General features: G+C 33.0%; 5 protein-coding genes and 1 long non-coding RNA gene across 16 annotated transcripts; 3 read left to right on the forward strand and 3 right to left on the reverse strand.

Annotated features, from left to right (window-relative positions):
- Window positions 1-9,362: 9,362 nt before the first annotated feature.
- On the reverse strand, window positions 9,363-10,252 carry LOC114191799. Its single transcript, XR_003606012.1, has 3 exons — window positions 10,070-10,252; window positions 9,715-9,786; window positions 9,363-9,579 (listed from the first exon to the last, which is right to left on the reverse strand). It is a non-coding gene; the product is annotated as an uncharacterized LOC114191799 (long non-coding RNA).
- Window positions 10,253-11,410: 1,158 nt separating this feature from the next.
- On the reverse strand, window positions 11,411-19,999 carry LOC114191796 (hydroxyisourate hydrolase-like). Of its 2 annotated transcripts, XM_028081190.1 has the most exons (13): window positions 19,678-19,998; window positions 19,505-19,568; window positions 15,050-15,105; window positions 14,770-14,845; window positions 14,593-14,664; window positions 14,394-14,481; window positions 13,924-14,182; window positions 13,713-13,828; window positions 13,293-13,510; window positions 12,959-12,987; window positions 12,780-12,867; window positions 12,273-12,363; window positions 11,411-11,923 (listed from the first exon to the last, which is right to left on the reverse strand). In XM_028081190.1, the coding sequence occupies exons 1-13, from the start codon at window positions 19,876-19,878 to the stop codon at window positions 11,677-11,679; spliced, it is 1,605 nt and encodes a 534-aa protein (XP_027936991.1). In that variant the 5' UTR covers window positions 19,879-19,998; the 3' UTR covers window positions 11,411-11,676. The 2 variants fall into 2 exon arrangements, with proteins under 2 accessions (XP_027936991.1, XP_027936992.1); XM_028081191.1 differs by lacking the exons at window positions 12,780-12,867; window positions 12,959-12,987 and having other exon boundaries at window positions 19,678-19,999.
- A 6,240-nt stretch (window positions 20,000-26,239) lies between these two features.
- Window positions 26,240-27,736, forward strand: LOC114191297. Its single transcript, XM_028080468.1, has one exon. The coding sequence runs from the start codon at window positions 26,240-26,242 to the stop codon at window positions 27,734-27,736; it is 1,497 nt and encodes a 498-aa protein (XP_027936269.1).
- An 8,259-nt stretch (window positions 27,737-35,995) lies between these two features.
- Window positions 35,996-39,455, forward strand: LOC114191801. Of its 10 annotated transcripts, none has more exons than XR_003606023.1 (5): window positions 35,998-36,649; window positions 36,820-36,893; window positions 37,681-38,105; window positions 38,184-38,441; window positions 38,511-39,455. XR_003606023.1 is itself a non-coding variant. In XM_028081197.1 (3 exons), the coding sequence occupies exons 2-3, from the start codon at window positions 38,242-38,244 to the stop codon at window positions 38,995-38,997; spliced, it is 687 nt and encodes a 228-aa protein (XP_027936998.1). In that variant the 5' UTR covers window positions 37,877-38,105; window positions 38,184-38,241; the 3' UTR covers window positions 38,998-39,455. The 10 variants fall into 10 exon arrangements, 1 of the variants encoding a protein (XP_027936998.1); XR_003606019.1 differs by having other exon boundaries at window positions 35,999-36,649; window positions 37,406-38,105; XR_003606021.1 differs by having other exon boundaries at window positions 35,999-36,649; window positions 37,412-38,105.
- A 3,829-nt stretch (window positions 39,456-43,284) lies between these two features.
- On the forward strand, window positions 43,285-44,226 carry LOC114191299. Its single transcript, XM_028080469.1, has 4 exons — window positions 43,285-43,685; window positions 43,762-43,837; window positions 43,919-44,014; window positions 44,097-44,226. The coding sequence occupies exons 1-4, from the start codon at window positions 43,285-43,287 to the stop codon at window positions 44,190-44,192; spliced, it is 669 nt and encodes a 222-aa protein (XP_027936270.1). The 3' UTR covers window positions 44,193-44,226.
- A 13,175-nt stretch (window positions 44,227-57,401) lies between these two features.
- Window positions 57,402-58,618, reverse strand: LOC114190460 (phytochrome A-associated F-box protein-like). The gene has a single exon (XM_028079354.1). It carries the CDS (start codon window positions 58,467-58,469, stop codon window positions 57,783-57,785), a length of 687 nt encoding a protein of 228 aa, XP_027935155.1. The 5' UTR covers window positions 58,470-58,618; the 3' UTR covers window positions 57,402-57,782.
- Window positions 58,619-72,089: the final 13,471 nt, after the last annotated feature.

The following is a 72,089-nucleotide window of genomic DNA, read 5'->3' on the forward strand; positions in this document are numbered from 1 at the left end:
AATTAATTACTATTATATTTTATAATGAATTAATTAAGAGTATATAGAAGTTAATGTTAAAAATTTTGGTTTAATCACTCGGATGGTATTCACTTTTGTTCAGATGTGTCAGTTTGGTATCTGATTTTAAAAATGTGTCATTCTAGTTCCAACTTTTGAAAAAGTGTCTTAATTAGGTCCTTTTCAAACAAAAATTACTAAAATCGTTAACTTAATTCATGATTTTTATCACTAAATTTTAATATAAATATCAATATTTAATTTTGTAAGTCATTTTAAATATCAATACCGTTAACGGTGTTAATAATTTTTTACTTAAAAGGACCCAATTGAGGCATCTTTCCAAAAGTTGGGATTTAATTGACACATTTTTAAAAGCGGGTACCAAACTGACACATCTAAATAGAAGTAGGTATCATCCGACTAATTAAACCTATAATTTTAAATAGAAGGACATCTAGTTATAGTGAAATTAAAAAAAAAATATCAGAAAGTTTAGACATATGGAATAAAAAATAAGAAGTTAAACTTAAATTATTTTAAATAAAGAGTAACATTCAAATGTGAATAAAGTGAAAACATATTGTGAAATATAATCTTATTAAAAATTTAACATGAATTCAAGGTTAAAGTTAAAAAAGAAATACATAAGATATTGTTATTAATGTAAACATTGACTTTAAGTTAATTGTTATTGTTTGATGTGTACGCACATATTTTATGGTTAGAGTGGTTAGTTATATATTATATGAAAATAAAATATATATGTACGTATCGTTGTTAAAATAAAATGTAGGTATATTTTGAACTTTGGTCCCGTGCAAAAATATTGCCTACACATAAATAATCAAGTTAAAGAAAAATGAAAAAATAAAAAAAATGCAAACATAGTGTGAGATACGATTCCTATAAGAAAAAAGTTAAAGTAACTTGAAATTGATGTTAAAATTTTTAAGCAACAATACATGCAGGTGTTATTATCGTAGACATTGAATTTATAATAAAAGTTAAACATAATATATAAAAGTATTATATTAATTAATTTTGTTTTTAATATTCAATAAATAATAAATAATATAAATAATAGTATGCATGAATATAAATTTAAAAACTTGATTTAGGTAATGTTTGGAATGAATAATTGAATATTTATTGCAATCAGAACAAAAAATGTTTTTGAAATGTAAAAGTGTATGTTGACTATAATAATTGGAGTAATTATTATAATAAAAGTTATAATCATTATAGAAAATAAAAATTATTAAACAATGATAAAAAATATTTGAATAGATAAAACTAATGGTTACTAATGTTTTTTTTTTACTGTAAGGATAAATTTGAGGATAACAAAAATTTATCTTAATAAATAAATTTATAAGGATGTTTTTGACATTTTAAATAAATTTTAATAATTACAGAAAAATAGGTGTTTTCGATATTTTTAAAATTTTATTGATAATTAAATTTCAATGACACTGATTTTATTCTAAGTAACAAAGAAACATAAAAAAAAAATTGTAAGTTTGTAAGAAAGTTTCAGAAATTTCTTCACACTACTTAAAAATTTAAAAATTTAGAATTTAAATTTTCTTAAGGATATATATATATATATATATATATATATATATATATATATATATATATATATATATATATATATATATATATAAACATTTAATACTTTAGAGAATATAAAAGGTAAACGTTACTTTTTATTTAATTTGAAACTAAACTTATCACCTTTTCCCGCAATTTACAAAAAATAATTAGTAATTTAAGCTTTTATGATTCAGATTTACTTTTCAAAAGTTTATATAAAACATTCTAAAATAAAATTGTAACCGTCTTTTTTTATGTAAAGCAAAAGTGATTTTCCACAAAAAAGAAATAATCGAAACAAATCAAACATTTAATTTTACAGACAAATAATAATTTATAAAATTCATTTACATTTAAACAATATAACTGAAACAAACTGAATACTTAATTGTGCAGACAAGTAATAACTTATGAAATTCATTTATATTTAAGCAATATTAATTTTGCAGACAAGTAATATCTCAACTTCATTTACATTTAAGCAATATAACACTGTTTTTACTAAGTAATTCTCAAATCTACAATTTAATTTCTTCAACAATAGAAAAAGAGAAGAGAGACAGGAATATAAATGCAAGCTATATTTTTATCTCATCCAATTCTTGAGATGTATACCATTTCTTTAATTAATTCATTCCTTTTCACTTAATACAATACATACAAATGTAAACAAAGGTTTTGTATTATTACATTTGAGGAATAACAAATTAAGGAAAGGGAGAGAGTATTGTTCAAAAAAACTTTCAACTACTACAACAAATGGCAAATTACAGAGGAGGATGAATACATGTTGTAGACTGCAACACTTCTAAAACACTTTTGTACATGGGTAGCTTCTCTATTTATTCAAATCAACCCATTGAATACTGTTAGAAAACCCATATTAAAATCAACCCATCGAATTCAGCTTCTCTAATCTAGAATGATGAAAATCATTCACGTGAAATTTGGTTATGCTTGATAAAGGCATATACATCACTATATATAGCCACCACGTTAGAGAAGACAGCTAAGACTATCATAACATAAAATCTTGTCTGATCTATTTGCAATGTTGTAGCGGTCCTTGCACGGTTAAAATGATGGTTGGAACACTCCATCAATCAAATTCTTAGCACGAATATATAAAAAGAATCAATAAGGGGGCTTACAGTCATTGGGTGAGATTCTTCAATATCTATTAGCACTCCATTGAACATCTCCATTATGTAAAGATTACATGCTAGTGATCTTGCATAACCAAACAATGGTGAGTGCAATGTTAACCACCAAGCTCTCAACTACCAGAACAACCTATTGATCAAGAAAAAGGAACTAAAAACATATTTATAAATAAAAGAACAAGTTGTGTTTGGAATTGAGACAACAGAATTCTCACGGGCTTATTCATGAATTTGATTCGGTAGTAGCTAGAATATGTCATAAATCTGCATTTCATGCACCAAAACGAAATTGTTGGCCATTTTACTCCAGATGATCTCATCAGGAATAAATGTAGGTGATCGTTTCAAATAAAGAGAAATATTTCAAAATAAAAGACAAAATCAATAATATGTAGGACACAATGTTAGATAAAAGTCAAGAAAGAAAATTTAGGAAGAAAAGCCTGTAACCTTTATAAAATGAGATACTAATGGAAAATGACCTTTTGCCCACCTCATTGGTAACCTGAAAAAACAATAAGGTAAAGTGGGGAGAGAAGTTATGGAAGGCTCCCGACATGTTCATAATTTTTAATTATGATTAAACAACTCTATTTTTTTTATTAATAGACAATTAAATAGAGAATGTCATAACTTTGTTATAAGAATATTAATTCCATAAGCAAGACTTCTGTAAGGTCCACTTTTTGTGCTGCCCTTTTTCTTAAGGCTGCCCTAACCTTTGGGCCTTAGAGCTGGCCCAGAAGGGGGAAAACCAACCTAAATCTGCCCAAACCCTAATTCTTGCACTCATTCTGCGTAAAACAGATTCCCGCATCCCTTGAGCTCCTGCTGCCGCCTCTGCTAGGGCTTTACTCTCACCGCTACGTTGAGCTAGGAGGACTAGTCGTTCAAAGTAAGTTAACTGCCCAAACGTTCTCTCCTCATTCTAGCTTTATTGTCAGGGTTTCGACTGAGGTTCCCCTATTATTCTCGTTTTCGCTCTGTTTCTCTAATCTCTAGTTCATTAAGTTAAACTCGTAACTGCTGTGCTCCCTGTTCGAGGTTGAGAGTCTTGTACTAGCTTATTCCAGGTAAGGGAAGCTAGATTTCATGCTCTTGGTTCACTGTTTGGTGTGTTTTGGTCCTGTTTCGCGTTTTGGTGATAATTTGTTGTTTTTTATGGTACAAAAATGCTTTGGGTGTTGTTGTGAGCGAGTCCCTGTTTGAATGTGCGTGGTCCAGTGGAGAGTACTGATAAACTTGCCCAGGCGAGCTCATCTCGCTCAGGCGAGAATAACGGGAACTCGCTCAGGTTTTCTGCTCGAACGCTCGCCTAGGCGAGAAGCTGTATTTTTGAGTGACGAACTGTCTCGCCCAGGCGAGACCGCCTCGCCTAAGCGAGAGTTCGTGAAACCTTCCAGGGAAATTGGTGTAGTCTCGCCTAAGCGAGAGTCTGCAGCTTGAGCGAGAGCACTCCTCTCGCTTGAGCGAGGATTCCCAGTTTTGAGCGAGACCTCGCTGGAGTTTTGGTTATGCTTCATTTCATGAATATTGCGGGTTGTTGGATGGCTGAATCATTGATTTATTGTATAAAAGGGATGGATATGCATGTGCTATGTATGTTATGGGTGGGAGTTACTTAATTGGTGATGAGTTTGGCATGATTTATGACTGATGGTTGATCATGTATGCTAAATGACATGTTAATGGTATGCATGTGAACTCCATGATTGGTTGATACTGTATGAGAAAGGTTTGTGTAGGACATAATTCCATGACCCTTGTAACGGGGCCTGTGGTGGTGCCTCATCTTAAGGACATAATTTCGTGGGCCCTTCTAGGGGGAGTCCATAGTGGTGCCTCAACAATTGGAGTTAATTCCATGAACCTCGAGGTGAGAGTTCACGGTGGTGCCTTGAGATTAGGACGTAATTCCACGAGGGTAACGTGGTGGTGCCTCACGGCCAGGACGTAATTTCGTGAAGGCCTCGTGGTGACGCCTCACTGCTAGGACATAATTCCACTGCCACGTGGTGGTGCCTCATTAAGCTTATTCGGATAGTCAAGTGTTGGTGTTTTATATGGTTTGGTACCTCATATGTGGATGTCTGCTATGCATGTTTAAATATTTGAATGGTATATCGAATGTATGATACGATGATTTCTTCGCTAGTTTACCCTTTTGCTTGCTTGTGTGTCATGTGTGGTTTCCTCCTTTGCGATGATCATCAACCTCGTTGATGTGAGCATATGTGAGATCTTCCGACAGTGGTAATAATGGAGGTGCTGCGATTTGATAAATCTTGGACGTCCATCGGGCTCACTTTGGGGACCCATAACTTTTGGGAGTTTAGTAGTAGTAGTCCTTTCGCACTTGACGAGATCTTGTACCTTGTTTAGGCCGTGTGGGGCCTTTTTCCTTTCTGTTATGTTGGGATACTATGCACTTCATTTTCAGTTTTCCGTACTCTTTGAATATCGTTATATGCGGCGTTTTATTTAAATTGATTTTATCCATTTAATTGGGACGTTACAACTTCTATCCAAGATCCTTCCTTAATATTCGTTGGCATCCTTACAATACCGAGGTCTAAACTTTACAGGTGTACTATAACTACCAAAAACATGGCCTGATTAGTGTCCCTAATCTGCAAATACAATTGCTTACCTCCATTTTAATTATATTTACCATGCAAATTATGGCACAAACACAAATATATACCTAAAATATATGTTTTCATATATTTTCGATGATCCATAATCTGGGGAGCCCAAAATCAGTTTTTGAATGTAGAACTAAACATGTGAGCATATATACTTAAAATCAAGTCAATCCATCAATACTTGAATGTTAATTCATACATGCAGTGAACAATTTCACACTAAAGGTAATTGACATGGGATCCACAAGCTATAAGAACAGATAGAGTACATGAAATATCCTTAAAACCTGTTGGATGGAGGAAAAACTAATAAAAAGAGTATTTCCATGGAAACAAAAAAGGCAAACACAACACACAACAGAGCAAAAAACATTGCATAGACATAAAAATCAAAACCTACAAATGGGTAGTAATATCAATTGTGGTCACCCTAGACCCTTCTTGCTGCTGCCTAATCAAATAAGAAAAAAAAAACAAAACTTAGAAAATCTAAAAATAAAATAAAGTTTACCAGGGAGAAGAAAACCTTACAAAAATTCTCAATAACAACAAACAAAAATCGGTATTTACTTCGACATCCCTTCTGTCAACGACAACTACAAAAGTTCAAAAAAGGAAAAATGAGAAGCATCTGAAACATAAAAAGAAAAACAAAACAAAACTAAAAATTGAATCTTTTTTAGTCTCCTTTGCAAACCACCTTAAAACCTTACCTCTAAGTCTTGTTTCTCCAAATCTGAAAAATTCAAAACCAAAAAAGTTCTAAAAAAGAAAAAATGAGAAGCATCTGAAGCATAAAAAGAAAAACAACAAAAAAAAAAAATTGAATCTTTTTTAATCTTCTTTGCAAACCACCTTAAATCCTTACCTCCAAGCCTTGTTTCTTTGGATCTGAAAAAATCAAAACCAAAAAAGTTCAAAAAAAGAGAAAATGAGAAACATCTGAAGCGTAAAAAAGAAAAACAAAAAACTAATAAAAAAAGTATTTCCATGGAAACAAAAAGGCAAGCACAACACACAACAAAGCAAAAAACATTGCATAGACATAAAAATCAAAACCTGCAAATGGGTAACAATATCAATCGTGGTCACCCTAGACCCTTCTTGCTGCTGCCTAATCAAATAAGAAAACAAAAACAAAACTTAGAAAATCTAAAAATAAAATAAAGTTTACCAGGGAGAAGAAAACCTTACAAAAATTTTGATTAACAGCAAACAAAAATCAGTATTTACTTCGACATCCCTTTTGTCAACAACAACTACAAAAGTTCACAAAAAGAAAAATTGAGAAGCATCTGAAACATAAACAAAACAAAAAAAAAGAACTAAAAATCAAATCTTTTTTAATCTCATTTGCAAACCACCTTAAAACCTTACCTCTAAGCCTTGTTTCTCCAAATCTGAAAAATTCAAAACCAAAAAAGTTCAAAAAAAAAGAAAAGATGAGAAGCATCTGAAGCATAAAAAGAAAAACAAAAAAAAAAAAACAAAAAATCGAATCTTTTTTAATCTCCTTTGCAAACCACCTTAAATCCTTACCTCCAAGCCTCGTTTCTCCAGATCTGAAAAATTCAAAACCAAAAAAGTTCAAAAAAAAGAAAAAATGAGAAGCATCTGAAGCATAAAAAGAAAAATAACAAAAAAAAAAACTAAAAATCGAATGTTTTTTAATCTCCTTTGCAAACCACCTTAAATCCTTACCTCCAAGCCTTGTTTCTCCAGATCTAAAAAATTCAAAACAAAAAAAGTTCAAAAAAGGGAAAATGAGAAGCATCTGAAGCATAAAAAGAAAAATAAAAATAAAAATCGAATCTTTTTTAATCTCCTTTGCAAACCACCTTAAAACCTTACCTCCAAGTCTTGTTTCTCCAAATCTGAAAAATCCAAAACCAAAAAAGTTCAAAAAAAAAGAAAAAATGAGAAGCATCTGAAGCATAAAAAGAAAAAAAAAAACAAAAAATCATAACTTTTTGAACGATCATCAAAAACGGTAGCAAGATCCCGAGCACCGCCATCATCAGAGCCAGTGCCCTTCTCTGTCGTGGTCCTAGAAATCATGAAATAAAATCAAATAAGAAAATAAAACCTAGAAATCAAATAAAGCTCAGAAGAAAAAACCCTATCATGGTTGCTCAATCGGGAAGGATCTTCACATGTTTGTATGAAGTTCAATTGTTTCTTCGGTGCTGGAAGGTGGGATCGTTGAGAGCTGAAGAATCGTTTTTTAAACTAAATAATGGAGGAGCAGAGTATGTAAAGGAAGAAAAAAGATAAAGAAAATTTCTAACTGAGTTAGGAAGACTAAAAGATGAATCCCAATCTGACGAAGAGCGGGAAGAGTTAAAAGAATTAAAGAGGAGAATGACAAAAAAAACCAAAAAATTGGACAAGTATCAGAAATTTAAATATAGATATAAGGGTCTTTTTCATAGGTGTTTGTTTTCATATATTTTAGATTTCTTCATCCGAAATATACTTTTACAATATTTAATTTTTGAAAAGGAAATGCGGAACAGATTCCGAGTTCAACTTCCTTTATTAATACTTGAAGGCATAATGTTAGTTTGAAAATTTTGAAAAAAATGAACGAGAAAAATTGTAAGTTTAACTTTTTCGTTTATAAAATACTAACGATTAATATTTGTTGATAAAAAAACAAATAAATAAATATTTTAAAACAATCATGAAAATAACAAATATTTATTTATAAACATAGTTTGTATTTAATCATTGATTATCTCTATAATAAGTAGCAAAGTGTCTTTCTAATCATATTTTAACAAATAATTTTAAGAACCAAAATAATATATATATATATATATATATATATATATATATATATATATTCAAAATTTATATATTTAATTATTTTCATTAATACAGTCAAAATGAATACATAATTTAGTATAATTATAATTATAAAAGAAATCATATATATATATATATATATATATATATATAAAAAGAATTATCTTTCGTTCCTCCAGCTTTTGTTAAATCAAAACTAAAAATTTTAACTATTTATTTTTTAATTTTTTCAATGTAATGATGAACACGTTCCAAATAATTAATATATCATCATTTATATCATGCTTCAGAAGATGTAAAGAGGTTGAATTTGTCTTGTTTCCATCATAGTTTCTTTTTATCACTTTTTAAAACTGAATATATTCTTTTATTCTTTATCAATATACTCTTTTTAATTTAAGATTAAAAAATCATTTGTAATAATTTAATAAAAAAAAATAAGAGTTACGAAAAGAAAAATATATAATAATTAAGTCCCAATTAAAAAATGGTTGTAAGAAAAATACACTACACTGCTTTTTCTCTCATATTTATAAAATATGAATATAAGGCTCATGAGATAAAAAATAATACTAATTATTAAATAAATACTTCAATGTCAAATAAGACAAAAAAGAATTACATTTTCTCTTCATGCATGAAGCAGAACAGATAAAAACAAAACTAATGAGTTGATATCTAACTCTTATTCTTTCTTTTTCGAAATAAAAAAGATGTGTATAATTTATGAAAAACTAAAAAAATTATCTTAATAAATATTTTTATTTTTTACATTAAATGTCATGTTTTATAAATAAATAAAAATATACCTTTTTTAATTTTCAATATATATTTATATATAATTTAAAAAATTAAAAAATTAAATATACCTAATATATATATATATATATATATATATATATATATATATATATATATATATATATGTGTGTGTGTGTGTGTGTGTGGTTAAATTATTCAATTGGTCCCAAATTTCGTATGAAAATTTGAATTTGGTCCCTCAATTTGAAAAAGTGTTAAATAGGTCCCTAATTTTGATAAGTTGTTTCAATGAAACCCCTTTCGTTAAAATGGTAGAAACGGCGTTAAGAGCACAGTAACGTGGAAATGGTAGACTGAAACGTGTCATTTATATTTAAATGCATTGAAAAACAGTTCAGAATTGCTATATATAAGTGCAATGAATCATCCATAAACCCCAGTGTTCATCTTGCTGCGTTTGGGAGAAATGTCTTGTGGACAGTGTTCATCCTGCAATGTTGGGGGAAATCAAAACCCAAGTGCGTCCTTTTGTGGTGGAAGTGGGTCTATAGATTTGGGCGTGTCAGTGATGTGCTATTGTGGAGAGAAAGCAGCATTGAGAACTGCAAGAACATTGAAAAACAAAGGCAAAATAGCTCATAGTTCATTCTCTCCCATATACCCCATCTCCCTCAAAATACCCACAACCTCAAAATAGCTCCAGCGGTCAGGGTCACACGAAAGTCTAGAAACCTTACCCTCATATTTCAGTTTACCATCATTAACGAATTTCCCTCCATGGTGAAAAACGACGTCAAACTTGTCGTCCCCTATGATGCACAAAAATATATAACCACAGACGCCTATATAACCATATACACCTATACAATAAAGTAAAAAACATCCAAACAGAAAAGGGAAAACAATAATCAAAGGGGGGACCACAGGGGAACACAAATTCGAACATGGTGGTGGGTCATACACCGAACTTTAATAAAGTTCTAATATTTAAACCAAAAAGAACACAATCATACTTCGCTTTCTTAATAAACAAACAATTAAACGGTGCATGCCGACAGAAATGGGAACTTTGAGCTGAAATGCATAACTCACCTGACAACCCTCTGCTTCCACCGAGATCGCAATTCCACTATGATTCCAGCTGTTCGAACGCCAACTTTCCAGCACAAAGATCCCACACCCTCGCGATGCTTCTGTGAACCACTCCTTCGTCCAATTTCGCCAACGCAGGAAAATCCTAGAAGAACCCTGAAGCCCCAATTTCGCCAACGCCCTTTCTGTTTTTTTACAGCTTAATTAGAGCATTTAGTAAATTCCAATAGCATTTTTGGAAAAAAATTATTTATTACAGCATTTAATAACTTTCCACACAGTTTTCACAAAATAATTATTTATTAAAGCATTTCAAAATTTCATGTGTACCACATTTAATATGCCACTTCACTGTTCAGTTCCGTCTACCATTTCCACATCACTGTGCTCTTAACGCCGTTTCTGTTATTTTAACGGAAGGGGCTTCATTGAAACAACTTATCAAAATTAGGGACCTATTTAACACCTTTTCAAATTGAGGGACCAAATTCAAATTTTCATACGAAATTTGGAACTAATTGAATAATTTAACATATATATATATATATATATATATATATATATATATATATATATATATATATATATATATATATATATATATATATATATATAACAAAAGAAAACTTAATTTTGGGGCCATGGCCACCCCGTCCCAAAAAGCTCCGTGGTTGTCTATGATATATCAATTTTATAAAATTTCAATCTTTTCGAGTTTAAGATATCAAATTTTACTATACTTTCATTTTGGGCATGAGAAGTGACAAATGAAATGTCACGTCACTGTGATATAGTGTTTGATTGCTTTTATTTTATCTTTCACAATATTATCTAAGAATGTGACACTCAATAAAAGAATTAAAATAATATAGTTATATTTTATAGGAAATAGAAACAGAAAAGAAAAGTTAAGGGACTAAAAGAAAAGGATAAAATAGATGTATTAGGAGGACCCCAGCCTATGCAAACCTATTTAATGAATTCTTTTAAAAAGTTTACTTAATTGTTATCAAGTTTTTTTATTTTCCGTAGAGAAATTTTATATTTCTCCTTTTTGTGAATTTAATTATTTACAAGAGAAAAATAACTCTATTGTTAAATTATTAATTTGTGTTGTGCTAATATTTAATATAAATTTTAAATCTAGTATGTGAAGTAGGTTTATATTCATTTATATATTTTAAATCGACATTACTTTTAATTCTAAGATTTTCAATATACATAATTTCAAATTAATTAATTTTTTCAATGCTGAAAGATTATTCATATAAGCTACATCAACCACTATTGTGGAAAAAATCAGGTAAGAGGAAAGAGGGAAGTGAGTATAAAAACACAGCATCACACCCAAAAACTATACTGTTATTTGAAATCCACTTGTCTTTAACATGGCATATGGTATGGTATGTCATAGTCTATTGTATGTTATACATTACCATGCGGCTTTACTTGCCAGCTCTCTTTATGCTTCTTTACAATCTGAATTGAAATTTGACTAGGTATCTATGTTTTCTCCAAATTTATTATTATGTATTTAAGGGAAAGCAAGCATACAATACTAAGACCACTTATGTGCAATGACTTTTTTATGATAACAAACAAAGAACCTACTCAAATAAGTGGCCAATTGAAACGAGTGAGGGATCCTTATCAAGTTCAACACTTCCAACTATAGAACTGCTTCTATTCTTCAAAAATTGGCTATACCATTTTGCAGAGAGCTTTGGGTGTCTCTTCAACTCTGGATCATCCCTATCAACATAGTATAGGCCAAAGCTAGACTTGTATCCATCCAACAACTCGAACAAATCCAGGAAAGACCAGACAAAATACCCCTTTATGTTTAATCCATCTCTGAGAAATTTTGGAGTGATGCAGAATATCAGAGAACGCATCAGAGGTGTTTATGGGAACACTTACAGAAAAATAAACCACTGTATTACAATCTAATGATAACTACTTTGTTTTTTCTAGTTCAAGTATTTGTGTTCTTTTGCTTGTCGGTGTGTGTTCTGGGTATGTTTGATAAATTCTCTACATGAGTCACTTCACAATATTAGTTATAAACAGTATAGTTCAATAGATCAGTTATCCATAATTTAGATTCCGCAGTCATAAATAAAAGCAACTTAAGGAATTCCTATGGAAGTGATTAAAAAATTGTGATATATTTATTACATGAGTTAGAGCAGTGGTTACATACCTCAAGGCATCCAGCACTGCACCAATATATCCATGCAAGTATTTCACCCTTGACACGTCTTGTAGTGACGAATTGCTTGGTGTTCGTTGACCTAACAACCCAAAATTTAATCAGTAACTCTCAATCATTTAAACTTACCATGTTCCAAGTGAGTAACCTAGATATCATCAACAGGATTTCCTAATTTACCATTGATCCATACGTTGATTGTTGAGTAAAGTTCCGTACAACTAAGTCTAAAGGTGTTTTATATAGGAGAATACAAGTTAAGCGCAGTATGCCACTAACCAATGGCATTGTTAATCCAATGCATTAAAAAGTGGTAAAGAGTATAAGCAGGAATGAGCAAGATTGAAACAAAAAAGCCTAATGTAATAATGTAATCAAGTTGCTTTGCTTACAGCAACAGAACTAGAATCCCAAGCTTAATATTCAATCCGTATAACATCAAGGGTTGATTTTACTAAACAGTATTCATTGCAGTTATACGTAATTTGAGAGAGAGACCATTTTCATAAATGAATATAGGAGGATTGCCATAAAGGAGCTTGAAATTATTCAATTCTTCCCGCAAACCCCACGGTGTGACAGGGTACTGAATCAAGTAAAACGAAAAGTCAGTCATTTGCACAATGGATAATCTAAAAAGTAAAACCAGTTTACATGACTTTATATTTTATTGTTACCTCTTCATTTGAAAATAGTTCCAATCCTGCTGCAAAAAAATGGCAAGTCATTATACTGATAAATCATTCTACAACGTTGCCCAACTTTATATTATTTTTTTTATAATATCAAATTATCATTAGGTTATGTAAGGGGTATTACATTATGGTTAGAGTGAAATGGTAAATGTTTGAAAGTTAAAATGTTCAACAAACCTATATGATACCACCCATGATCTAAAAGATTAAGTGTTTACAAGTACTTCTTTCATTATATACTGTAAAAATTTATTCATACTTAAATTTTTAACACTCTAATCTCTTACTAAATTCACTATCCTTAATTAAGCCTTACAAATCTTTGCAGCCATGTCTGCGTCGTAATCTCTGAGTTGGTTCTTAAGGGCGTCAGAATTGTCTGTGATATTGATGTTGGTGTAGTGAATGACTCCTATGAAGTCAAATGAACCCTTGACTTGTTCAGATTCACGAGGTGTGAAGGCCGGAATTCTTACACCTGCATTTGTCTTCATGGAAATTGGATAGTCTCCATATTGCAAGGGTTCCATAACCCTGCAATAGCAAAGCATACTTGTAAAGCTGCCATGTTTATTATTCTTGGACATATTGGTATGTCCAATCAAAGAAACCAATCTTTAAGTAGTTAGAATAGCATCAGAATAAGTTAACTATAGAAAGTCACACTCAAGGGAAAAAATTAAGAATAAGGGAAAGAAAGAAGTAAAACAAACCAATTGTAGGTTGTGTTGCTTACCAACCAACGAAAAAGTCACGGGCTCGTTGAGTTGCTACCCTGTCTTTCTCTGTATTTGTTTGAGGAAAAAACCCAAAGGAGTAGACAGAGATACCAACATATCCATGTTGTTTGTGCTGCAATGTTACATAAGTTTCTTAGAAATGGAGAACAGTAATGCCTAGTATATTTGTTGAAGATTTTGCCATTTATGTAGGATTAGATGGCATACCCTGTATTTTCTCCAGTACAATCTGGCAGCTGAAGAGTGAGCTAACAAAATATGATGAACTGCCAAGTAGGGTTCATATGTGGAGTTGCCCCTATTACTCTTCATAACACAAAATGGGGGAGAACATCGATGAGGTGGAGAACTTCCCTGATCATACCCACCATAGGAAAAAACGTTGGGTTCGTTCACAGTGGTCCAATACAAGACTCTGTCGCCAAACTCTCTAAAACATACATCAGCATAGTATGTGAAGTCTCTTCTGCATTTACATCCAAGTAACTTATCTATTAGTTTTTATCCATACAAAAAATTAATTTCACATCTGACATTTTCTCTTACGTCAATCTCAAAATTTAACAATTCGACATAGTAATAAAATAAAAATTATTAAATAAAAAATTAATAAAAGTACTAATTTGTAAAGGAGTAGTTAGAATTTCCCTATAAGGAGCAAGAGATGAGAAGCATACATGATGTCACGACTAACCCATCCTCCATATTCATCTTCAAGAACCTGTGGAAGATCAAAGTTGTGTAATGTGACATGTGGCTGGATACCTGCTCCAGGGAAATAGGGCAACCAACTATATCAGCTGTAGAAATATACAATAGATTTCAATGCATGGCTAATTTTGCAAGCTAATTAAAAAACCCGAATTCAAGTCTAACCATTACTGATGAGCTGATCGATGAGATTGTTGTAGTACTGTAATCCTTTGGGATTGACGGGTCCTCTACCATCTGTGGAGAAACATAAGCTTTTTCAAAGTGTCGAGAAAGGTTTTACCCTACAAACATATATAGATATATAAAATAAAATTCAAGGGTTTGTGTTGAGTATCGTACTTGGTAACAGTCTGGACCAAGAGATGGAGAATCTATAGGCTTCAAGTCCTGTTTCCACCATTAGCCTCACATCTTCCTGCATTACATATATTTTAGGGAAAACAATTGAAATCAAACGATGCTACAGTGATGCTTTAACGGTTGAACAAAATAGTGGCTAAACTTGTATTATTAGAGCAGCTTATGCCCCAATCTTCTCTGATCTTGCACAAATGGGAGAATCACAACACAAGGAATGCATTAACAGGCAAATAATAAAAGTATGGCTAAGCGTATTCACTTTATACTTGTGGTACCCATCACATGCTACATCTCCATTTTCTCCATGCACATATCCTGTTCATTAAAAATTATTGCATTAGACTGACGTTTTAAGGTAATAATGATCGGTATGTAATTGAAAAATGCAAAACTAGATTGGTAAATTTTATGTTCACTGGTCTTTCGTCACTGATTCACATCTCAGTAAATCTGTGTATAATATGGTAGATGGTTTTTCTTAAGAGGATCTAATAATCTGCTATTAAGTTATAAAAATTAAACCACATACACAGAAGAAGAGGACGAGAAAATTGTCACTCTATATTTCATTCTCTGAATTTTATTTCTTTACTTGCTGTAGAGGTGTGCAGCTCACAGTCTTTTACGCAAATTCAAGTAATAAAATATTACAGACTTCATGCCTAAGAGAAGATATAACGGTGTCAACAAATTCTTATTTAATGTCTTCACTAAATTTCAACATTCTAAATACATCACCCCGCAGTTTATATCTATCAAATTTTATGTTTGACCAATTGTTACTTTAGCAGCACTGTCCTCTTAAAAACTAGAATGAATCTGATTGATTAGTTACCTCACATTATGTTTGTAATAGATTTCATGAAAATAAAATTATGTTGGATTCGAAAAATAATAAGAAAACATAAGAATAAGAATCAATTAAGTTAAATATACAGAGCATACATTTCAATATAACATAGTGTCATGAAAACTTTAGAGTGAATGATGGACTCATGTTTATCATATAGATGACAATATTTATCAGATAAACGATAATGTTCCCAACTTCCCTCGACAAGGACTTAGGCAAATCAAATCCCCATAACAGGACCATTTCGTTGTGGTATACTTGTGACTTATAATGCCTCCTTATACCTTCTTTTCTTCCAAAGTCAGTAAAATGAAAATTTCAATCCCTTGTCCATTCTAAGTACTTTGGTTACCTATCGATTACCAATCATTGTGTGTCACACCTCAAATCTCTAAAATCTTTTAGTCTTCTTTTTCAAGATATAAATACACAACCTTCGCAAGTAATCATATATAATAGTGCAGAAATAAGACTTTCCACCATGAGTCTTAGCTCATATTGGACCCCAAGGTCTGTATTTGCGCATATTCAATTAATTTACTGTAGTGATTTCAAACTTTCAATCTATTAGACTTGAAAGGTACACATTAATTACAAAACTCTTACTCCTTGTTTTTCTATCACTTCTTAACAAATTCTACTTGCCCAGCTTCACCAAACATTTCTCACTGACGTGTTCAAACCTTTGATGTCACAACTTCATCTTAAAATGTTCAAACATCTTCCGCAAGGCAATGAGAAGCAGTAAAGTCTAATCTTCATATTTAAGTTTCACCAAAATCTTGTTAAAATCTATTAGTTGCTCAATCATCATTCTTGAGTTTGTCATCATAAATGAATATAAATATTGTTTCAAACAAAGTCTTGTCAAAGATTGTCCTATACAATGAAACAATTTTCATCCACATCAACACAACAATTCTCTCCTTCGTATATCTTTTTTAAGTGTCTTACCTCCAATAATAAGGAAGAATTATTATGTCACGTTTACTTTTTTAATCATGTTAATCTTCTCCTTCTAAGATAAAGACATCGGCATGTCTGTCTCTCCTTTATCGCATCAACACATCTTGTTATATCAAGATAATTTTTATCTTGATCCTCCGTATGGTTTCATTATAAAACTTCTTAAGTTCAAATTGGTGGTCACATCTCAAGATTCTTTAAAAGAAAGTAATTCTATTGTAGTAGAAGGTTCGATACATATATAACACATGTATAAATAAACACAACGTATATTACATATCCATACAATTTGGCATGATCTCTATTTATATGAAATTAAGGAAAACATAAAATTGTTAAAACAACTTATATATGAAAAGTAAAAAAGTTAGACGATAATAATCTTTAACTAAGCTTGATATTACTAAACACTCTTTAAGAAATGATCTTCTATGTTTCATATAAGACCAATCACGAATCTTCAACAAATATTTTTGAGGATGTCAAAATATTTATATACAATATAAGAAAACTCTTAAATAACAATAAATTTTATTATAGTCACTGTAGTGATCGATTTAGATACCAATTTACAAAATAAAAAATTATTGATTAATAAAATAGTCACTATTATGAATAAAAAAATTATAATTGGTCTCTGGATTGGTCACTAATTAATTAGAGACTAATTTAGAAACTAATTTCTTTGGTAGCCAAAACCTTGGTCGTTAATATTTAGTAACCAATTTATAAACTAATTGCTTTAGTAGTCAAAACTTGGTATCTAAATTTTAGCAACCAATTATAATTTTTTTATTCATAATCATGATTCTTTTGGTAACCCATAATTTTTAATGTTGTAAATTACTATCTAAATTGCTCACTACAGTAATCAAGGGCAAAATTATGTTGACAAAGGGGTCACAGCTCCCCCAATAATTTTTTATTTTATTATATTTTATATATAATTTTTAAAAATATATTTATATATTATTATTTTATTTATATTAATTTAGTTTAAAAAAAATTAAAATTTAAAAATCATATTTTCTTGCTCTATTATAATTTTTTTACCTTTTTATTTGATTTCTCTCTCTTTTGTGTCTTTATCTCTTTCTCTTCTCTTATTTCTATCTCAATTTTCACCATCAATTTTTTATTATTTTTAAAATCAAATTATACCACGGCAAAATTGAGGAGTTAAGAAACATTTTAGACCGAACAATTTCTTCTTTTGAGTAAGTTTGTTTTTTACCATTTTTTTTTCTAACTAGTATGTTTTTCTCTTGTTTGTGACTTTTCTACACTCTAAGTATATCTCTATATGTCAGAGATCATAAAATCATGCTCTAATTGTTGAGTCTTAATTTTAAGATTTAATTTGGGGTATTCATAATTCTATCTTTTCCTAAATAGGTGAGAGGTGACAAATTTATATTAGAAAAATTATGGGTAAAGAGAAAAAAAAAATCTTTTTTAAAGAGGAGGACTTTTGATGAAAATGAAAAAAAATGCATCTACATCATCACTGGCGGAACTTGAACACAAAATTCTACATCTACAACTGAAAAATCTATAGCTAAAGATATTTTTCTGCAATGAAAATAATCAAGAACAAGTTGATAAATAAGATGGAGGCTGAATTTTTAACAATCACTATGATAATCTATATTGAAAGGATATTGCACCAATTCTGATTCAATTATTGAAAACAATTTATATATAACAAATATAATTTGTCCTCCTAAAATTTTTGCTCAAGTTTCGCCATTGATAGTAATTAACAATTTTTGACCTCTAAAATTATTTATTAATGAAATATTTTCTTAGAATGATAAATATATTAAAATATATTAAAATTTTAAAAAAATATTTTATTTACATATAAATTTTTATATATGTAAAAAAAATTTGAGTGACCATGTCCCGACTAAGGTCCATCATTATATAAGACCATAATAATTGAAATAGTACATCACAACTTAACATACACAAATAAAAAAATAATTACAAATTTTACTCTTTTTATTCTCTCAAATGACATCCAAATAAATTTTATTAAATATTATATCATTAATAACTTTATGCAGTGCTACATTATTATCTTATATAAAGATTTTTTTTGTGAATATCTAATTATTAAAATATAATTTCATGTCAAACTTTATTACACATGGCAATGAAATAATTTATATTTTTAAGTATATCATGGAAAGTTCTATTAATTTTTTAACTCCAGAATTAGAAATAAGGTATAAAATATTTTTACATATACATCTCTTATATATATATATATATATATATATATATATATATATATATATATATATATATAATAGTGAAAAAACTGTAAATTTATATGGTAAGTTTTGAAAGAAAAAGAATCGATTGAAAGATAATGAAAAAAATAAGACTGTAATATATGATATAACAAGAGAAACATAACTTTTACCAAATAATTCATACTTTAAGTATATTTGGAAAATATATACATTAATTTTAATTTATAAAAACATAAATTTAAATGGTATTATATTAATATACAAATCTGTGTAACTATAATATATATATATATATATATATATATATTAAAAAATAACTTTCAAAATATTAATGAATTTTGGAGAAAAAATAATTCAATTTACACGCAGTGAGTGATACTTATCAAATGTTAAACCTTAATCTCTCAATTAAATTATAATTACATATTATAATTGATATTCATGTTAATATTTTTGAAAACTGTACAAAAATAAAAAAAGATTCATATTACACTATATTTCAGAAAATATCTATTACCTTAATTTTGTTTATTGTACGGAGTTTCCAAAAATATGAAAAATCTAATCTATATAAAAGTGGTAAGAAGGATGGGAAGAAAAAAGAATGAATAGCGAAGTAAAGAAGAAAAGGAACCAGCGTGCGCAAAGGTATCCCATATGCTACGACTTCTTCCCTCTTCGTTAGCAGCTCCTTCTATCTATTTACAATAACAAGAAGAAGACGTTTAGATGAAAGAACTGATGTTGATGTAAAATATAATATGATAGAATGATAGAACAAAGAAAATGATGATTGAGATTGCGAACCTGGTAAGCAGAGGTGCCTGAACCAAAAACAAAATCGGCCGGGAAATCATCTCTGCTATAGGTATCAGCTCCGGCGACTGTTCCCAAGGCCGAATTCAGAAGTAAAAAAGTGAGCATGAAAGCATTGCTGAAGCATGTGTGTGGTGTTTCCATTGATTCACACAGCGTTCGCTTTCTCGTTCGGCGCATCATGCACATCATTTATTACCAGCGAGTGGTCCATGAGCTTCTTCTTCCTATTTGTTGAGGTGTTGAAGTGGAAATTAAAATTGTTATTGTATTCCCATCACCTTCACGCATTTTTGTTCTCTTTCAAATTTCTTCCCTTGCTAAAAGAAACTTATTACTCGTTTATGGCGAAGTCTTTCAATACTGTTAAAATATTAGTATTTTTATCGGTGTAGCCCACGGGGTTTTAAAAAGTATAATATATTTATTATGTTAATTTGAATTTATAAAATTAAATAATAATATTTTAATTGTTTAAAAAAACTATTTAAATTATATATATATATATATATAATAAAATCTATTGTATTTAATTATTTTAAATAATGTATTGTGATTGAGTTAATCATAATTAAGAATTTAAATTTAATTTTAAATAAAATAGATAATGTATAAAAATGTAAACAATAGATTCTATGATAAAAAAAAGTTAATGATTCTTAAATTGTTAAGTAAATTTTATAAAAATACAAAAGATATAAATAGTTATATGAAAGGTAGATAATATAAAACTATTAATGATAGAACATAAAAATAAATATATAAAGTGTAAATCATGTAAGAATACAAATAAACAATAAAAAAATATATGAATAACAAGTCTAAAATCTCAAATGCTAAACTATCCAAAAAAAATTAAAAATAGACTTTAAAATATAAAAAATAGACGCATCATGAACTCATCTGATCAGATTACCGTGTTCTAACACAAATTCATATTTTAAATTATTATTTATTATTTTTTTCTTAAAATGACAAATTGTAAATAATACAAATATAAATAATTGACTTTTCATTAGAAATACGATTACATTGAATAAATTAAAAAAAAGTATATGCTTTTTCGTTACGTCTTTGTTAATAACTAATTAAACATATATATTACAAGCTATTATTTTGTGCATGAAAAAATTAAATTTTTAATAATTCTAAAAGTTAAATTATAATTACTAATTAAAAATATAAAATATACATTAAAAATTAAGTTATTACATCATTCAAATTACTTTATGAAAATGAATTGCAATTAAAAATGTATCAATAAATCAATAAGAATACAACTTCATTACAAATAGGTTAATAAATCATTTTTAATAAATAATATTAAATGTGAATAAATCAATAAGTAATAAATTATATTATGACTACAATTTTTTTATTGGTTTAATTACTCGGATGGTACCCACTTTGGTATAAGTGTGTCAATCTGGTACCCGCTTTTAAAAAAGTGTTTCAATTAGGTCTCTTTTAGACGGAGTTGACTAACGTCATTAGTCAACGAGTCACGTGTCAATCTATGTTTTTTTTGTTTTTTTTGATTTTTTTAATTTTTTTTTAATTTTTTTAAAATTTATTGAAAAAATATAAATAAAAATGCCATGTATCAGGTTCCTGTGTGTGACATGTGGCATTGTCAGTGCCATGTGGCACTGCAATGCCACGTGTCAATGTCATTGTGTTGATTTTGATTTAGTGTCTTTTGGTTTCAATTTAGTACCTACTTATCTGTATTTGATTCAATCTTGACCTAATTTTTTTTATAATTAAAATTTATTTTTTTTATAAAATTAAAAGTAATTAAGTATAAAAGTTTTACAAAAATTAAGTATTTGATATTTATATTAAAATTTAATGGTAAAAATCATTTTATTAAGTTATTTTTAATAAAAAAATTAGTTTAACATTCAGACAAATAAAAATTTTGGTTTAAAATTAGTAAGAGACAATATTATTCTATTTTGGAAAAAAAAATAATTAACAAAACATGATTACTTAATAAAAAAAAGTAATTAATAAAGTAATATGTTAAAAAGTCATTTTTAATAAAAAATATTAATAAAACATTTATACAAATAATAAATTTGGTCTGAAATTGAGAGAAATAATATAAATATTAGTACTTAATTTTGTAAAAATATTTATACTTAATTAGTTTTAATCTTATAAAAAACGAATTACAAAAATATTTTACTTATTACAAAAGTGGGACAAAATTGAATCAAATACATAAATTGAAACAAAAAGACATATATAGGGACTAAGTCGAAATCAACATAATGACATTTGATAATGACACTCACACGTGGCATTGCAATGTCACGTGACACTGACAATGTCATGTGTCACACACAAGGACCTGACACATGGCATTTTTAATTTTTTTTCAAAAAATAAAAAAAAAAACGTAGACTGACACGTGGCACATTGACTAACGGCGTTAGTCAACTCCATCTAAAAGGGACCTAATTGAAACACTTTTTCAAAAGTTGGGATGTATTTGACACTTTTTTAAAAGCGGGTATTATATTGACACACCTGTACCAAGGTGGGTATCATCCGAGTAATTAAACCTTTTTTATTTTCATCCTTTATTATTGAAGTAACTTAGTGTAAGTCATTGATTTTTGAAAAAATAAACGATACATTAATCAATAAGTCACAATAAATCACCTCAACAAATAAAGAATGTGAGTCAAAATATATGAGTAATAGTATATTGTCTCAAATAAAAAAACATATAAATTATAAATAACACAAATAAGTATTTAATATGAGTGTGCCTACTTTTTCTTCTGAAAATACATTAAATAAAGAAAAATAATAAAACAGATTAAAGAACTATATACTATTTAAAAGAGATTATAATTTTTAGAATTAAATTTGATTAATTAAACAACTAATTTTAATTTTTCCGGACAATTTTCTTAAATAAACTGGTCATTCCGTTTGACTTCTTATATTATAATATGTGAACAACAATGTTACCTAATAATCAGCTCTACTCTAAATCACCACTATTAAAAGATAAAATTAAAGAAATTTAAAATAGAGTTTCCGTCTTTCAACTTCTAAGTTTTTTTTAGTGTTGATTTGATTGCCCTTCTTTTATGAGAAAACGTAAGCAATCAATATATATTTACTACGATTTTAACCAGAAAAATAACATTTATTAGTTTTTAACTAATACTTTTATAAAATAATTATTTTTTAATAATATCCTTTTTCTTCTCTAACTTTGTTAAGGAGCAAAATTAAAAACCCCATTTTTATATATACTGTTAATAATTAAAAACTTAATTCAGTACGTTTAATAATATTTTCCCACTAAATTAAAGTTTTTATGTTAATAATTGATTGAAAAAGGCCAAGAATATTAAATTTTATGCAAATTTAATTAGTGCAATCACCAATCTTGTCTGTCTAATTGAACAAAACATAATTTTCTTAAGTTATCGTTGTAATCACCGTCACGCATTTGAAAAAGTCCAAACACTTCTCTGGAATATTGTGGGTATTGCACACCCTTTTCATGCCTTTGAGGCCACAACCACCTAGACCTAGTCATCTAGGGTAGAAAACAAGTGATTTCAGCATGCTCTAGCATACTTTAATTATATTATATTTGTTTATCATTATTTAATTAAATCATATATACACGTCAGGTTAGAGAAGTGTGTTTATTATACTGATAGTTAACTGTTTATTTTATATACGTAGCATTTTACCAGATAAGTTTGCGATAAAACATATTTTAGTAAGTTGCTTTCATAGATTATACTTAAAAAATTTAAAAAATTGTTAACAAAAATAATGTTATATTACACGAATTAAATCAATTCTTTATTTGGAGTTTCCAATAAGACATTTAATACTAATATATTAATCTATATATAGAATACTCTATATTCACTAGTATTATATATAATATATTTACATAATATTGGAATCAAAAGTTTTCAAAAGAATGTTTTGACAATATAGTATAAGTGTTATAAAATAAAATTGATAGCAGAGCGAAAAGGAAAAAGAAAGGAGAGAGCATAAGAGAGAATGAATCCCTGTTCTGTATCTTGTTATTAATAGAAAAAAAATTATATTTATACATACAAAATATAATTTTATAAACATCTATAATATAAATCAAATAGTTAATACAATTATTTAAATATCACGAAGAGTAATCATTCATAGAAATATTATAGCAGCAAATCCTGTGAGTAATTGAAGCAATCAAATGAACACCCATTAATTTATATATATATATATATATATATATATATATATATGTGTGTGTGTGTGTGTTACCCCTTTTTCCACTATCCTATCTCTGTTAGAAACACTAACCACTTCCTCCATTTTCCTCACTTCCTTTTTCTTCTTCTCCACTGTCCAAATCCTCTCCTAACCTATCTGCTCTGTGCTACCATCTCACAGTTTTAGTTTTTCCATACTCAGATTCTGAAGAAGTGATCACTGCCAATCCTCCTGCTGCCTCCACTCATAGCCTCTCTTCTCTTAGGTAAGTCTCTCTTGTGGTTTAATGTCCAATTCCGAAATTCAACTCGAATTCCCTGCTTCCATTCAGAGCCTAACCATGTGTTCATCCTTTCCTTGTGACTGGATGATGAATTCTTCCAGGTCGGACTGAGGAATTCTGCTCTCCTCTCCTAGGTTGTCTTCATCCTAACTTTAAATCGAAAATAGGTAAGGGAAGCTGACTTTAATCTAGATTTCGCATGAATTGTGTTTGGGAGTGATTGAATTGCTTGATTGTATGTTTAATTCGTGTTTGAAACTGCCTTTGCGTGATATTGAGTGTTGGATGATCCTGAGCGAGCTTGCATGTGAAGAACAAAGAGGATTTCCTGGTAGTTTCGCCTAGGCGAGCCGCTCTCGCCTGAGCGAAAATACCAGAGGATCACCTCTGTCACTGCGTGAAACCTCGCCTAGGCGAGCTGGAGTCGCCTGAGCGAGATAACATCTCGACAAGGCGAGCCAGTTTAGCCTGAGCGAGAGTTCGCCCAGGATTTGTAATTCGCCACTATATGATGTCTCGCCCAGGCGAGATTAACTCGCCTAAGCGAAATAGACTCTCTAGCTTAGGCGAGACTCTCTAGCCTAAGCGAGATTCCCTGCAGAAGTTAGCTTTCTCACTGTTTGGCTTACATGATACTATATCGATTGCTTTAAAATGATGATAGTTGGTCTTGTATGTGATCTTTATGCATGTTAGACTGTGTGATGGAATTGAGTGCGAATTTGATGTGAATGAGAATATGTTGGAGTTAGGATTTCAAGGGAAATTCTAAGGAATGTGGTTTTAGTGAATGTAAGGGCATGAGGACTCAGATTGGTGGCATCTTGACGCTCCTAGTAACCATTAAGACTCAAGTAGAGTATGATGGATTACGTCGGGGGGAGTAGCAGGAGGTCCTGATCTATGATTCCGATCCATCATAGAGGTGATGGGATTTACCTTGAGAGTGGTTGGGTGAATACCCCTTGTGCCTAAAACTTTGCAGAGTTTAGGAACCATCTCAAGTGCAAGTCACCAAGAGCTCCAATGCCACTTACATAATCCGGATATCGAGTCTAGAAAGATGTGTGGTGTTATGGTCAGGACTAATTTGATGATTTAATAGATTGTGTAATAAAAGTCTGTTTTCTGTCTTAGTATGATAATTGCATGATTTGCCCTTTTGTTCAAGTTAGCTTACCCTTCTAGTTCCTATTGTGTTCTGTGTGTCTTCTACTTTTGCTATGATCGTCCTTATTGAATGGCGTGAGCAGATAAAAGTGCAGGCGAAGGTACACCCTTCTTAGACAGGCGTTGAATGGGTTTCCAGGACGTTTTCTAGCAGTGGTAGTTACATGTTCCTATAGTAGATAATTAGGGTTAATTAGGGTGTTTTGTAACCCTTTGTTTATTGTAGGCTATATGTATGGTTATTTTGAGGATGACTGTATTATATTATACCGGCCACGTCATCATCTGCTTCTGAATTATTGAAATTTAAATGTTTTGTTTAATAGTATAAAACTATGAAAACGAGATGTTACAATTTGGTATCAGAGTAGTGATTCCTTTAGGATCTGTAGGTGTGAGCTTGCTTGGCTTTTGTTATGTGTTCCTCGTAATGTGTTTGGCATAAGTTGTTGCACCTGTCGACTAATCTGATGGTTCCTTCTTTGTGTGATCAGAGCTATGGCACCTAGACCTCCTCCACCTCCTGTTCCAAACCCAGATAATCCTCATTTGGTGGGAGCAATTGAGGCGATGATAGCAGCCATGTAGCAACAGAATGCTAACATGGTGAATCAGCAGAATCTAGCCTTGCAACAGATGGAGTCTGCAAGACTAGCAGCAGAAGCGAGTCAGCAGAGGCACTTGGAAGCCCTGCATTAGATATGGGAAAACCGTTCAGCCGTTGGCTCTTCCCAAGCTTCACTGCCCCGAGTGCAAGAGTGGAGTTTGGAGGATTTCCTACAACGCCATCCATCCCGCTTTGATGGAAAAGTTAGCCCGGATGGAGCTGATTAGTGGATACGGGACATGGAACGAATCTATGATGCTAAGAGATGTCCTGCAGAGAACATGCTGGCATACACTGAGTACCTTCTTGCTGGAGAGGCCGTGCATTGGTGGTCCAGCATGAAGATGATGTTGGAGGACAGCCATGAGACCATCACCTGGGAACTGTTTAAGAAGAAGTTCTATGCTGAGTTCTTCCCAGATAGTGTGAGGTATGCGAAGGAGGTTGAGTTCTTGCAGCTGATGCAAGGAGACATGTCAGTGTCTGAGTACGCTGAAAAGTTTAAACACTTGGGCAGATTTCACACCCTGAAGATGGCGGAGGACTGGCAGTGTAGAAAATTTGAGAATGAGTTGAGGGGTGACCTCAAGCTCATGGTGGCTCCGCTCTCTATCAAGGAGTTCCCTGCCTTGGTAGAGAAGCCAAGAGTGATGGAGAAACTCAAGGCTGAAGTTGAAGCTCAGCAGAGGTCTCAGCTGAAGGTGGGAGGACCATCTGGGTCCACGAGCAAACACGACGACAGGAGGAAACCATACTCTAGGCCTCAGCCCCAGGGGCCCAGGAGGTTCTCACATCAGCCCCAGCAGTATCAGCCTTCTAGGCCGCAGTGCTTTCACTGTAGGGGGCCCCATTTGAGGAGCGCCTGCCCCCAGCTTTCTGACAGGAGGACCTGCCATAGATGCGGCCAGACAAGTCACTTCATCAAGGATTGCCCAGTTGACAGGAACACAGTGTCGTGGCCTTCATCACAGCCTCAGTCACAGCCGTCGAGAGGAGGTGCGAGACCACAGGCGGCGGGTCGAGTGTATGCCGTGACGGGTGCAGAGGCAGCGGGATCAGGTAACCTCATCATCGGGTCTTGTGTGATAACTGGTAGGAGCTTGCATGTTCTGTTCGATTCGGGGGCGACACATTCTTTTGTATCGGAGTCTAGAGTGGTGGAGTTAGGTCTTCTGGTGAAGGAGCTCCAGTATGACCTGGTGGTGTCCACACCTGCTTCTGGGTTGGTCAGAACCTCGACCATGTGTGCTAGGTGTAAGATCGAGGTTGAGGGTCGCAAGTACAGGGTGAACCTCATCTGTTTACCCTTGGCGGGGTTGGATGTCATTTTGGGGATGGATTGGCTATCCGCCAATCACATTCTCATTGACTGTAACGAGAAGAAAGTGTTGTTTCCTAGCTTGGAAGATGAAGACTTGTTGGTGTCCTCACAGCAGGTGGACAAGGCAATGAAGGAAGGGTCTCAATGCTTCCTGATTCTGACTCAATTGTCCGTTGAGACTGAGACTGGACCCTTGGAGACGCCTGTAGTGGGGGATTTCTCAGATGTGTTTCCTGAGGATGTACCTGGACTACCCCCTACTAGGGATATAGAGTTCTTCATTGACCTGGTGCCAGGAGCAGGACCCGTGTCTATAGCACCCTACAGAATGGCTCCTGCTGAGCTGGTGGAGTTGAAGAAGCAGATTGAAGAGCTACTAGAAAAACAGTTTATCAGGCCGAGTGTATCGCCTTGAGGAGCGCCAGTGTTGCTAGTTAAAAAGAAGGACGGTAGTTCCTGACTCTGTGTAGATTACAGGCAGCTGAATAAGCTAACCATCAAGAACAAGTACCCTCTGCCAAGGATTGACGACTTGATGGATCAGTTGCACGGTGCGACAATGTTCTCCAAGATTGATCTAAGATCAGGATACGATCAGATTCGAGTCAAGTCTGATGATGTACAGAAGACCGCTTTCAGGTCCAGGTACGGACACTACGAGTATGTGGTGATGCCGTTTGGTGTGACTAACGCCCCCGCTTTGTTCATGGACTACATGAACCGAATCTTCAGGCCATTCCTAGACAAGTTTGTGGTGGTTTTCATAGATGATATCTTGATCTACTCGTGGACTCCTGAAGAACATGCAGAGCATTTGAAGATAGTTCTGAGCATACTGAGAAAGAAGCAGTTGTATGCAAAGCGGTCCAAATGTGAGTTCTGGATGACTTTGGTTCAGTTCTTGGGGCATATGATCTCGGCTAAGGGCATATCAGTGGATCCGTCTAAAGTAGAAGCTGTGCTAAACTGGGAACGCCCTAAGTCAGTAACTGAAATAAGGAGCTTTGTGGGGCTGACAGGTTACTATAGGAGATTCATTGAAGGATTCTCCAGGATAGCAGCACCCTTGACCCAGTTAACCCGCAAAGATCAACCTTTTGCTTGGACCGATCGGTGTGAAGAGAGCTTCTTAAAGCTAAAGTAAATGTTGACTAGCGCTCCAGTGTTGGTGATTCCTTATACCGGTAAACCCTTTGAGGTTTACTGTGATGTTTCTCATCAGGGATTGGGATGTGTTCTGATGCAAGAACGAAGAGTGGTGGCCTACGCCTCACGACAGTTGAAGAATCATGAGAAGAACTACCTCACGCACGACTTGGAGTTAGCAGCAGTGGTGTTTGCACTAAAGATCTGGAGACACTATCTGTATGGTGCACAATTTCAGGTTTTCAGTGACTATAAGAGTTTGAAGTATCTGTTTGACCAGAAGGAGTTAAACATGAGGCAGAGGCGGTGGATGGAGTTCCTCAAAGACTTTGACTTTGAGTTGTTGTACCACCCGGGGAAGGCGAACGTGGTGGCTGACGCCTTAAGCAAAGAGGCAGTTCACGCATCTCTCATGATGGTCAGGGAGTTGGATTTGGTGGAGCAGTTTAGAGATATGCAGTTGCAGGTGATTTTGGATGATGGAATCATTAGATGTAACCATCTCACTGTGTCTAATGATTTCCTTAATCTGATAAAGGAGAAGCAGCCATCGGACCCCAAGCTACAGAGGACAGTAGAGTTGCTTGGCACTGAGAAGGCCAAGGATTTCTTGATGGGAGATGATGGGGTACTGAGATTCAGAGGTAGGGTTTGCATACCTGAAGATATAGAGCTGAAAGGTATGATTCTTGAGGAAGGGCACAAGAGCCATTTTAGCATGCACCCAGGCATGACTAAAATGTATCATGATCTGAAAGAATCATTCTGGTGGTCGGGCATGAAGCAAGATGTCGCTGATATATATCGTCATGTTTAACTTGTCAGAAGGCTAAGATAGAACACCAGAGACCGGGGGGGATGCTTCAGCAGCTTGAGATACCCGAGTGGAAATGGGATAGCATTGCTATGAACTTTGTCACCCATTTGCCTCGGACCGTGAAGAACCACGATGCTATATGGGTGATAGTAGACCGTCTCACTAAGAGTGCCCACTTCCTAGCAGTAAACTTGAGGATGTCTATGGCGAAGCTAGCACAGTTGTATATCAGTGAGATCGTGAGGTTACATGGTGTGCCATCGAGTATAGTCTCTGATAGAGACCCACGATTCACCTCTCGCTTCTGGCAGACGCTGCAGGATGCTATGGGTAGTAGGTTGGCTATGAGCTCCGCGTATCACCCCCAGACTGATGGGCAGTCTGAGAGAACCATCCAGTCTCTTGAGGATCTCTTACGGACGTGCGTGCTGGACCATCTGGGTGCGTGGGATGAGGTCCTGCCTTTGGTAGAGTTTACATATAATAACAGCTTTCACACCAGTATTGGAATGACACCTTATGAGGCCCTCTACGACAGGAGATGTACGACGCCCTTATGTTGGTATCAGGATGGGGAATCAGTGGTGGTGGGACCAGAGCTTCTGAGGCAGACTACTGAGAAGGTCAGGCTCATACAAGAAAGAATGAAAGCATCTCAAAGCAGTCAGAAATCATATGCTGATCAGAGGAGAAGACCTTTAGAGTTTGAACCAGGGGACCATGTTTTCTTGAGAATTACCCCGACTACTGGTGTGGGGAGAGCCATCCGCCAAAAGAAGTTGTCTCCTAGGTTCGTCGGTCCATACCAGATTCTGAGAAGAGTTGGACCAGTGGCATATGAGATTGCCCTACCTCCTCCCTTGGCCAACCTCCACCCAGTGTTTCATGTTTCACAGCTCAAGAAGTATGTGCCTGACCCTTCCCATATACTTGAGATGGAAGATCTGCAGATCAGAGGAGATCTTATAGTGGAAGTTCAACCCATTGGTTTAGGAGATGTTCAGATGAGGCAGCTCAGAGGGAAATCCATCAGACTAGTCCAGGTCATCTGGGACAAGAGGACAAGCGATTTCACTTGGGAATTGGAAGGAGATGTGAGAAAGTCATATCCACACTTGTTCTCTGGTAAGTCTCAATTTTCGGGTCGAAAATTTTTGTTGTTGGGGAGAATGTGATACCCCTTTTTCCATTACCCTCTCTCTGTTAGAAACACCAGCCACTTCCTCCATTTTCCTCACTTCCTTTTTCTCCTTCTCCACTGCCCAAATCCTCTCCCAACCTATCTGCTCTGTGCTACCATCTCACAGTTTCAGTTTTTCCATACTCAGATTCTGAAGAAGTGATCACTGCCAATCCTCTTGCTGCCTCCACTCATAGCCTCTCTTCTCTTAGGTAAGTCTCTCTTGTGGTTTAATGTCCAATTCCGAAATTCAACTCGAATTCCCTGCTTCCATTCAGAGCCTAACCATGTGTTCATCCTTTCCTTGTGATTGGATGATGAATTCTTCCAGGTCAGACTGAGGAATTCTGCTATCCTTTCCTAGGTTGTCTTCATCCAAACTTTAAATCGAAAATAGGTAAGGGAAGCTGACTTTAATCTAGATTTCGCATGAATTGTGTTTGAGAGTGATTGAATTGCTTGATTGTATGTTTAATTCGTGTTTGAAACTGCCTTTGCGTTATATTGAGTGTTGGATGATCCTGAGCGAGCTTGCATGTGAAGAACAGCGAGGATTTCCTGGTAGTTTCGCCTAGGCGAGCTGCCCTCGCCTGAGCGAAAATACCAGAGGATCACCTCTGTCATTGCGCGAAACCTCGCCTAGGCGAGCCAGTTTAGCTTGAGCGAGAGTTCGCCCAGGATTTGTAATTCGCCACTATATGATGTCTCGCCCAGGCGAGATCAACTCGCCTAAGCGAAATAGACTCTCTAGCTTAGGCGAGACTCTCTAGCCTAAGCGAGATTCCCTGCAGAAGTTAGCTTTCTCACTGCTTGGCTTACATAATGCTATATCGATTGCTTTAAAATGATGATAGTTGGTCTTGTATGTGATCTTTATGCATGTTAGACTGTGTGATGGAATTGAGTGCGAATTTGATGTGAATGAGAATATGTTGGAGTTAGGATTTCAAGGGAAATTATAAGGAATGTGGTTTTAGTGAATGTAAGGGCATAAGGACTCAAATTGGTGGCATCTTGACGCTCCTAGTAACCATTAAGACTTAAGTAAAGTATGATGGATTACGTCGGGGAGAGTAGCAGGAGGTCCTGGTCTATGATTCCGATCCATCATAGAGGTGATGGGATTTACCTTGAGAGTGGTTGGGTGAATACCCCTTGTGCCTAAAACTCTGCAGAGTTTAGGAACCATCTCAAGTGCAAGTCACCAAGAGCTCCAATGCCACTTACATAATCCGGATATCGAGTCTAGAAAGATGTGTGGTGTTATGGTCAGGATTAATTTGATGATTTAATAGATTGTGTAATAAAAGTCTGTTTTCTGTCTTAGTATGATAATTGCATGATTTGCCCTTTTGTTCAAGTTAGCTTACCCTTCTAGTTCCTATTGTGTTTTGTGTGTCTTCTACTTTTGCTATGATCGTCCTTATTGAATGGCGTGAGCAGATAAAAGTGCAGGCGAAGGTACACCCTTCTTAGACAAGCGTTGAATGAGTTTCCAGGACGTTTTCCAGCAGTGGTAGTTACATGTTCCTATAGTAGATGATTAGGGTGTTTTGTAACCCTTTGTTTAGTGTAGGCTATATGTATGGTTATTTTGAGGATGACTGTATTATATTATACTGGCCACGTCATCATCTGCTTCTGAATTATTGAAATTTAAATATTTTGTTTAATAGTATAAAACTATGAAAACGGGATGTTACACTATGTAACTGTTCGATAACCTGAAAATTAAAATACCTATTTTTGCAATTATATATTTATTTAATATCCATTAATTTTCACCCCAAATATGTGGAGTAGGAATTTTGTTGGTTATTCAGAATTCTAATTCAGTCACCTGCTTGGGGCCTTTCTTAAATTTTAAAAGGGGTTTCTTCCTATACTTCAAGATTTTTTATGCACTTCCAAAGTTTTCCACTATTTCATTAGTGTTCTCTTACAAAAATAAATGTAAATTAAAGAGTGAATTTGGTAACAACAGTTATGATGTAATTATGAGCTTTTGGTGGGTCATTAAACTTATTTAAGGTGATTATTACTGACTCAACACATTCCAAATGATTTTCGGAAGTGGAAGTTGAGATACGGAAGATGATTTTTTTTTTCAATAATTGATTTTTGAAAATTGAGATTCAGAGAGCACTTGAGATTGAGATCCAGAATATGATTTGGAATGTTTAAGATTTGAGCTATACACTTCCGAAAATCGAATTCCAAAAGAATAATTTTTTAAGTGACTTTCAAAGTTTAGTTCTGGACGAGGAATTTTTTCATTGACTTCTACAAGTCGAGATTTGGAAGATGATTTTTTCAATTAATTTCTGAGAGTAAAGATCCAGAAAAGGAATTTTTTTATTGATTTTCAGAAGTTGAGATCTAGAAGAAGATTTTAAATGTTTGAGATTAGGTCTATAAACTTCCAAAGGTCGAGTTTCGAAAGAGGAACTTTTTTAGAGGTCTAGTCTCAAAAGAGGAACTTTTTTGGGTGATTTTGGAAGTTGAGATCCGAAAGAGAAATTTTCTCATTGACTTTCGAAAGTCAAGATTCGAAAGAGAATTTTTTTAATTGACTTCCAAAAATCAACTTCTAGAAACGATTTTTTAAAACATCATCGCTAGAACAGAAGTCGAGTGCTTCATTGGAAGTCCACGTCCGGTACATGGTCCATGATCTTTGAAATTTTGTTTTCCAAAGCACCGTGGCTTTCAGTTTACGAATTTTTTTTGTTCATCATTTCACAAAAGTCAAAATCTTAATCAACACTCCCGCTATATCGTTAATGGTTCAAAACAGCACAAAGAGCACATAAATGTGAAGACAAGAGAAAGAGAATAAGTGAACTTCGCGGGCTTAGTGTGAGGAGGTTTTCTGATGCATAGATAGAGTTTCATAGTTTTCAAGGGAGTGAGTACTTTTCATTAAATAAGAGAGAAAGTCTGAGTTTTCATTTCTTAAAAGTTTATTGCTGATCAAAATAGTCAAGGGCTAATTTTGAAAATTAAAAATTTCTTGGCGGTGCAAAAGAAACCTCCATTTTAAAATCATGGCAGAAGAAAATGATCACTGGTCTTTGATGTCTCATTTCATGTGTATCATGATTTCCTTTCCGTCAATGAAAGAAATTCTCTTATCCTTAATTCTAAATAACCATAACATGCCATTTTTCTCATTTTAAATTAAAATTTAAAAGAGTAAATAAATGTGAGATTTTATAAGCTGGAAAGGTTGAAATGTCGTCTGTTTTCTGTGATCGGATTTTATGGTCCAATCTGATCTTTGTATATAATCGGAAAGATCTAATAAAATACGTAAACCCTTTGAGGTTCAAAATCATTTCATCTTTTTTTTTTAAAAGGCTTAAATACCTTTTTTGTCCTCATTTTCATAGTGTTTGTTGCGGATGGTCCTCATTTTTATCGAATGTTTAAAATGGTCATCATTTTAGCAATTCGTGTTTTATTTGGTCCTTTTTGTGATACCGTTTAAATGAGTAACATAGCACTGTACTTATGGCACTGTTTGGATTATGTTGCATTGGGGTGTGTTACATGTACTGTACAAGTGGCTAATTAACGTTAACTTTTGAATTTGGAGGAAATTTGGTAATTAGATATTTCAAACTGTGCAACTAGGGCTTGAATGGGATTGTAGTCACGCTCTTCATCGTTGGAGGCGATTTCTCCATCTTCGACTTTCTTGAGCTCGGATTTGTAGAGGAAGCGGCTAATACTTGTCATTTGTTCGATTCATTTCAATTTTCCAGTTCATCATCATCAACGAGGTAAGTGGGTTTAAGGTTTTTTGGGTTGTGTTTGCTCGTGGGTTAGGGTTTTCGTAATTCTATTTTGGGGTTTGTTTGTTTTTAGATTGTTGTGATGTTTTGCATGATTTCTAAATTACTTCCATGATTTTATGTTGTGTCTATAGGTGGGGTTCGGTGGAGTATTATTTTAGTTTGTTTGTCGATTGTCAGTGCTGGTGTAATGGTCCCCATTACTTTATTTTTAATTGATTGTAGCAGTGGTCCCCCATTGCGTTAAAGTAGGCTTAATAATACATCTTTTTTGTCCATTTAATTTACTTTAGGGCAATGAATGATGATACATTCGATGTTGTTGTCCACCACAGTGGTATTTTCATACAAAATCGTGGGTTGCATTATATGAATGGGAAAAAATCAACGTGGCCATGTGATCCGGATAGGTGGAGTTACTTTGAAGTTGTAAATGCAATTAAGGAGATTGGGTATGTTAACATTAAGGGGATGTGGTATGTTGTCGAAAGAATGTTTCACCTATTGTCAGATGACAATGGTGCTATAAATATGGTTAATGTTGCTAGGCGTTATGGTGAGGTTCATTTGTTCGTGGTTCATGGTGTGGATGAAGCAGAGATAGTATATGGTGTTGATGAAGAAGAGGTAGGTAATAATGTGGATGAAGATAAAATTTTATACCTCTGTGATGCACCAACTCTTGCATAAGAGGTTAGGGAAATGGATCTTAAGGTTGGAAAAGATGACGTTCAAGGTGCAAATGAGGTTTATGAAGTGCAGGCTGAGGTTTGTGAAGAGCAAGTTCATGGTGAGGTTGGGGAAATGGATGGTGAGGGGGGGAGGAATGGAGGCTGATGTTGATGGTTGTGAGGAGGACCAGGTTGGAGAAATGGATGGTCAAGTGGAAGGAATGGAGGCTGAGGAAGGTGAAGTGGAAGTTCATGTTTGTGAAGTGCAGGTTGAGGTTGTTGAAGAGGCTGTTGAAGTAGAGGTTGGGGATGAGCGTGCTGAAGTAGAGGCCCATGAAGAGGCTGCTGAAGTAGAGGTTGTGGATGAGGGTGCTGAAGTAGAGGCCCATGAAGAGGCTGCTGAAGTAGAGGTTGGGGATGCCAATGGTTTGAATAGGGACAGTGTTGAGGGTCCAAGGCTTGTGGACGTGGATTTGAATGTAGCTAGTGATGTTGAAGTGGAAGCTATGTCTGAAAGTGATGATTCTAGTAGAGGTAAATTTGAAAATAGAGCACATCATTTAACTGAGTTATCTGATGATGAATGGCATTCAGAAGAATTACTCACACTACAAGAAAATTGTTTATTATCTACGAAAAATTATCTATGAAATATTTTTCGTAAATAATTTCATTTTATCTACGAAAAATGATTATAGATAAAATTAAAGTTTGTGAGTAACAAAAAAATAAATTACATACAAAAACTTCGTAGATAAACATAACGTGTTTCAGTAGAAATATTTCATACGAAACTTTGTCTACAAATTTTTGTGTAGAAAATAATTATCACCAAAAAAATAAATAAAAATAATTTTAAAAAAATTACCTACGAAAAAATTTCGTAGGCAAAAATTATATAATTTTTTTATTGAAAATATATCTTTTTTAGGTTAGAGTTTAACATTTTCGCCAATTTTTTTTCTAACTTTATTTAAGATGACACGGTGTATTGTCTAAACGAACAATAATTATGGAGGTTTTAATTTATTTTTTAAGAGATTTGTGACTTGTTTTATTACTTTTCATTTTGTATTTCCCACCTGATTTTTCACTCTCCCATAAATCAAAAAACCTAAGCACCACGAAATCAAAACCCTAAGCACTAATCCTTCTCCGCTGCCGCACCTTCCACGCTAAGGGCATCAACACCTGACTCTGGTCCAACCTCTCGTGTCCGCTCTGCTCTCTCTATCGCCGTCGCGGTGGTTGCTAATACGCCATGTGCTACGACATCTTCCGCCTTAAATAGCAATATCAACCGCTATAATGCCAAAGGCGTTGATGCCATCACAGGTTGCGGCGATTCACGGTCCCAATATGAGGTTGCGTTCAACCACGTCCACTAGAGGAGCTAGGACGATACAAAGGAGTCGACAAATGACGTTGTTTCGAAGCTCTAGAAGGTTCTTCAGTGGTGGAGGGATGTTGACCTCTATTCCTTGAAGATTCAGGCCGCCGCTTCTTCCCAATCCAACACTCACCCCCAACTGAGAAGGGTTCCAGTTGAGTGTTTTTTATGAGTGAGCTTGCCGATTGCAAAACTCGTCATTCAAATCCAAACTGCCAAATGACGAACTTGTGTCCAACAGATGTTAAGGTGCAAGGAGACAATGACGTCAACACCACCAAACATCTCTGGGTTGGTGCAATTGCTGCTATGATGTCTGATGTCTAGGTATTCTCTTCACATAGTCCATTATTCTCTTTGATTTGTGCCTCTTACAAGAGTCTTGAAGTCCTTGATTTCTATTCTCATCAAGTGACTTTCAGATTTTTATTTTACTTTCAGAGGTTTTAATTACTTTGGTTTATGTGGTTCGGGTCCTTGTATTGATCTTTTAGTAGGCCCTGTTGTAGGGGGAACTTCAATTTTGTGTACCTACCCGTTGGATCTTGCTCGTACCAAACTTGCCTACCAGGTAGTTATTTGATTCAGAGCAATATGTTCAACTTGATTTGGATAAGTTCCATAGGATAGTTACTTGCATGAGTTTAACAATAGAAAATGTCTAAGATCTATCTTTTGGTATATTGTTTTAGGTAATTTGGCTTAGTTTTCTCTCAATTATTTTACATAATTATTTTACATGATAGATATGCAAACTAAAAACTATTGGAATAAAAATGAAAATGAATTTGGAGCAAGAGGAAGTCAAAATCATATGCATGATAAGTTACCATTGATTGACGAATACTATATGAGAAATTTTTTGACGAATATTTTTGTAGATAATTATGGACGCTTCGATTTCGTAGATAATGGTCGTAAGTAAATTATCTACAAAACATATTTTCGTAGATAAAATTACCTACCAGCATAATACCTACGAAATTTGCTTCGTAGGTAAGTCGTAGATAAATGCAAATTACCTACGAAAAATTTTGATTACCTACGAAATATTGGCATAGATAATAACAATATTTCTTGTAGTGTCAGTGGGTCAGATAACGAGAGTGAATCAGCTGGGGATGAAGAAAATAATGATGAAAGGACAAGATGTGGTCCATTCCAGACATTTGTAATGCCAAAAAGTATGGCAGATTACAAATGGGAAGTAGGAACTGTTTTTCTAGACCCATGTAAAGATTCCTTTGTCTCTTGTAGACCCATCATAGGTCTGGATGATTGTTTTTTAAAAGGAAAATACAAAGGTGAGTTGTTAAGTGTTGTGGGTAGAGATTCTAATGATCAGTTACTGCCCTTAGCGTATGCTGTTGTGGAAGTTGAAAACAAAGAAACTTGGACATGGTTTTTGGAATTGCTTATTGGTGATCTTGGAGGTATTGACGTGTGTGGGACAATGACCTTTATTATTGTCCAACAAAAGGTATGTTTAATTTATGTTCAATTTATTAATTTTTGTTTACTGTTGTAAATATTAATAATGTAATCATTGCACAGGGATTAGTGTCCGCCATTCAGGACCTATTACCCACTGCTGAGCACAGGTTTTGCATGAGACATCTATATGCAAATTTCAGAAAAATATTCTCTAGCCAAAAAATAAAGATACTCATGTGGAAAGTGCTAGGAGCACACACACAACATTTTTGGAAAGAGTGATCTTAACAATTAAAGAGCTCAATATTGATGCTTACAGATACCTTATTGCTATAGCTATAGCTCCAAGGTATCTCTATCTCTATAATATTTTTGTACAAATACTTGATTCATGTGCATACCAATATTGATGCTATTATTGATTTAGGTTCTGGTCCAAATCTAGATTTAGTGGTCGAGCCATATGCGACACAATTGTCAACAATATGAGTGAAGCATTTAATAGTGTCATAGTGGATGCTAGAGGCAAACCCATAATCACCATGCTTGAGGAAATCAGAGTTTATTTAATGGAAAGGTGGGCCACTAAGAGAAAAAATGTTACAACTTTTGAAGGAAACATCTGCCCCAAGGTCCTTGACAAACTACATAAGGAAAAGGAGTTAACCAAATATTGGATCCCAAGGTTATGTTTTTGTCTTTTTTTAACACAATCAACTTATTTGCGTACTGATATTTGTAATGATATTTGCAGCTGGTCAGAGGAAAAGCTATTTGAAGTGAGGCACATATACATGGTTGGAGATACGTACACAGTCAATGTGGATGCTCAACATTGCAGCTGCAAAAAATGGCTTCTAACTACTATCCCTTGCTGTCATGCTATTGCAGCAATGAATTTCATCAATGTCAATGCTGAGGACTTCATACCAATCTGGTTCAGGAGATCCACCTACGAAGAAATATATCAATCCATCATCTTTCCAGTCAATCGTGAAGTCTTATGGGAAAGAACTCCCTACCCTGAGGTCCATCCACCACATAAGAGAATCTTACTAAGAAGACCCAAGAAAAAAAGAAGGTTGGAAGAGTGGGAGTTGAGAAAGGATAACACACAAATCAACAAAGGAGGTCACAGAAAAAAAAATGTAGCATATGTTGTCAGATTGGCCATAACAGGAACAATTGCCCAGATAAGCCTATGGATGAGCATACTGCACCACCTACTGAAACTGCATTAGATGCCCAAACTAAACCACATGTTGACCATGCTAACCTTGCTGAGGGAACTACAACACCTGTTGAGACTGCACCAGATGCCCAAACTGCTGAGAATGCATCAACTGCCGAAACTCCAACAACTCAACCACCAAGGAATGAAGTGGAGAGTCAAGCAGCACCACTACCAGCACTAGACGAACCATCTCAACAGTTTAGGATGAAATTACAGATTAGGAGGAGGCCATGATAGTAGCTACAGATGTCTTAGTTATTTTTTGGAATTTCTGATGTAGAATTCATTATTGATGTACTGCATTTTTGTATTTGTTTTATTTGCTCTTAGAATCTGAGTTGAAATTGTGGCTCCAATTTTGAAAGGGTTTAGGTTTACACCTAAATGGAACTGTCAAATAATACTTTGCTTTTTTGGTTAACATTGCAAGTTTTATAAGGGTATATTTTGAGTTGTTCCACCTGGAATTATGAATCATACTTTAATTTTCTTAGTTCACTGTGCAAATTCCATATGTGTATATTTTTAGTTGTTCCGTCATAAAAAGAATTGTCAAAGTGCACTTTGACTCTCTTTGTTCACATGAGAAATTTTGAGTTGCCTCTTGTTATTCGGACTACTAATGAATTATTTATGTTTCTTTTGATGGTTTGTTGGCCTAGTTGGAATATGATTTTTTTTGTCCAATTGGTTTTTGAGCCATTTATTAAATTTAAGAAATTCAAATTTATTTTTCTATCAAAATTTAATTTTGAGTTGGACTAGTACTTCAAATTTTGACATTTGGTAGAAAATCCAAATGGAGTTGGGTGAGGTGGGTATCCTAAATTGAATTGATCGGGTGTGGTTCAAAATTTTTATTCTTAGTAAAATTTACATGCATATGCAAAGTTGTCGTCTTGAAATGTTTGATGAAGCTTTTTATATTGATCACATGTAACACATCTGTTTCCAATTTTACCTATAACTTGAGTTGATTCCAATTTTGGAAGATAACCATGTAGAATGTAAAAAAAGCATCAATGGATGTGGCAAAATATTTAAAATTGAACTATGTGGGTAGCTGTCAGAATGTTGTCGAAAAAGTCACTAAAGTTGTGGCTGTGGTTGAGAAACCTTGAAAAATAAGAGACTTATTATACATAATTAGAGGATATTCTCTCATCTAAATCAAAGATTATAGGCCTATATAATTCTATTATTCAAGTAAATATTGTATTCTGATTCTAAAGTTTTTTGTACGTGGATCTGATTCATGTTACCTTATGTCTTTGCAAATCTTTTTGATGAGGGGACAATGTGCTTTGAATTGAACGTTCTTTGCCATTATATTGCAGAAATCTTTATAGTTAAAGGTGATTCAGCTGGAGGAAGTGCTAAGCAACGACATAACAGGCGCTTCTAGGTAAAATATACATGTTTCCATTGAAAGAAGAGAATTGGAGGAATATTAATGAACTTCTCGTATTTGATTATTCCACTACTTTATTAATCACTTATTCATTCAATGCACATACACCATTTAGCTATTTAGTTGTTTCATTTTCATTCTTTTAAAATAAAGGCTTCACAAACTCATATAGCTAAAATAATTTTGTTTTGTAAGATTTTCCCTTGCTTTGTTTAATTTATGTCTAGTTTAATATGTTTACCGTGGATACGGTATATTATCTATGTGATGTATTTAAAAGTAAATTTCAGTTGCTTTTGAATCTTACTACTGCATTCAAATTATGATTCATGATTCAAAAATTTGCTTGGTGATTTATAACTGAAATCTCAATTTGATAACCTTGCCTAAAAGATTGAGTTCTTAGGCAGTGACAGATGAACACACTCATTGGTTTTGTTATGTCTATGGGCAGTGTTAGGAAACAGATCTCATGGTGATTTATGTAGCAAAGTTCACACAGTAGAATAAGGCTTTTGTTGTTGTCATTAAAGCTTTATGTTACCTTTTGAGTATAAGAAAACATTATAACTAAGGTAATGTTGTGATGAGTGGAAATATTAAATTGAGAATGTTGTTTTCATACTACTAATGCTTATTTTTCTACTTCTTCTAATCACTTGAATTCTGTTTACTGACATGTGGAGCACTTTGTTAGATTGGACTTCATTGTGTATAAAAAAATTATTTAGAGTTATGTAAGTGCATCTATTTATCAGAGCATATTTGATGCAGGTCATTCTCCCTCCGAGGGGTAAGATTCTGAATATTGAAAGGAGGGATGAAGCAGCAATGTACAAAAATGAAGAGATCCAAAATTTAATTTTCGGGCTTGGTTTTGGTGTGAAGGTTAAAATACTTCCTGTTTCATTAATTTGCTATTAATGACCGAGTTAAAGCGCACAAATAAACTGATAAAAAAACACAAATGAATAATTAGTGAAAGTTCTGAAAGACAGGCACTAGTGCATTTTAGAGCTTTTACATAGCAGTATATGTCTCGGTTCCTGCGGACCCGCTGCATATAAGCACGCGGTGACAGTTTTGTAATTACATTCATCATTTATGCCTCGGTTGTCATACTAACCGAGGCATATGGCTAAAAAAAATTTTGACTCCACGCGTTGACCCATAATTTAATTTATTTATTTTTTTTACTGAAGCAATATGTCTCAGTTCTCTTTTAACCGAGGCAGTAGAGACATGTAAAAATTTTGACCACTGCGTTGACCCATAATTTGAATTTTTTTACTGAAGCAATATGCCTCGGTTCTCTAATAACCGACACAGTAGTGAGACAATATGCCTCGGTCCAGCGCCTACCCGAGGCAGTAAGGATACAATATGCCTCGGTTTCGAATAACCGAGGCAGTATCCCTTTGTAGGGTTAAAAAACCCCAATTTCTTCATTGTGCAACGACCTTCATCTTCTCTGATTTCTTCTGTGAGCCTTCACCTTCTCCGGCCAGCCTTCATCTTCTCCGACGACCAGCACCACCGTCCCGCACAGCTCCCACCGTCCCGCACACCTTCGACGCTCCAGGCCAGCATTTCGTCGCCTGCACCACACCGCACCACCCTTCTCCGACGACCAACGCAGCTCTGCGCCACCATCCCGCACAGCTCCCAGCGTCTCGCACACCTCTGAAGCACAGCTCCCACCATCCTGCACACCTCTGACGCTTCAGGCTATCGTTTCGTCGCCTGCCCCGCAACGCCGCAACTTCTTCTTCTTCTTAGACCAACCACCACCGTCGTTGCACCGTCAAGAAGCCGTGCACTGCCACCGGAGCCGCTGCGTGTTCTTCGAGCAACCATCACCAACATCCACTGCGATTTTGTTTAGTCTGCCTGCACCGCCACTGCACGCACCTCGAGGAGGTTCTTCCGGTGCCACTGCCATTGCCTCCATTCAATCCCCCGCTCCTTGGTATGTTTATTTTTACAATTTGGATTGTTTTTGGATTTGCCTGGATTTAATTTTTTGGATTGTTTGTATGTTCTTATATTTTCAATCTTGAATTTGAGATTATTAAAAATATGGAAGAAAGTTTGGATTGTTTGTACTAGGAGATAATTTGGATCCTAGGAGTTAGTGTGTATCAATTTCATGAGAATTTATTTTAAACTTTTGACAGTGTTCACGTACTACCCTTGTTGTTCGACTGTGGGTACGATTGATTCTCCTCTGTTGCTACTCACGTCTCACGCTCCAGGTTCTTAATTTTATCATGAGCTTATAATTGTTTAGTATATTGTTTATTTAGTATGTTTATTTATTTATATTTTAAAGTAAATCAATTTATTTTGTTTGATCTCAAATTGTCGTTGCATGGAGTTAGCCATAGTTTCCCGTTTGAGATTGAATACGGAAATTATTTACTTGTCTTCAAGTATTTTTTTAAAGAATATGTATTTTTTTTTTAAAAGGAGACAATACTAATAATTTAAATGTATTCAATCTTGAATATTCTGGTTGGACAGTTTAAGAAGATTAATCACTTTTTAATAGTTTATTAGTGCATGTCTATTTTAATATACATATCTCAATATTCATGAATATTTGTCAATTGTGTTTTGTATTGATCTTTGGGTGCATATTTGAATGTGGTTAATAATCACTTTCATTTCGTGTAATCTGAAGACCAATGCGAAATGCTAGCAAAATTTCGTGAAATTTAAGATATGTGTTTTAAAATTAATATGTACCAATAAACTAGAAGAAATGAATCTTCTTGAATGGGATAGGGTCACACCTTAAATACAAAAGTGAGGTGATCATTCATTTAAAGATTACTAAAATTGTTTACTGAAATTGTTCACACAATTTCAGTATATAAACGTATGGATCGAGACTGGATTTACTTGCCACACATCAGTGTTGAATATGAGAAAGGAGTAGAAGAATTTATACAATTTACGCAACGTTATGAAGGTAGAAGTGATGATGAAGTGAAGTTTAGATGTCCTTGTGTGAACTGTTTGAATGCGAGAAAGTTGAATGCAACTGCAATTAGGGAACATCTTATATGCGATGGTTTCCTTCCAAGTTATACAATATGGACATGGCATGGCGAATTAATAGACTTCCCAACTGTCTCCCGAACTGAAAATTTTGTGGATTCCATCATGGAAGATCAACGTGAAGAAGACAAATTAGAGGACATGATCCGTGATGTTGGCGCTGAAGCTCTTGCCCAAGCGCACGTGTATGAGACAATCTCTACTGATTTAGAGACTCCGTTGTATGTTGGTTCAACCTCAATTTTATGAACTTTCTTTCTTATATAATTGTATCTTAACACCTTACCTTTTTCATAGTTCAATCGCTGCACATAGCATGTTGTTAGGGAAATCAACTACTATGACAAAAAGGCTAGCATGGTCGAGCATCAAGGTTTGCTATTTTGGTCTACAGTATTATAATTATTCAATTTCTTTTCTTCATCAATTACTTATAAATGTGCATTCATTGTAGTGTAATTTACAAACCGGCTCATATGAGTGCAGTTACTATGTAATGCAATGGATATCAACCATTGTACGTGCTCGTATCACAAGTGGTTGGGAAACGGTAATAATTTCACTATATGAAATACTTATATGCAATTTTGTCTTAGTTTATATACTAATTTAAATTATTCTCTTGTGTGCAGAGATTTGGTACCAGTACATCAATCCCCGTCAAGTCCATCAAATATTTAAGGATAGCTTTGGCAAAGTATATTATTCAAATGTACAATAGTACTTAGTATATTTGTTTATGAAAGCATATGATATTGTAATGAGTGCTACGATTTGAATAGTATTTAAGTATTGTAATGAGTCCATCAATTGTAATATGATATTGTTTCTGACTGGTTCTGGTTTTCTGGTTCAAAATTTGCAGGTTAAATGTGCTAGATTTGAATGAAATAGGACCAGAATTTAAAAAAAAAAAAAAAACCTTTATACCTCGGTTGTAACCAAAACCGAGGTAGAAGACTATTCGAATTTTTAATTTTTTTTTTAAATGGCCATATGCCTCGGTTAGACCAGAACCGAGGCAGTAAAGTTAACTTTCTGTCGCGGTTAAAACAGACCCGAGGCAGAAAGTATATTAAATTTTTTTATTTTATGAATTTCTGATACTCATTAGGCCTCGGTTGTGCGAAAACTGAGGCAGTAAATATTAAATATGCCTCGGGTTATACCCGAGACATAAAATACTAGCTTTTTACCTCGGTCGTATATGCAGCGATTGAGGACCGGAAACCAAAAGCTGGAAATAACGGCTGTCATTTCCCTTCTCTGCACTAGTGAGGCCACAGTTAAGTGTAAATAAATTATAGAATATTACTAAATTGAGATATCTTCAATTGCTAAATTGTAAGTTTTTGTCTTTGTCATTTTCTTCTTAATTATATTGAAATAGAAGTAATTTGATATTTGATCGAGAGTCTAGTGGAAAAGTAACTTGCATGAAGTTCAAATTTGAAAAAGTAAATCCAATCTTTAAATTGATGAGATTTCCAAATGGAGGCCAACAAAAGAACCAAGTTAACATCAATTAATGTGATTTTATTAAAAGTGAATTTAGAGTAACTTGGTAGAAGTTTTGTGCACTGTTGTCATGGTATTATCTCAACCTTTTTGAGTTGCTGGATATATTCAATCACTCTTATCATTGCAGCGGTGGATGTTGTTGTCTACGGGAAATTAGTATTTAAATTTTGTAACTTGAGGACAATTGAAGTTCTGATATGAAATTCAACGTGATCATGATGGATTTCGAATGCTCAAAAGAAGATGTGGTGGTAATGTCATCAACAACCCAACACTCATTGCTTGCTACAAAAGATGGGATTTTAGTATTTCACTTTGAAATGTTCACCAGTTATCAACTATTAAAGTTTATAGAGATTGAGATGTCAAACTTGACTTAGCTTTCGTTTCTTGTTTATAAGCTATTATAACTGGTTGTGAATGATATAGAATGCTCTTGTTGTCTACGAAGAAATCAATACTTTCTCATTATCCCAGAAAAATGTAAGACACAAATATTCTATTTAAAGTAGAATTTGTCACTTCATCTATCTAGCTTTCGTGGAGAGAATTGTTCTATACATCCCTTAGTCATTGAACGAACAAGGCTTGGTAGTTTTTCACGTTGTTTGTTTAACTTTTTTAATCAAATCTGATAGGTTTGGCATGGTGTATAAGAGACTAAATAAATAAGGAGAGTGTCGGCTGTAAAGTAATAAAGATTTTCAAGATATAGTCTTGTATTTCAGTTCTTAATATGTAGTTCCATCAAAATCAAACTAAACATAAATCACAAAACCGCTCAATATTTCGTTAAAGAAATGGCTAGTGTGGTTGACCATTTAGATAAAAGAAGTTATGCAGAATGTAGTATACAAGTGTTTCCATGCAGCACTTATGCGTCTTTTTTAAAATGTTTTATTTCATTTGCAAAGCTATTTGCTTGAAATAATGTGAAAGTTGTACTAACAAACTAATGAGCTAATGTTGTATATTACGAAGCTTAATGAGTAATATTAGTCATATTAAGTCGAGTCGAGTAGGTCCAGATTGAAATTCAACCGAGTCGATTCAGATTGAAATTCAAACTAGTCAGACCTATGGGAAATTTGGCTCACTGCAACCGAATCGAGTCGGCCAAAATTTGACTGAATTTGAACGAGTCGATCTCGGTCGGAATTGGACCGAATTCGACTGAGTTAGTGATGATTGGCATTATCCTATATTTTATTTTGTTTATTTATTTATCTTTTATTGGTATTTTTATTATTTATTTTTAGATAATTAAGGTTTTATTTTATAAAATTGAAAAAGACAAGTATTTGGTTTACAAAATTTTATATTTTTCAAATAAGTTGAAAGATCAAAGAAATTAAGAAGATTATCAACAAAATTATCAAAGTTATCAGCAAGAAAAAATATGGATAATGTTGGTTACTCTAGTACAAGATCAAGTATAAAGTTGAAGGCCAAGTCCAATTCGAGTCACTCGTTTAACGAATTGTGTCTAACTTGTCCAACGAGTGAAGTCGCCAGCGAGATGTGAGTTTCAAAATATCTATAAATAAGGACCTTGGTAGAGGTAAAAAAGAACACCTCTTTTGGGGAACCTTCCTTTCAGGGGAGAGAGGGAAAAATAATTTTTTTTGGGAGAAAAACACTTGACCTAAAGGAAGGAAGATAGAGGCACATTCTGAAGGCTGAGGGTATTCAGCTTTATTCTTATTCTAGTATTCAGAATGTTAAGGAGTAGCTAACTCCCTTATTCACAGGGGTTGAATGTAATGTATTCATAACATTTTGTGAATTTTACTATTCAATATAATTCATTTCCATAACTCTTGTGTTCTATAATTTTTCTTAACTACATCAATTGATTAGATGCATATGTTGGAGTACCAGTTGATTGTAAGATAGTTTGGAAAATGTGATTAGGATAGAACAACTAATAGATTTTGCATGTTAGACATAGATGTGAAATGGTTAGTCATTCATTACATCAGAATTTTGATCTTAATACAAACGTATATCTTGCTATGTTACCTTGATGAGTTGTCACTGCATATCATTTTATTATTTTAAAATTCTATAATTTTTAATTTTATAATTTATGATTATATAATTTTATATTTTATAGTTTTATGAATTTTTTATTTTATAAGTGTATAATAATAATAATAATAATAATATTAACTCTAATAAAAATTGATAACAATTATACATATAATAACATTAATAACAAAAATTATTAAAATCATAAAAATATAATATTATTAATGGTAATGATAATATAAATAATAATAAGAAGAAAAAAATAATAATATTATTATAATAATAACAATAATAAAACAATAATCATAATAATAATAATAATAAAAAAGCAAAAAAAATAATAAAATTAATAGAAGTAATAATAATAATAATATAATAAATAACAAAGACTTCAAACTAATACTAAATACGTATATATTCTTCCTTATAAGGTAATGATGAGTCTTTTTATCCTTAGTCCCAACCCAACTCTAACTCTAACTCTAGCCTACCTTACCCCAACACATAATCTATAACCATGACCCAACTACTCATTTTTGTCCTCAATAGGTTTCATGTGTGTTTTTACTTATATATTAGTCATGTGAATCACTTTCACCAGATGTGGAACTTCAAACTCATATCAAATGACAACAATCTCCATGCAAATCACTTTCATCCGATGTGGGACTTCAAACTCTTATCAAATGATAAGAATCTCCTCTTCGTGAGATTGATGTGTCATTTTAATTATATAATAGTTATCTCAACCACTTCCACCCGATGTGAGACTTTAAACTCATATTAAATTATAACAATTTCCTCCCTATGAGATTTGATGTGCTATTTTACTTATATACTTGTTAATTTAATCACTTCCATCCGATGTGGGAGTTCAAACTTATATTAACTCATTTTACTTATTTAGTAGTCACAACAACAACAACAACAACAACAACAACAACAACAACAACAACAACAACAACAACAACAATAATAATAATAATAATAATAATAATAATAATAATAATAATAATAATAAGGCTTATTTTATGTTTTAGACCCTAATAAATTTAAAAACTTTCAATTTAGTCCTTGATAAATTTTTATGGTCTATTGAGTACTCAATAAATCTACATCCACTAACACAAAATAGACATTTTATGTCTATGATTTTACGTCTGGCCCGCTAGAATTAGACATAAAAAATGATTAATGGCAAACTTGTAAATAAGTTATCAATTGCTTACGTATGGCGCCCTAAGGTCAGACGTAAATCTAGTTTTTTACATCTAATAGCACGCGTCGCACATAAATTTACGTCTGATGCCCTATAGTCAGACCCAAATTTATGTATGATTTGTCCCATTAAACGTAAATTTACGTCTGATCTGTCCCATTGCACGAGAAAGAATTTTCTAGTTTTCGCGTCTGCACCCATGGACGATTGTGTGTGTTTGCTCCTGGTGAAGTTGTCACGCGACGCGGCGCGGCGGGACTTCTTGCAAGAGCAGTGTTTACTTCAACCAAGAAGAAGAAGAAGAAGAAGAAGGAGAAGAAGAAGAAGAAGAAGAATTTTTGACCGTCGATAATCCGTCATTATTGTTGATTTAACGAAGAATTTATGACCGTCGATAATCCGTCAGTATTGTTGATTTAACTAGGAATTTTGACCATTACCGACACCGTCAATAATCCGTCAGTATTGTTGATTTAACGAGGAATTTTGACCATTACCGACAGATTTTGATAGGTGCATACTGTTGATAATCCGTCAGTATTGTTGATTTAACGAGAAATTTTGACCATTATCAACTGACAGGTGCATGATCTCATAACACTAATATTACATCGGTCTTTCAGAGGTCGAGTATGTAGACAGATTTTTGACCATCGATAATCCGTCAGTATTGTTGATTTAACGAGGAATTTTGACCATTACCGACGGATTTTGACAGGTGCCGGATTTTTGACCGTCGATAATCCCTCAGTATTGTTGATTTAACGAGGAATTTTGACCATTATTGACAGATTTTGACAGGTGCATGATCTCATAACACTAATATTACATCAGTCTTTCAGAGGTCAAGTATGTAGACAGATTTTTGACGGTCGATAATTCGTTGGTACTGTTGATTTAATGACGAATTTTGACCATTACCGACGGATTTTGACAGGTGCATGATCTCATAATACTAATAATATATCGATCCTTCAGAGGTCAAGTGTGTAGTTTTACATGTTTGTTTCTACTTGATGAGTTTTGGTGGGAGGTTTGGTGGTGTAACTGTATGGTGTGTCGTTATATTAAAAAATTTTAAAATATTATCTTTTTATTTAAAATTTATAAGTTTTTAATCCTCTCTAACTTATTATGTTTGTTTATGTGTTAGTGTTATTTATCTATGATGACCGTGAATTTCATGAGATCATAGGATAATGTAGAATTTAAAGAGGAGAAGCGTTGAGTTATTATAGTACGTTCACTAGTACAGTTTTGACTTTCTAACTCAGCCTTTATGCCTCGGTTATTATAATACCCGAGGAAAAAATCCACATTCTGCCTCGGTTCACACAAACCCGAGGCCTAATGCCGGCTAGAATTTTCAAATCTCCCGCAATTTTTAAATTTTCATTTGAATGAAAAAGTTCTACCTCGGTTGTCCAATACCTGAGGCGTATACTTCTTATCTACTTCGTTTGATTTGCACCGAGGCATAAGAGTTAGGTCAAATAAATAAAAAACCCCTCTTCAAAATCAGACCCAGCACACGCAAAAGCGGGATAAGAATCGTTCTCGCATTCATGGTTCCTGGTGACGAGGTGTCTGTGACGCTGATGATGGTTTTCAGTGGTGGTTCGCACGCGTCTCCGACGAGCATCATGACCGTCGTGGCGGCTTGGTTTCGCGACACCGTCAAACCATTTTTCCTCTGCTGGTTCTGGGTTTTCCTGCAGGTTCTGTTTTTGGCTGCGGTGGCCTGCGTCGATGGTGGTTCCTCCAGCGGTGCGCGATTCGCGATGGCTTCGTCAAAGGTTTTCGTCTCCATCGTCACAGCGGCGTCGATCTGTTACGTGTAGGGGTTTCGAGTCAACGACGATCTAGTTCTAGGTTTTCCTGCAGGTTCTAGTTTTGGCTGCGGTGGCCTGCGTCGATGGTGGCTCCTCCAGTGGTGCGCGATTCGCGATGGCTTCGTCAAAGGTTTTCGTCTCCATCGTCACAGCGGTGCCAATCTGTTACGCATAGGGGTTTCAAGTCAGCGACGATCTGGTTCTACGACTTAGGGCTCGCGTTTTAGGTCCTCAGGCTCAATCAGGTCCGGTGATGGTTCCTCGCGACGGTGGCAAGACTGGTTTTTCTTGCTGTTGGCAGTGACAGCCTTGGGTCGCTGCTGCCATTTCCAGTGAGACCCAACCACACCATCTCATTTCACCATTTTAGGGTTTTTGAAGAAGTGATTTTAGATTGGTCCTGTTTTGTGTTTTCTCTGAGTTTCTCTTTTATGCGAAATCGAACGAAGCTTGTGTTGAGTGATGGTGACAAAGCTTTCGATTAGGGCGTTATTTGATGACGAGGTTCCAATGGTGAAGGCTAATGTTTGTGGTGTCTGCTTTTGAAATGGTAATGGGAAAAAAGATTTCGAAATGGCCACTGCGTTGCTTTGGGTGCATGGGTGTTTTAATTTTTTTTTTAATGCCTACATTAGGCCTCAGTTATTCTAGAACCGAGACAATAATGATTAAATATGTCTCAGGTGTGAACCGAGGCAGAAAAGTAACCTTTTTTACCTCGACAATATATGTCTCGGGTCTTAAACCGAGGTCAAAGATTCAAAATAACCGCGGCAAATATTCTCTTCTGCACTAGTGGTTAAATGTTACAAACAAGTGTAAAGTTTCATATCTATAGTTATGATATTATGTAATTATTTATATGTCATTTGTAGAAGTTCTCTTAATACTGTCGTAAGATTTTTTTGTTTCATTTTGATATAATCATGTAATTTTCACTGAATAGTACATTTTGGACCGCTATTTTAGGATGTTATAGCCAATAGTTATTACAAACTTTAATATATATATATATATATATATATATATATATATATATATATATATATATATATATATATATATATATATATATATTTCGTTACACAACAGATGTACGTTTTATCGTGTGTTGTTCTCAATAATAATAATAATAATAATAATATAAAAAAAAGTTTAAACAATGACTTGTGAGTGTGATATAAGGGTGAGGCAGCATGTTGTTAGGTTATAACGCCCATTCTTGGGTACACAGTTTCATGGATAGAATATGTAAACAATATTTGAGCATTAGACCGAATAAAATATATATCTCTTGATACCGGAGTTTATTAAATATATCTATTATATAATTATTTTTTAAATAAATTCTTATATTTCAATAAATATTAATTTATGTGGTTGTAGGTGAAGGTAGTAAAGAAATAGTGATATTAATGAATCAGCACTTTTACCCGAAATTCTGTGTATGAAAGTTCCCGTTAGCATCCATGTTTTTCTAAATCCCATTAATTATTCAACCTATCAAATTACCATTTACAGAGCTTAATAGATATAGGATGTTAACGAAGCAGGTATATGTGACATGTAATAGTTTTTTCATGTCCTACCGTCTTGTATTTGCTTTGCTTTTATATTTATGTGGGTATTTGTTAGGGTATTTATATATTTTTTTAATATATATAGATATTCGCTGGTATTTATAAAAATAATTTAAAATTTTAATTATAAATTGAAATAAAATATAATACATAACATTTATAATTTTCAAACAAAGTCTAAATAACTCATTTAAATAGTGTTGAATCACAATTTATAAAGAAATGAAAATTTTTAAAATCAATTGATAAAAAATAACTCATTCAAAATTAATGTGTTAATATTTTAATCATTTTTTATTTAGGTTTAATTAATCGTATAGTACTCAGTTTGGGGCTAGTGTGTCAAATAGGTACCCGATTTTAAAAAAGTGTCAATTGCATCCCAACTTTTGAAAATTGCTTCAATTAGGTCCCTTTCAGACAGAGTTGACTAACGTCGTTAGTCAACGTGCCACGTTAGTCAACGTGCCACGTGTCAATTTGTGGTTTTTTTGATTTTTTTTTAATTTTTAAATTTTTTTTTAATTTTTAAATTTTTTTAAAATATTTTTAAAAAAATTAAAAATGCCACGTGTCAAGTCCCTGTGTGTGACACATGACATTGTCAGTGTCACGTGGCATTGTAATGCAATGCCACGTGTCAGTGTCACTATCAGATGTCATTGTGTTGATCTCGATTTAGTTCCCATATATGTCTTTTTGTTTCAATTTAGTACCTAAGTATGTGTATCTGATTCAATTTTGTCCCAATTTTTTTTTAATAATTAAAATATTTTTGTAATCCATTTTTTATAAGATTAAAAATAATTAAGTATAAATATTTTTACAAAATTAAGTACTAATATTTATAATGTTTCTCTCAATTTTAGACCAAATTTATTATTTGTATAAATGTTATACTAATATTTTTTATTAAAAATGACTTTTTAACATATTACTTTATTAATTACTTTTTTATTAAGTACTCATGTTTTGTTAAATATTTTTTTTCAAAGTAGAACAATATTGTCTTTTACTAATTTTAAATCAAAATTTCTATTGATATGAATGTTATACTAATTTTTTTTATTAAAAATGACTTAATAAAATGACTTTTATTACTAAATTTTAATATAAATATCAAATACTTAATTTTTTTAAAACTTTTATACTTAATTACTTTTAATTTTATAAAAAAATATTTTAATTATTAAAAAATATTAGGTGAAATTGAATCAAATACACATAAGTAGGTACTAAATTGAAACGAAAAACATAAATGGGGACTAAATCGAAATCAACACAATGACATTTGATAGTGACACTGACACGTGGCATTGCAATGCCACGTAGCACTGACAATGCCACGTGTCACACACAGGGACTTGACACGTGACATTTTTTTTTAATTTTTTTTAAAAAGATTTTAAAAAAAATTTAAAAATTTAAAAAAAAATTAAAAATTTAAAAAAAATTTAAAAAATTTTAAAAAAATATCAAAAAAACCACAGATTGACACTTGGCACGTTGACTAACGGCGTTAGTCAACTCTGTCTGAAAGGGACCTAATTGAAGCAATTTTCAAAAGTTGGGATGCAATTGACACTTTTTTAAAACCAGGTACCTATTTGACACACTAGCTCCAAACTGGGTACTATACGATTAATTAAACCTTTTATTTAGTTAATTTAGATCAGAATATAGCGGATATGAATATCCACGGATACGAATACTATGATACCCGTACAAGTCTTGTTAACATGCGGATAAAAAAAATACACGTATTCATTACCCGTGAGTATCCATTTATAATATTCATTCCCTATCCGTTACAGATTTTATCTACGTGTAGATACGATTTTTTTTTGTTATATCCCTAATAGATGCACTATGGTATAATTAATCATAACAATAATGAAATTATTCATCCCTATACAGTAAACATTCGCTTAATTGGGATGCGGACTTATGAAATTTTGAGAGTCATATTACAATGTAGAATATTGGGTGTCATATAATTACAATATGAAATATTACGAGTATTGAGAATTTGTAAGGATTGTAAAAATATAAGAGATATAAGATATATGATAAATATAAAAGATATGTGATAGAAGAAACGGATTATTTTATTTTATTCATATATTTTCTTTCACACTATATATATATATATATATATATATATATATATATATATATATATATATATATATATATATATAAAACAAAATATAATAGAATATAAAATTAAATGATTTTATGTGTAATTTTTGCTGAAATTAAAATCAGAATTATTAATCTGAAAATTTTTTCTTTTTAAATACGAATTTATATGGGATACTAATTTAAAATGAATGCATACGGTGTTGAAAATATTACTTAATATCTTTTTTATTTAAATTAGTTTTTAGAAAATATTTCAGTTTTAGAGATATGTGTCAGTTTTAGAAATTTGTTATTATTTTAGATTAGGAGTGAGATATTCTAAATATTTTATACTTGATATTTGTTATATTTTGCTCTATATATAGAGTATATCAATAAAATACAAAAATATGTTCCTCCGTATAACATATCACATATATCTCTCATATTTTCAAAAGTCCTACAAATCCCAATAACCTGATAGGTTATACTTTTTCATATATGGTTATGATTATAGTCATTGAGAAATTGTGGTTCTGTATGGTTATATGACATTAATCTTACACAAGACCTTAGACACCACTTTTACACCAAAACCTTAAGACAATGTTGTTATGGGTCTTTATTCTTATATAATAGAATATAAAATTAAATGATTTTATGTGTAATTTTTTCTGAAATTAAAATCAGAATTATTAATCTGAAAATTTTTTCTTTTTAAATACGAATTTATATGGGATACTAATTTAAAATGAATGCAAACGGTAATGCTATAATTTTTTTTTCAAAATAATTATAATTTTAGTTTTTGAGTAGTGGGTTCCTGGAGCCAATTTCTAGGCAAAAGAAAAGGAAAATAAGAGATGCAGATCGGGTGTTAGTTCGTGGGTATCGATGAAAACAAGGGTAGATGGATAAATATTTGCCCATTGAATTTAAAAAATTTGCAAAACTACTCACTCAGTTTTTTTTTTGTTTTTCCAAACCTACCGTGACGCATTGTAATGTTTTTGTGCCTGTAGAGTGATTTGGTTTCTAAAGGGAAGTCGTGGAAGAAGCTTGTTTTATCCTATAACTAGAGAATCAAAATATCAAATTCTTGGTTTCTCTTGTGCAAATTAAGTTGGATACTTGGACTCTAGAAGGTCTACTTTAGGTTAATTTTTTCTCGGTTCATCCTGCAAAGCTAAGAAAGAACAAACAAACAAACAGTATTAAATCCACTGTATAGGCTTAATATTATGAGATTCAACTGTTGCATTTACATTCGTTGCCAATTTCTTCCAAAGGCTAGGTAGGTAGCTGAACTTCTTTACCAGGTTATAACAATGCTGGGTCTCATACGTTGTTATTACGCATATAATAACAAACACACCAGTACTTGGTCATAATAATGTTGGATTTCTATATTTTTCTACAGGATTGTTTATTATATTCATACTGTTTTTCTACCCGTGCAACACGGGACTTTTAAATATAATTTTTTAGTTATTATAAAATAATTTAAGTTTTTAATACAATGGCAAAAGACAAAGTGATTAATAATAAAAATTATAAAACTAGTGACCGATGAGTGGTGTACAATAATATTTATTTGATGTAATAAATTCAAAACATATTGTATTAGAGATAAGTATTTAAAAACGTACGATAAATCTTGCATATCATTTTCATTGGTAAACAAAAAGGAGTTTATCGTTCCTAATGTGTAATCTGAATAAGACACCAACTTAGTGTGAAAAAGAATTACAAATAAGGAGTGACATACCTGTAATTTCTTCTTTGTTAAAGAGTTTCTAAAATTTTTTTTTAGACAATATTTTTAGTTGTGTTGGTGACATTTTCATCTTCATCTAGAATAAGTATTTTTAGTTCTTTCTTTGTTTTCACTCTAGAAATATCAATATATAGTTGTCCATGTGTGAATACTAAATTCCAACTCTAGAAAGTGACTGACCTTAACTTTTGTTGATTGTCATTGCAAACCGTAGTGATATTGGAAACTGTCTTCTCTGAAATTTAAAAGGCAACCCTCAATCAGAAGGAACTAAATCCATTCTTGGCATAAATATCTTGTCACCGATGTTTTTTCCTATAATTGCATAAATGACTTTTTCCCTAAATGATTAACTTGCAATCTTGTGCCATTGTAAAGACATTTTGCTCTATTTATATTCCTCAGAAGCACAATTGGTACACTTGTTTTCAACTTCAAACTATGATTTAGTAATGCCTGAACATTTGATGTCATTTAAAAATTCTAATGTAAACTATTTAGACTGAATTTCTTCTTGTTCATCTTATTGACAATGTGTATTTGAACTTAAATAAGTTATCTCTTCATCATTTAATAAAGACAACATGAATTCATTAACTTTCTATACAAAATCAGTTGTGGGGCAAAGTATTGCTCATCATCAAAATAATTAGGATTCATCATATTTAGTACAAATTAAGGGTACACAAAGTCAACCAATGACAGCAAAGGTGATTATGTATTTCCAATAAACAACTCTTCTGAAATTTCAACAATGCTTTCACCATTTTCATTTAAATTCATCTTTCCGTCTCCAATCTTCATAATCCAATTAGCAAATTCTTTTATATCTTTTGTTGTTTGACTTTGTAGTACTTAATCTCATGTTTTTTTTTACAGTTTTAACACTTTACAGCACTTGCCTAAGTCATAATAGTGTATTGAAAATTTAACGATATCATATATAGATCCTTTCTTTCTAACAAGCAAAATTTGTCTAAAGTCACCTCCCAAGATAATAACTTTACCACCAAATGGTTTGTCATTGTTAACATCATCAACATTTTTCATAATATCTCTCAAGGTTTTATTAAATGCCTCAAAAACCATTTTATTCATCATGGATGTTTCATTCCATATAATCGAACTTGTTGCCATTAAAAAAGCTAAGTACAAAGACTACCTTGAGCTATGTTGTAAGTTGATTCCTCATTAATTAATAATGGAATGTAAAATGTAGAATGTGTTGTTTTTCCACAAAAAAAAAGAAAAGAAACAATTCAACTTGATACTACATTTAAAACAATCATCATCTTGGTTCTTATAACAGCTGACAATATCTTGTACATTAAAATTTTTCATGTCTTACCATAACCATACAAAAAGAAAAATCATTCTTTTTGCTACAGTAATGATATCATGATACCATAACTATACAAAAAGAAAAATCTTCCCTTTTGCAAAAGTAATGATGTCCTTTTGCAAAAGTAATGATGTCATGATATCCTCCTATATGTTCTTTAGCTCGGTATGAAAGAGCCCAATACCTCTCACTAATTTTCCTCTTCTGCTGTTCTACAGTGATATGTTTCTTCCAACTTATCATATATGCTGGTTTCTTGAGAGAAATTTTTCACAAACTCAGTGTTTGTTGTGGACTAAATAAATTCACACAAGAGTGAACATGAAGTTGCAAAGCCAGGATGAAGAACTATACAATCGCACCATTAGAAATTACATTCGTCTTATTAGAGTATAAAGAGAAAACAAATCTACCCTGTTTTTTCCTTACAATTTAAGAAAACATTCATTTTGGTGAACATATAGAGGACAACTGAAAGTCGCACACAGACAAAATTAGCCGGAAGAACCGATTTTGAAATACCCATGATCGCATTCGCAGACAAAATGTGTAAACTCTGATGTACATAAAACCAAACAAAATGAAGATGCTGAACACATCTCTCACTTTACTGAGTTAAACCTTTTCCACCCCCAATCACGGAAGTTAGAGAAAGTAACAAAATTTGAAACAATAATAAGATCTAAGTACTCCAAACATAATTGTTCAGTCTAACCACAAGATTCAAATACAGAAGGCCATGATAATCCCCAATCGCACAAGCAGGGGGATTAAGGACCCAATTTTGTTGGCCATAATAAAATTTCAGCTATGTCTTCTAAGATTTTTGTATCTATTGGAAGAAATAACAAAAACAGCATGTTCAGGAGCAGAAGAAAGCAAAACAAGAGAATCAAGAGAACAAGGGGACATCGGTCCAAGCGCCAGAGACATGACCGTTTTCACAAACATAAGCTCGAACAACAGGTTCCCCGTCAATCTGGTACCCGAAACCTCGTCTGAGACAGAAAGCAGAGTGGAGGTCCCAGGTGTGTCGGCACGTGCAAAACGCACACTCAACGGGAAGTTTCCTTCTTTTATCACCGTCGAGGCTTCTCCAAACGCGGGTTGTTTTGAAGTCCCTGAAAACCCCTCTGAAGAGCATGTACTTGCGCTTCTTGTGGGGGTGGACGCAGCCAGGCCAGTCGCAGAGGTACAAGCAATCATCACGGAACTGTCGCGCCAGAAGCTTGCAGCCCTGTTCCCTCCTCAGATCCCAATTCCCGCGAGCCAAATGCGGCTTCCGGCAGGTCTTCGGGTTTTTTGCGGCATCCCGATCAGCGGCGATGCCGGCGTGGCGGAGGCCGGGGCAGCAGACGGCGAGCTTGAGGAGGGAGGCGCAGGTGGCGGGGGAATCGGAGAGGAGTGAAGGGAGGGTTTGGGAACACTTAGTCTTCCAGCAGAAGTGGCGAATGAGAGAAGAGAATCTTGTGCAGACGCAGGCCACGCGAGCCCAGTGGCGTGGATCGTCTTCCAGCTTCGCGAAAACTGCGAGCACGATGTCGTCGTTTAGCATTGAGAAACCACTTTCCTCCTCCATTGAAGCTTGGTTTTCAGCGACCACGACTCGGTCTTTCTCTGCAGATGGAGATTTCTACCATTTATACAATACAAAATACCACTGGAATTCGCACCTGTTCATGGTTTTTTTTTTTCTTTTTTAATTCTTTTATTCAATTTTAGACAGTGTTTCTTTTAATGGGTTTATTTATTGTTAGAGAATAAACTTATGGATAAATGAGCAAGAGTATTAATGGGAGGGAGGGATGAATTTTTCCGCTGAGATAGAATGATTATTTTTTACTTTTTCTGGAATTTATATTCTTTTATCTATTATAATTATTAATCATATTAAAAATAATAATAATAAAATATAAAGTATTTAAAAATAATTTTAACGGAGAAAATAATATAATATTTAAAATAAAATACTAATAAAAATTAAAACAACAAAAATAAATAATTAATAACAGTATTAATTTTTTTAATAATTTAATATTTAATTAATATTATTTTTAATCAATCCAATTTTATTTTTATTTTAATATGTCTGTTGAGACCGATTCTAAAGACAAGGGATCTGGGTATGTTGGAACCGATTTCATGAAGGATGTGCGTATGGGAATTAGTTCTTTTATGCATGGAACCGATTCCAGTCATTTTGAAACTTGTTAAATGTGGTTCTTTTGTGTTGCAAGAAGTGTTTTATGGTTGGAGGAGTTGTGGTGGAGTCATGTAGGAAGTGTTTCATTGTTGGAGGCGTGCTTGTGGAGTCCATTTTCACCGTGTCATGGTTGAGGAAGATGTGGTTGAGTACATTGTAGTGGGCTGAACGAAGAAGTTGTGTGGTTAGGACCGTTATTACAGGTGAACCTATGGTGAATTGGTGGAGGTGCTAAAGTGGTTCATTTTGCACAATAATCATTAATATCTAGATATTTAATTTTTTTATACCAAATATTAGATGCATTCTTTAAAAATTACTCTTATTAATTTTATTTTACAAAATTATTGAATAATAGTATTTTTAAAAAATAATTTTAACTCATCCAAAAGTCATTTCATATAACTTTCAACATCGATGACAATTTGATAATCTTTATTTACTATTTATTACGTGATTCTGTTAGCTTCTATTAGGCAGTTATATCACTTCTCAGTGTATATAAACTCATGCTAGTTATGTAAATAAAATATGCAGTGATAATAAGTTTTTCACATTCTTTTCTCTCTCTTCGTTTATCTCTTATGGTATCAAGAGCCAAATTTTTTGGCCATCATCATGCCTTCTTCTAACCAATCAGATGCTACATCTTCTGCTTTTCTTCCTCAAACCTTCACAACCCCAATCTCTATCAAACTTTCTGACACAAATTATCTCACGTGGAAACACCAAGTCTCCGCAACTCTCCGAGGGCACAAGTTAACACACTTTCTTGATGGTAACTCTTCTTCGCCACCCCAGTTTCTTTCCTCTGCTGACGCTTCTCTCCAAAAGATCAATTGATAGTTGCTTGGTTGTTGGTGTCTATGACTGAACCTCTTCTCACAAGAATGGTAGGCTTAGATTCTTCTGTTCAAATATGGCAGTGTCTCCATAGTTATTTTGCATCACACACAAGAGCACAAGTTAAGAAACTCAAGATCCAGCTTAAACAAGCTAAGAAAGATCGTTCCATTACAACATACCTTCTTGACATCAAGAAAGTGATTAATTCTCTGGCTGCGGTAGGTTCTCCTGTCACCACTGCAGATCATATTGATGCAATAATGGATGGTCTTCCAGAGGAATATGATTCCTTTATAACCTCAATTACGTCTAGACTTGACCCATATTCGGTTGAGGACATTGAAGCCTTGCTTTTGGCCCATGAAGAACGTTTGGAAAAACATAAAGCTGCTGAACCATCCTTCGTCCACACCAACCTCACCACTTCCAGTTCTTCCTCACAACGCCCAAAATATGTTGGCACGTTTAGTCGCGGTGGACGCACCAATGGACGTGGTTATCGCTCTTCTCGGTTTAATAATCAACGAAGCAACTCACGTGGTTCTTGGAACTCTACCAATACTTCTTGGAATTCCTCTCGCTCACAATGTCAAATTTGTAACAAACTGGGTCACACAGCAGTAGAGTGTTGGCATCGGTATGATCAAGATCCACCCTCTTCAGTACATGCTAATGCTTCTGTTTTTCCACCTCTCTCACAGGATCCGAATGAACCCTCCATTCTTGGTAATCCATCCACACTTCCGGATTCCACTTGGTTTCCTGATAGCGGAGCAACACATCATATGACCAATAATGCTTCCAACTTCACCAAAAAGCAACAATACAATGGTTCTGAGATGGTGCAACTTGGAAATGGCTCAGGTATGCCCATTCATCATATAGGATCAGCTACTTACACTGCTCCACACACGAATCACTCGTTTCGTCTTCAAAATCTTTTACACGTTCCCTCTCTATCCAAAAATCTTCTAAGTGTTTCTAAATTCTCTCTTGATAACAATGTTTACTTTGAATTCTACCCTCATCATTGCTATGTGAAACATCAGGACACCAAGAGGATATTTCTTCAAGGCATACTTAAAGATGGCCTATACATGTTCAATATTTTTCCTTCACCTGCTCTTAATAACACTACAGCGGTGCCTTCTATTGATTTGTGGCATTCTAGACTAGCACATGCTTCTTATCATACTGTAAATGTTGTCTTGCGTAAATGTAATATACGTTGTACTTCTACAAAGCAATTTTGTGAACCATGTACTCTTGCTAAAGCTAAACAATTGCCATTTACTAATTCTGCAACTGTATATAATACACCTTTACAACTTGTTTTTGCTGATGTTTGGGGTCCTTCTCCCATTTCTGCCACTGATGGAGCTCGATACTACATTGTCTTTATAGATGCTTACTCAAAATATATTTGGTTATATCTACTTCATAATAAGTCACAAGTTCCTTCCACATTTATGCACTTTAAATCTTTTGCTGAAAATCAAACTGGCTTTACGTTAAAGAACCTTCAAACTGATAATGCTAAAGAATTTTTATGTTTAAAATCAACTCTTCTTCACTATGGTATTCATCACCGTCTCACATGCCCACACACCCACGAACAAAACGGATCTGTTGAGAGACGTCATAGACATATAGTCACTACTGGGCTTGCTCTCCTTGCTGCTGCTTCTCTACCTTTAACCTACTGGGGAGAAGCTTTCATGACTGTTGTTACTGTGATCAACACGCTTCCCACTCCGGTACTTCAAAATAACAATCCTTACAGCATGCTCTTTCACAAAGACCCTGACTATCAATTCTTCAAAGTCTTTGGCTGTGCTTGCTACCCACTCACTCGACCTTACAATCAATATAAGTTTGATTTTCGCTCCAGCATGTGTTTATTTCTTGGATATAGCCCTCATCACAAAGGTTACATTTGTTTATCTCCCACAGGTAAACGTTACATATCCCGTCATGTGATCTTTAATGAAAAATTGTTTCCATACACATTATCAGATAACCCATTTAAACCCATGGTGCCTTCATTATCTACTTCTCCTTTATTACCATCTTTAACTGTTCTTTCTCCTCCTCTATCCATGCCATCCAATACTACATCTCCATTTATTCCTCCATCCAACATTGCTCCTTTTAATGATACTATTATGCATGATCTTGTGAATACTGCTTCCTCACCTTCTATTTCAGATAGTCTCGCCTCGTCATCTCCTCCACCAGCTCCCACTATTCACAAAAATCAGCATTATATGGTTACTAGATCAAACGCAGACGTGTTCAAACCCAAAGCTTTTCATTCTACCATTCCTACCAAACCAAGCAACCATAAAGAAGCCTTGAAGTCACCAGCCTGGTTTGCAGCCATGAATGATGAGTATCAAGCTCTGCTAAAGAATAAAACTTGGATTCTCACTCACCAACCTGCTGGTGCCCCAGTTGTAGGATGCAAATGGATATTCAGAAACAAATACAATGCGGATGGCACATTTCAAAGACATAAAGCCCGTTTAGTAGCTAAAGGCTTTCAACAAACGGCTGGCATGGATTACTATGACACATTTAGTCCGGTTGTAAAAGCTACTACCATTCGTCTCATTCTCACATATGCCATATCGAACAAATGGTTTGTTCATCAGTTAGATATCAATAATGCATTTCTCTATGGTCATCTTGAAGAAGTTTTCTTCATGCAACAACCCCCTGGATTTGAAGCTTTTGATTCATCTCTTGCCTGTCAACTTAAAAAGGCTATCTATGGCCTTAAACAGGCCCCACGGTCTTGGTTCACAAAGCTAAGTACCACTCTTGAACATTTAGGTTTCCAGTCCACTAAAAGTGATTCATCCTTGTTTGTTCAATTTACTAATAATCATACTCTCTTTGTACTGGTTTATGTAGATGACATCCTTATTACTGGAAGCTCACATGAGGCTATTCAACAGATCATCAAACAACTTAGCAATGAATTCGCCTTAAAAGATCTTGGTCGCTTACACTTTTTCCTCGGCATACATGTCTTATGGAATTCTGATGGGAGCCTTCACTTATCCCAAAATCAATACATTACTGATCTTCTTCAACGCACCAATATGCACAACTCTAAACCTCTTCCCACACCCATGATCTCATCCTCGCGGCTATCCCAAGACGGAACTACAGCTTTCTATGATCCTACTCTTTATCGCTCTGTCGTTGGATCTCTTCAATATCTTACCATTACTCGCCCAGAACTTGCATTCTCAGTGAATAAAGTATCACAATTCATGCATTCCCCTCAAGAACATCATTGGTGTGCAGTCAAACGGATACTTAGATATCTTGTCGGTACCAAGCACCATGGTCTTCACATTCGTCCATCTCCTCAACTCAACTTATATGCCTTCTGCGACGCTGATTGGGGAGTAGATCCTGATGATAGAAAATCTATCTCTTATATGCCTTCTCTCTCTTCGTTTATCTCTTACAATTTATTAAATTTTTTATTTATTATATCAATTAAATGACTTACAAACTTTCATAAACTTCAACCTCAAATCCACTCACTTTTACTTCAAATCTCTTAAAAATAAACACAAAAACTTTATCCCCAAATTCACTCAAATTCATCTACTCATTATCTCTCAAATTCATCTTCACAAAACACAAGGAAATCTGTATTTGTTTAAGATTATGAATTTGAAAAGAAAGAGAGGTGAAAGTGAGATTCGTTGGATTAACTAATATTCAGCTTGGCTCGATCTTCAATTTAGGTTGACTCAATTTGACCTTTGGCTTGGGTTGACTCATGTCGACCTTCGGCCAAGGTGAACTTGGCTCGACTTTGGACCGGCCAGATTCGACTAGACTTTGACCCATGCCAACTTGGCTCAACTTCGACCTGAGCCGACTCAACTCTACTTCGAACTCGATTCAACCTTCAACCTAGGCTGACTCAACTTGTTCATCAGTCTGGTTGACTCAATTTGACCTTTGATACTGGTCGACTCAGTTCGACCTTTGACACAGGTCGACTCAGTTCGACCTTTGACACAGGTCGACTCAGTTCGACCTTCGACACATGTCAACTAAGTTCAACCTTCGGCGCAAGGCGACTTGGCTCGACCTATATTTCGAACCAACTTGACTCAACCTTAAGCTCAATTTGACTCGATTCGACCTTCACCCGGTCCGACTCAGCTTGACCTTCATCACGGACCGACTCAGCTCAACCTTCATGAGTGGACCGATAATGGAGTGAAAAGGAATGGAATTTCAATTTTTTTTTAGTAAATTTCAAATTCTACTATATTGCTTATTTGAAATATCTTCTTGAAAATTTCTAATTTCAATTTTCTTTTAATTTTCTCATCCAAACAAGTCATTTTACTTCAAAGAATTTTAAATCCTTCAAATAAATGAATTACTCTGTTAAATGCCCTCATCCAAACACAACATAAGAGAAAAATGGTAAAAAGTGGAAATATTCTAGAAGAAACTCACGAAAGTTTGTGAATGATAAAATGTGTTTGATAGATTAAAAAATGTTTTAATTGTTAAATTTTATAACCTGTCCCGACCCACCATGAGTTTGTGAGTTAGTAGATTAACTCATTAACGAATGTTTTTTCTTTTGCAATTGATTTTATATATTTATTGCATTACAATGTAATTGAATTGACTCGATTTATTGTTTATAAGAGTAGAATCAAAGTGTTTTCCTACTTTTCAAAATATTATTATAAATATACTAGTTAAAAATTAAATTATCAACCTATATAACTCGACAAACTAATAAATTAAACATTCAAACTATTCAACTCTTATTGAGCAATATTCTAGTATTTAAAAAATATCAAATTGTGAATTTATATAATTAAAAGTAGTAAATAAAAAAATAATATATATATATATATATATATATATATTTTTTAATTTTTAAAAAATTAATAGTGTTGTTGGTGGTGGGTTGTGGGTTAACCCACCTTCAATCTGACTCGAACCCGTTTAATTCAATCTACTTTAAAAAAAAAATCAACCAAAATAAATTCAAATCTATGATAAATTAGGTTGACTCAAAAATTGAAACCTATTTTGACATTTATATTCCGAATATCTATAAGTATCATATATTTTTAATTGTTAGAGTCATTCACATTATAAAACTTAAGACTTGTATCTTAGTAAATATTTTTATTTATTAAGATATGATGATATGATATGAAAATTAAAATCTTAGATTTTAAATAAGATTCTGAATCATAAAAATAATTTTAAAAAATTAATAACAAAACAAAAAGTTAATTGATTAATTAATAAGAGTTTTACAACTTAGAATTCATATAAAACAAATTAAGACATTATAGAATAATCATTACAATGAAGATTATCTAAGAATTTCTTTTAAATAAACGATAATTAGAGTGTAAGTTAAACAAGAAAAGTCTTAAAATGATATGACATATTAGCAAAAAAGATTAAAATTATATATAAACAATTCTCGTAATAAAATGATCTTACGTAGGAAGATACCTATTACTCTTCATTAATGTTTTATCTGAGGTTGATGTTTTCAAAATATTTTTTTCGTGTAGAATTTTAAATTTTATAACATTTTATAAAATACATTTATCAAATAGCTTTAACAAACTTCTTCAATACATTATTCTAATGCTTGAAATTACTTTTACATTAAAAAAGTATGTTTTATTGATAATGGTAAAGAAAAAAAAATTGTAAAATGGACATTTTGTGAAAACAAGATGTGATAAATTAACTTGTGATGTTATTTCTGTTCTTTGAAATGAAACCTCTTTTTAGTTCCCCTTATTTTTCTTTCCTTGGGCGCCCATTTAAATACAAGGTGCTGCAGTTGATTTATGCATATACAGCTGGCTGCTATACTCATATTTTTCTATTGTTTAGGGGTTTTATTAAATGTTGCGAACCCATTGCCTAGTTTTGGTAAAACTGAAATAGAGGAAACAGATAATAAAATCGAGGAAACGTGGTACTCCCTCTAACTGCATCAATCTTGATTTAACGGGAAGAGTAAACATGAGACTTTTCAACAAAAAAAAGGACTATTTTAAAACTTTTAAAAATTTGGGTACCATTTTAAGATTTTGACTCCAAAATAAGGACCAAAGACATAATTAAACTTTGATTTAATTTAACAAACATTTCTAATATAATAAGGTAAATATAATAAGGTAGTTTATCAGTTTGAAATTTATAACCATTAGCTAACTTATTAGTTAGAAGCTACCAGTTAGATTATCGGTTAGAAATTAACTTACTATCCAAATTTTCCCAGAGTAATTCTGTATGTAAAAAACTATATCCGGTATCTAAAAATTAAAAGGGGAGGTTGCAACTATTTTTACTAATATTTAACTCTTTTCATTAATATTTAACAGAAATAAAGTTAGTTTGAAAATTTTGAAAAAATGGAGAGAAAAGTTATAAATTCAATTTTTTTACTAACAATAAATTGATAAAATAAGTCAATTCGACGTCAAAAATTTTACAACTTAATTTAATTTATGAGGGATTTGTGGATTAAGTAAATTTTCTCATTAATCAATATAAAGTTAAAAGAATTTGTTAAATCATTTTCAAATATTTAAATTTATAGGATGAAAATAATTTTGACTTTCTTTATATATTGAAATTTGCATAACTTCAAAAATATTAAAAACTGTAAATAAATATAATGAAATTAAGATATTTTTTAATTCAAAAATATTTAAAAATAAACAAATAAATTACGAATTAAGTGAGTTTAACCGACCGACTCAAATCTATATAATGAGTAAGATTTATTCAAAGATTCTAACCTAACCTGTGTAGACATGTCTATTGACCATTGCCATTTTCCAATAAAAGAGAAAAAAAAAATCTAAACATTAGAAAAAGAAAAAGTATTGAAACTTTTATCATAAAGAGAAAGAAACAGTCAAAGACGTGATGACACAAGTAATTACCGAGTGAGTGAGATGCGTGTGGGTGATGAAGTTGTGCCTATAAACACAAGAAGTTAAAAGAAGGTTGATGGAACATGTAAAGAAAAAAAAAAAGTAACTAAAACCTAAGCTATGTTCAACTCACCACTTTTGTTAAATCTAGCTGTGAAAAGAATCGTTCACGTGAAAGGCACGACTTTGACCATTGATACTGTTACAAAATTAATTACCTTTAACTCAACTCAATTCTAGGCATGCTTTTGCAAGCCTTCACTTTAGTTTGATTTGTTTGATTGTAAATATCCATACATTCATAACTTTCACTCCTCGAGATAGCTTCCTGTAGTTTTATGTCTCATTGTAATAAAAATAGATTTAAATAATAATTTCATTCCAATAATTATAAAAATATCTTCTTTAATCACTATATTTTATTTTTCTAACTCCTACACATATCATTTTAATTTTTTAAATTTATATGCAGAAGATTAAAAAAGATTTAAAATTTATTTGTGCAGAATAAACAAAAGTTAAATATATGACTTCTTTAACTTCTTTTGTGTTTGTAGGCACAAGTTCCTCACACACACGCATCTCATAAGTGAAATCAACTTAAAATAAAAGAATAGCCGTGAAAGGGAGTTATAAACCTTCAGAATTCAATACGGATGGATGGAACCCAATTCTTAATAATTATGCTTCTAGAAGCATATATACTTGATAAAATTCTTAAACAATCAAGCAATTATTTTAGAATATAAAGTATGCTTCTAGAAGCATATATTCTTGTCTAGTTTTTATGTTAAAGTTAATGAATTAAAATTGTTACAACGTCGATAAAAGATTATCCTTACCAAAGATGAAAGATGATGGTCCATGACACATGCTTAGAAGAAAGAGAGTTCATTGATCTCTTCCTTTACTTTTATTTTCTTTAGTTTAAAATTTCATTAAGTTGATTTGGTTGACTATTTATAAGTTGACTTGTTGATCTTGACTTTTGGTTGACTTGTTGACTCAAAGGATTAGCTTAACCTAAAGCCAACATGCTAATTCAAATGTATCTTGTTTTGTAAGTTCATTAAGAGGTGGGACAAGGAAGGACAAGTGGCACATTTAGATGACTTTTGGAGAGCACATGTGGAGGAAAGAGAAGGAGCAAAGCTTTCTAGAAACATCTACAAAGGATGACCACATGCCTTAGCTACCAAGAAGTCTAGAAACATCTACAAGGAGCATCTGTAAAATTCTGGTAGGATATTACTTATAAAAATAAAATAAACAATTTATCGAAATAAAATTCTTCATTTATTTTATTATCATTTCCCCAAAACGCGGGAACTTAAATCTTTAAAGTTTAGAAAAAAAAAACACGATATGAAGTCAAATATCTGTAATCAGTCTTTACAATTCCAAAATCAAAAGCAATAAAACCAATAATTAAATTACATGAAAATTTAATTAAATAAGTCTTTATAAATCCCCATGTAATTTGTTCCCGCTCTCTGCCACTAAGCTTCTCCTGGCTCACATGTAATATCATCTACTCCCGGATAACAAGTTACTTGATCATCACCACACCCAAACAGATAGGGTGAGCTATGGACATAGAAAAATATAACTATGAAATAAACCCTGCCAAAATAAAATCTTTTAATTGTTTATCTTTTAAGACAAATAACCCCCACTTTCCCACACTCATAACCATTATAAGTTTATGAATGTATTCTTGACCATGGGACTTCCTATGCTTCCACGTGTTAGAAATATTTTAATATAATTTAAAAAAATAAATAATTAAAATAAAAAACTTACTGTTATTGAAGTTTTTATAGACCTTTGGGTTAATGGTTTTTATGGCTAATGGCTATATTATTATTACTATTTACTTCTTTGTCTCCATTTTCTACCTATAAATACCACCTAGGTGCATGGGGAAAGAAATAACAACAAAGACAACAAACGATAGAGTTTTCTTTGAAATGTTCTTCTTTTCTTCTCTATATTATCTTTAAGACAGTGGTGTTCATAAGGTTTGGAGATCCTTCGCTGCACTCGATCGATCTGATGGGTTGTTGTATATTGGGAGAGAAACACTTATGATTTGAAACACATATAATTGTGTATTTGTTTAACCCTGTGCAGTAGGGGCGTTTTCTCTCTAAGGATAGCGCTATACGTGTCTCAACCCAAGATATTTCTACTTCTTACCTTTTATCTATTATTTATTATTGTTAAAATAATTGTTGATCTCTGATTAATATTCATTGTTTTATATATTGTCTTAGTATTATTATTGATTTAATAATTATTATTATTATACTATTTTATATTTTTATTATTATTAGTATTATTTGAGTAATCATTTTCTAACATTCTTAGAGAGAAAAATTATCTTGTTATTTCTATTTTTTGATTACTCGTTTGTATTCAATTCTAAAATTAAAAACAATATAAAGTTGAAGACTGCAAAACACATTTTATGAACTAATGTGTTTTTTATTGTTATAATTAAATCAGTTTCAACTAAGCCTATAAGCCTACAAAATTTATGTGTATAATTGTTTCTATTGTTATTGGTAACAATGAATGAAATTATGGATAAATGAAATTTCTTGCTCATTGAATAATTTTTTGTGATATCTATAGCTAATGTTTTTGTTGTTATATTAGTATATGCTTTAATATTGCCTATAAAATCATATAGAGTGAAACTTTATATTCAGCTTACCATATTTTGAACACAAAAGATTGTGATAAAACTTGTTATGAGTTATGAAAGAAAAAAGAACCACATTAAAAATATTTCAAAGTGTGGGGGTGTCTTGCAAAGGTTAATATACATTTTAATGAGAAAAAAAAATCTTTGGTTATTTATACCGATAAATATTTAGAGATGTTTCCTTTAAATAATAAATTGACTAAATTTGTTTATGATACCTCGAGAACTATTTTGTCATCTAGTGTAATATTATTTGTGTTTCTTATATTATGGCAATTATAATTTAAAAAAATAAATAATTAAAATAAAAAACTTACGGTTACTGAAGTTTTTATAGACCTTTAATTTATGGGTTAATGGTTTTTATGGCTAACGGCTATATTCTTATTACTATTTACTTCTTTGTTTCTATTTTCTACCTATAAATACCACCTAGGTGCATGGGGAAAGAAATAACAACAAAGACAACAAACGATAGAGTTTTCTTTGAAATGTTCTTATTTTCTTCTCTATATTATCTTTAAGACAGTGGTGTTCATAAGATTTGGAGATCCTTCGCTGCACTCGATCGATCTGACGAGTTGTTGTATCTTGGGAGAGAAACGCTTATGATTTGAAACACATATGATTGTGTATTTGTTTAGCCTTGTGCAGTAGGGGCGTTTTCTCTCTAAGGATAGCGCTATGCGTGCCTCAACCCAAGATATTTCTACTTCTTACCTTTTATCTATTATTTATTATTGTTAAAATAATTGTTGATCTCTGATTAATATTCATTGTTTTATATATTGTCTTAGTATTATTATTGATTTAATGATTATTATTATATCATTTTATATTTTTATTATTATTAGTATTATTTGAGTAATCATTTTCTAACACCACGACCCTAATCGCTCATAGCATTCTTAGGTTTAAGCATGAAATGGACTCCCTCATTCACTCATCCCAAACAAGAGTACCTCCGGTGAACTAAACCATTCACGTTCTGCATATGGTCCACCCATCACAAACTCCTCGCTCGTGACTCAAACCAAGCACATCCCAGATCACCCATGGACTTAGTCCTTCAAGCCCAATATCACAAACATAAAATGCCCTCATACCGCTTGGATTTAAAACACAAAACTTCCCTCTTCTCGCTTAGGCTAGAAGCCTCGATTCAAGCAGAAACACACAAATTTTCTTACCAATACTAGTTTTTAGCAAAAAGAAAGTTTAACTTGGTTTTTACCAAGGTTTGAACCCATAACCTTGCAAATGCCAAATCAATGCACAACCATTCAACCAATTCATGTTTCATGATAATTCATATAATTCATTGATTATATTATCACTCAGCATGATCCAACACGTTATTAAAATAATATAAATTTAAAGCACATAAACAACATACATATAACTTGAACCCAAGTCCTTTCGACACACCCAAGTACTCTCAACCACTTGAACTAGTACTTTTCCACATCATACATGATATGATTAAATGCCATAAAGGCTCCTACTACCCGTATTTATTATTTAATTAATTTATTTTTCACGAGTCTTACAACATCCATCTTGCCTTAGCCAATAAGGCTTCTAGAATGTGTTCATGTGCTCCTTTGTTGTCCTACTTTCCAGACTCTATGTTTTGTTATTTGCATTGTAATCCTTTTTAGTTTATTTGTTTTTACTAAGAGGCCCCTAGACACTTCTATTTAAGGGGACCTCTAACACTTGTACAAGGGTTGAACATTTTGGAGAAATTAAAACACCTTTGTGTATCAACCATTGTGAGAGTCTTCTTCCCTAGGGAGTGAATGCTTTTAAGCCTTATCTTGTATCTTGATTCAAGTGACGGCACACATCCACTAATCTTCAAGGTTGTCATGGCTTCTTCTAGCCTAACCTTGTAGTGGCGTACTTCTCACATTTTTATCATTCCTTTCCTTTCCATTTTATGCTTTCTTCTTCCTTTATATGTGACTTAGGTTTTACTCTTTTTATGTGTTGTCCACTCTTATTTGTTTTGAATCAATCCATTTTTCTCTTCTCTAGAACCTTGGAAAGGAACCTTAACATCTAGTTAGCTTGCTAACTTAATGTCCAGTGGGGATTTCCTTGATTTTCTTAATTGATCATCACCATATTAAATAATCTTCTAGGCTCCAACCATCACAAAAGAAGGAAACTCCAAAGATTTCTAAGTTCTATGGTGGATGTGATCCCAAAATCTACCTTGATTGGGAAGTTCAAGTGGAACAAATTTTCAATGAAAAATCATGTAAAGGATCAAGCACAAGTTGATCTAGTAGTGTTAGGATTTTTGGAGTATGCCAAAACTTGGTGGCATAAAGTTTGTAAAAATTATGACCAAAGGCCACCCGCAGCTTCTTGGATGGACATTAAGACTCTTATGCGCGCTAGATTTTTTCCTTCCTCCTATAGGAAGGAACTTCTTTTGAAGCTCCAAAGGCTTCACCAAGG

Source organism: Vigna unguiculata, chromosome 7 (genome assembly GCF_004118075.2).
Source record: "Vigna unguiculata cultivar IT97K-499-35 chromosome 7, ASM411807v1, whole genome shotgun sequence".
Taxonomy (NCBI): domain Eukaryota; kingdom Viridiplantae; phylum Streptophyta; class Magnoliopsida; order Fabales; family Fabaceae; genus Vigna; species Vigna unguiculata.

What these genes read in the sequence shown, in the direction of transcription:
- LOC114190460 (XM_028079354.1), bottom strand. Translation starts at nt 58,469, where the DNA reads ATGGAGGAGGAAAGTGGTTTCTCAATGCTAAACGACGACATCGTGCTC.
- LOC114191801 (XM_028081197.1), top strand. Translation starts at nt 38,242, where the DNA reads ATGAGTGAAGCATTTAATAGTGTCATAGTGGATGCTAGAGGCAAACCC. An exon ending in ACCAAATATTGGATCCCAAG is followed by an intron (nt 38,442 to 38,510) that starts GTTATGTTTTTG and finishes TGATATTTGCAG; the next exon opens with CTGGTCAGAGGAAAAGCTAT.
- LOC114191299 (XM_028080469.1), top strand. Translation starts at nt 43,285, where the DNA reads ATGGATCGAGACTGGATTTACTTGCCACACATCAGTGTTGAATATGAG. An exon ending in ACTGATTTAGAGACTCCGTT is followed by an intron (nt 43,686 to 43,761) that starts GTATGTTGGTTC and finishes CCTTTTTCATAG; the next exon opens with TTCAATCGCTGCACATAGCA. An exon ending in TAGCATGGTCGAGCATCAAG is followed by an intron (nt 43,838 to 43,918) that starts GTTTGCTATTTT and finishes CATTCATTGTAG; the next exon opens with TGTAATTTACAAACCGGCTC.
- LOC114191796 (XM_028081190.1), bottom strand. Translation starts at nt 19,878, where the DNA reads ATGATGTGCATGATGCGCCGAACGAGAAAGCGAACGCTGTGTGAATCA. An exon ending in TTGGTCCAGACTGTTACCAA is followed by an intron (nt 14,665 to 14,769) that starts GTACGATACTCA and finishes GTTTCTCCACAG; the next exon opens with ATGGTAGAGGACCCGTCAAT. An exon ending in CGATCAGCTCATCAGTAATG is followed by an intron (nt 14,482 to 14,592) that starts GTTAGACTTGAA and finishes TCCCTGGAGCAG; the next exon opens with GTATCCAGCCACATGTCACA.
- LOC114191297 (XM_028080468.1), top strand. Translation starts at nt 26,240, where the DNA reads ATGGAACGAATCTATGATGCTAAGAGATGTCCTGCAGAGAACATGCTG.